General features: G+C 34.5%; 3 protein-coding genes, 1 non-coding gene and 1 pseudogene across 4 annotated transcripts in view; 3 read left to right on the top strand and 2 right to left on the bottom strand.

Annotated features, from left to right (window-relative positions):
• Positions 1-2,600: 2,600 nt before the first annotated feature.
• LOC120122407 (probable inactive receptor kinase At5g10020) lies at positions 2,601-8,072 on the bottom strand. The gene is made up of 3 exons (XM_039141525.1): positions 7,121-8,072; positions 4,500-6,167; positions 2,601-3,241 (listed from the first exon to the last, which is right to left on the bottom strand). The coding sequence occupies exons 1-3, from the start codon at positions 8,055-8,057 to the stop codon at positions 2,664-2,666; spliced, it is 3,183 nt and encodes a 1,060-aa protein (XP_038997456.1). The 5' UTR covers positions 8,058-8,072; the 3' UTR covers positions 2,601-2,663.
• A 19,823-nt stretch (positions 8,073-27,895) lies between these two features.
• LOC120122408 (protein ACTIVITY OF BC1 COMPLEX KINASE 8, chloroplastic-like) lies at positions 27,896-47,125 on the bottom strand. The gene is made up of 21 exons (XM_039141526.1): positions 46,619-47,125; positions 45,838-45,973; positions 35,879-36,045; positions 35,512-35,632; positions 34,162-34,262; positions 33,792-33,890; positions 32,578-32,688; positions 32,397-32,476; positions 32,122-32,191; positions 31,506-31,579; positions 31,323-31,392; positions 31,142-31,230; positions 30,689-30,813; positions 30,045-30,125; positions 29,901-29,961; positions 29,735-29,789; positions 29,549-29,647; positions 29,369-29,458; positions 28,680-28,739; positions 28,461-28,584; positions 27,896-28,344 (listed from the first exon to the last, which is right to left on the bottom strand). Exons 1-20 carry the CDS (start codon positions 47,123-47,125, stop codon positions 28,468-28,470), a joined length of 2,313 nt encoding a protein of 770 aa, XP_038997457.1. The 3' UTR covers positions 27,896-28,344; positions 28,461-28,467.
• Positions 47,126-55,553: 8,428 nt separating this feature from the next.
• On the top strand, positions 55,554-55,625 carry TRNAW-CCA. The gene has a single exon. It is a non-coding gene; the product is annotated as a tRNA-Trp (tRNA).
• A 9,637-nt stretch (positions 55,626-65,262) lies between these two features.
• Positions 65,263-67,489, top strand: LOC120122382 (annotated as a pseudogene).
• A 4,258-nt stretch (positions 67,490-71,747) lies between these two features.
• The window catches only part of LOC120122384, a 648-nt gene continuing 306 nt past the window's right edge, over positions 71,748-72,089 (top strand). The window contains exon 1 of the mRNA XM_039141504.1: positions 71,748-72,089. This exon is cut by the window's right edge and continues 306 nt beyond it. Coding sequence (XP_038997435.1) covers positions 71,748-72,089 — 342 coding nt within the window.

Genomic DNA, 72,089 nt, shown 5'->3' on the forward strand with positions numbered 1-72,089 from the left:
GCTGTAATAAAATAACTGTATAAGACTGTAATTTTGTCCAGATACACCCTTATCTACAGCCAGACAGCTCTCCAAATATTAAGTTATCAATTACCACAATTAAATCAACGAAATTAATGCTGTCAAATTACAATAATAAAAAAACTTTTCGTTTTAAAATTATTTTACAGTATATAAAACTCAAAGAAGAAAACTTTCACAATTTTAATAAACATAAGGGAAAATAGGAATTTTCCTTAAAAAGACAAAGCACATGCAAAAGTGTTCAAAGATACCTATAACCACAGCCACAACCAAAAATAAGTATATAGTGAACAACACACATGTGTGAGGGAATTGTCATACCACATACAACATGAAAGGAAAGGGTAACTCTTTAAATACTCTTCCAGAGATATTTTTCTTCTCAATTTGGAATGTATGCCCTTACACTCTTAAGCATTACCAACACGTTCTACGCACATGGGTGTTTCACTTTTCAGGTGAAGCTTCATTAATAATAAAAAGCTATTCCTGGGAGTATGGTCGAGAATATTTTGAGACTTTTTGTTATGAAATAATTACAATAAGTATCAGATAGCCTGATGCCAATAACATATTCTTTAGTAGCAGTTGTGAACGGGTGTTTTTGGAGCAACCTTCAGGATATATTGATCTTAATAATCCATCGTATGTTTTTTGTATTCGCAAAGCTCTGTATAGTCTTAAGAAAGCACCAAGAGCATGATATCTTGAACTTTCGAAGCATTTGTTGCAATTTAGCTTCCGAAAATCCAATTTAGATGTTTATTTATTTATGTTACTAATGGGATCTACATGTATTTCTTCGTATATGTGGGTAACATTATTCTTACAGGTAATAAAACTGAGTTTATAAATCAGTCTCTCAATTATCTGAAGTTTTCTCTAAAAGATCTAGTTCTCTTAGTCACTCTCTTAGCATTGAGATTATTTCTACTCCATCTGACTTGTTTCTATCTCATGCACACTACATCTAGGATATTTTGACTCAATCTTATATGGATGGGGCAAAACCTATCTTCACTCCTATGTCCTTTGAGAATAAGTTACTACTATCTGATCTGGCCTTTACGATTGATGCTTTTGATTATCGTCGTTTCCTTGGTCTTCTTCAATACTTGAGTCTTAATCGGCTACATGTATCGTTTGCAGTCAATGGCTTCTCTTAGTACATGCACAGTCGCTAGGCTACTAAACGTATTCATAGTATCTCAAGGGTACTCCATGTCATGGCTTAGTTCTTCGCCCTCGGTCTCAATTACATCTCACAGCCTTTATCGATGTGTATTGGGGCAGATTGAACACGGATGACTGATCCACTGCTGCATATGTACTATACCTTTGCTCTAATATCATTTCTTAGAAGTTTGCTCACCAAAAATCTATTTACCGTTCTTCCATTGAGGCAGAGTATCATGCCTTATGTCACAACTGAAATATTTTGGGTTCAGAATCTTCTTGAAGAACTTGTGTTCTCTCTTCGTCAGCCACCATCACTTTTTTGTGACAATCTTAGCTCAATATATATCTGTAAGAATTCAGTATTTCACTCTCGTATGAAGCATCTAACACTTGATTTCTTCTTTGTTCGAGACTTAGTTGCTGATGAGTCATTGTTCATCATGTTCCTTCCAAAGCTTAAGTTGGAAATGTTCTTTCAAAACCACTTGAACGAGCTCTTTTTTCTCCACTTTTGGCTTAAAATTGGCATTTCCAATATAAAAGATAAAAGTTAGAGATGAACACCTTTTTATCTTGTTGATAGACTCCTTTGTATAGTCTTCTTTGTATCCTAAAACATTCTTGTATCTTAGGACTCTTCTCTCTTAATCTCTTGATATATATCCGACTATAACATTATTGAAATAATAGGAATTTCCTGTGGATTGTCCGGGAACTTCAAAGCATTGTTGTATCTTCTAATCCTTTTGTATAGTCTTCTCTCTTAATCTCCACTTATTTGCTTATACAGCGGTCTGGAACTTCAAAGCAGACTATGCCAGTCACTCCTATACTATGCTGTTAGGAATTGCTTGTGGTTTGGCTGGGAAGTTGTGTAGATACATTGGGTGGATATGGATATTATTGGCTCTTCTACTGGGAGATTTTATGCTTTTTGCATTTTCCTTTCAAATGTCCTCACACCAGTGCTGTTCATCATTCTTAATAATTTTGAAGCCTTTTTTTTTTCCTTTGAACTTGAAACAGCTTGCTTGAGCACCAGTTTCCCTGTTTCCCTGTCCTCTTATTCACCCTGCTGAATGTACCTTTGGTGGGCAGTCTATCAGATCAGAAACGTTCAAAACCGATTCCCTTTCATTCTCTCTATTTGTTTCTTCACTGTTTGCTTTTGCAAATGTTTCAGTTTCAGTTTCTGAATGTTTTGGGTGAGGATCAAATCTAAGTATTTTGCGAATAGATCTGGAAGAGAGAGACTTGCAACCTTTTCAAGTGAGGATCAAACAGGAAACACTGTCAAATAATCAATGGATGGTTGTCACAATCACTTTACAAGTTTCAACATGAAAAACTACCCAAAATCACAAGGGAAAAAATATATAATATGAAGAAGAAGAAGAAGAAAAACAACAATGTGGTCAAGGAATGACAAAAAATGAATTCCAAGACGAATGTACAAAACTTCAAGGGGATATTGAACAGAGATCCTCGTAAACTTGTCTGATGTTAGGCCTCTCATTAACAGGAAGAATACACCTCAATGATATGGCAAGCAAATCATCCATTGCTCTTGTGTGTTCTTCTCCACTAGCTATGTCTCTGTCAATACAGTCCATTCCCCGTCCTTCTTGATCGCATAACCGAACCCAATCCGTCAGATCCACTGCTCCCGATTGACCTGATATTATGTCACCAGCACTTTTTCTTGTTAACAATTCCATCAGGATCACTCCTAATGCATATACATCAGCCTTAAATGATGGGACTGGTTTAGACATGGAAGCAAGTTCGGGAGCCCGATATCCAAGAGCTCCCAGATTCAATATCTGCTCAGCAATTCCTGTCGACTTCATTAGCCGGTGTAGACAATAATCAGTAAGGCAAGCATGGTAATCACGATCAGAAAGGAGTATGTTTGTCGGCTTCAGGTTTCCATGAGGCAGACCTCTATCGTGTAGGTATAACAGACTCTGAGCAACTTCCACGGCAACTTTAAGTCTTTGGCTGAAAGATAATGGGGAGTACCTCCGAGGAGTAGTTTCTGCATTAACATACATATATACACATGATGATTCAATGAAAACATAATGGCAGAATCTCGGTCAATTTCACTAACTCTTAAAACATTACTGATACAAATATATATGCCATTCTTCATTTACAAGAATTGGCATAGATAGGCGATATTCCAAGAATGGGTTAATGCAACCGCAAATATTCTTTTCAGCATTCAGCTCCATCTTTTGCAAGGAAGGAAAGCAGCAAAAGGTGTAGTCAAGGAGAAGGTGAAAGAAGCAAAATTTAAAATTAGTTCAGCCAGAGTACCGGAGCCTAAACTCTAAACCAAATTATATCTATGCTTATCTTCCTATTAAATCGCTGTAACCATTTCTTGTTTGGAACCATGTAGTTTCAATATTTAGTACTCAGGGTTTTTTTGTGCTGACTGATTACAGGTTCATCAGGACACATAATCAGGTTGGTAAAGTCACATCAGTAGTGAACACCGGTGATTATAAGATAAGCAAATGCACCTAACTTTTTAGGTTTAATTGACAAACCTTATAATCATAGAAAACTACTCAATTTCATTTGACACTGATCTAATAATTTTGCATCCAAGGAAGTTAAAATACAGTTAAGCATCAACGCATCACTTCTGTTACACGGAATATGTTAAAAACAATTGCAGGAGACCTCAACAGTGACCTTATATGCCTAATCAAGAATATTATCCAATTTAATTTCATAACTATTTGATGGTAATAATGCCATAGGTAGAGCAGACACTTCAATTTCTGTTTCTAGGTGCTGCTACGTGTTTAAGGAAAGGGAGATGACGAGACTCGAATTCGAAAATTTCCATAACATGCACACAAAATACACCAGACCATACTGAATATGCAAGTAAATAACACTCCTGCCAAAATTGAGGTAGGAAAGCATTCGGCAAATAAACTAAGAAGGTAAAAGCTAGAAATAGTCCAAACTAACATAAAAGGAGTTTATTACAAATATGTTAACTGCACCGATTTTAACATGAATTGACTTGCTTTTAGTTTCAACGTAACTAGTAGCAGTCGCGAAAGAAAAAAGCAGCAAGTGCTGACCAATAATATTAACATGCAAGAAACTATGAGCAAATTTAGCATGGAAATGGCAAACAAGAGCATATAAATCATAATCCATGTGATAAGATGACTTTGAAGACTTCAAGGATATAACTAGCAAACAAACATTAAGATTTAGTTAAATAATCCCAAACATAAAAGAAAAAGATAAGTACTAAGAGCTCTCACCATAGAGATGCAATGCCAAACTATCACACTGGATATAATCTGATAGGAGAAGCCTTTCTTGTTCCCTTGGACCCCAATAGTATGCTCGGACTGGAACAAAGTTAGGATGCCTCACAGACCCTATCTTTTTAACTTCCTTAGCAAATTCTTTCTTATGTTTAACCAGTCCTACACGCAACCACTTCACAGTCAACATACGTCCATTACTCAGAGTAGCTTTATACAGAGTTCCATGGCTGCCTCGTCCAAGAACTTCTGCTGCAGCTCGAGATAACTCCTCAATAGTGAATGATAATGAAGTATCAAGGAAGAACAATTCTCCAGCCAAACGATCTGGTGAGTTAACATCCAATGTCACAGACTGTTCACATGTTTCAATAAAATGTGGTGATGATGCTAATGGAGAGCCTGGGGAGGATTTCCTCCCAGATGATACCGACTCAATATCTAGAAGATTAGGTTTTACAGATGCGGAAGCCGTGGTCACTCTCTCAGCCACACCATGCTCAACAATTTCAGGAACAAATTCTTGCTGTCCAGACAGTGACCTAGAATTTGGAGTAAGCAAGTGATCATGTGAAAAACTTAATGAAGTTTGTGGCCCCTGAACATTTGAGTGGAACTTGAAACGGGAGGGTCGTGCAAGCCCACCTGACTTTGCATCAGCTCCAGTAGCTGTGTCAAAAAATCCACATCTTCCACGAAATTCTTTAATTTGTGCTCGGTAAAGTGCCAATAATATAAAAACAATCATTACAGCTGCTACGACGGAGGCAACAATAATTGCTACTGTAACATTTCCCTTTGAATTATGATGTCTCGCATAACCAAGGGTTTGATCCTGAGTTGAGTCTGTTGATGGCATGCCCTTAGGGAGCATTAGCAATGAGTTTCCTGGAGAAAATGAAGACCTAGGGAAGCCTCTCAAATTTTCTGGAATATGACCCGACAAATCATTATTGGACACATTAAATTCACTAAGGCTAGTTGAAAGGTTATCAGGGATTTTACCCTTGAAGTTGTTTCTCGATAAATCAAGGGATTCCAAATCACTAAGTTTGCTCAATTCACTAGGTAGCTGGCCTGATAATTCATTGCCTGCAAGATTCAGCATTTTGAGCCTAGCTATGTTACCAATCTCTGAAGGCAAACCACCTGTCAAGGAATTATCGGACAGATCAAGTGACTCCATCTGGGGATAAGTTGACATCACAAGTAATTCATTAACACGGGAGGCTTGAAGTGGAATTGGTCCAGTGAAATAATTTTTGGAAAGATTCAGGCTTTTCAATGTTGTAGAAGTGAAGAAACTGCCAGGAATATGCCCACTGAGTTGATTCAAACTGAGTTCAATAACAGATAATCTTGGAGATGTATCCAATAAAGCAGGCAAGGCACCAACAAGGGAATTATTCTTAAGATTAAATGTGTTCAAATCCTCAAAGAGAGACAAGTTTGACAGGCTACCTGACAAATTGTTTGAACTCAAATCAAGATCCACCAAGGAGGCTTCCCAATTCGATATAACAGATATGTCACCAGATATCATGTTGCTACTCAAATCAACCAATTCACAGCTAATTAAAGAAGAGGGCAAATCACCAGACAACTGATTAGACGAAAGATTCAGAACCTTCAACGTTGTAGAATTAATCATGCGAATGGAACCTGTACAGATTTTGATAGATGTGAAATATCATATGACAGTCAAATTCAAACGGAAGACAATATTAAGTGCAACAGGTTAATAAAATTAAAAATTAAAAAAAAAGCATAAAGGAGTCGAGGATTTCATTTTGGCATATCAAATTATTACTGTCAGTACTTTAGCCACATTTGAACAACTCATTGATGGGATTCAGTGGTGCATTTTTTGGGCATAAAAATATTCCCAGTTTAGTAATCGCTATTTTAAGTGAAAGCATGATCAGCTCAGATTTAGAGGACGGATACTTGTTAAACGGTCTAACTGCCTAGAATAGCATCCCCTTAAGCAAGCATTATATTTTGTTTGAAGCACATCTAAAGCATACCAATGATGCAGGAAGAAATGCATCACACTTTCATCACTCAAGAGTAAACAAAAAGTATAAAAACCAAAAGAAACAAACAGAACATTTTCCTTTGTTTCACACTCAAGAGCTTACAGGGACAGTAATGATGATGCCTTTACAATCGGAATTAAGGGAACTTATTTCTTGGCAAACTATTCCTCTCTTTGCAACTTATTGCCCTAAAAACATTTACAATCGGATCAAAGGATGATTTCAGCTAAAATTCAACCTAAAACCCCCAAAAAATACTTCAGATTCATAAATTTCTAGGAAATTACAATTTAGAAAACTATTATGTAAACCAAATAGACCAAAAAAATGGGGGAAAGAAAAAAAAACGTGGGTGTTGAACTAACATTGCTTTCATGTGAAAATCAGAACAAAATGAAGTTTGGCATTGGTTTCTAACATCAAAATCTAAGGATAAATAACACTATCTATTATTAGAATCCAAGAAATAGGCGCATGTTTAGCCCGAAACTAGTAGCCTATGGACTAAATATCCCAACTTCATTATCAAAACAATGAAATAAAGAGAAAAAGGAAAAGTCAACAACAAGTCAATACCCGTGAATCCATTGTGACTGAGATCCAACTCCTCCAACGGAACAAAACCCTCAAGCAACTCCACCGGCACCGGTCCGAAGAGCTGATTTTTACCCAATCGCAAAACCCGCAAACCCGGCAATGACCCGAAACTTGGCAACTCCCCTGCAATCGAATTATCACCCAAATCCAAAACCTGCAAATTCTTAAACAAACCAACTGCTTCCTCTTTCAAGAACCCACCATTCAACTGGTTATGACTCAAGTTCACATGACGAACTGTATTAGCCAAACTGGACACATTCTCAACCGACACATGCAAACCCCCGTAAAACTCGTTATAACTCAAATCAACGTGTTCAACGTTCCTTAACTCACTGAGTAGCTGGCCTATATCGCCTCGAAGCGTATTGTTGTGTAAATCTAACACTCTTAATTGCTGTAAATTTCGGAACCCGTCTGGAAACCCTCCGTCGAACTTGTTTATCGACAAATTCAAATAATTTAACCCGTAAAGGTCTGCGATCCGACCCGGGATAGGACCGATGAACTGGTTATCAGACAGATCTAAATATTGCAGCGAGGTTATCGATCCCAATGCGGGTGCAATCCGACCCGTGAAACTGTTGCCCGACAACGAAAGGTTCTGGAGGTTCCTGAGAGGAATGAGAGTGTGGAACTTGAGGTCGCCGACGAGGCAAAGATGGTCTAAGTTGATGGAAACGATGAAGCCGGAATTGGGGTCGCTGGTTACGCCGGTCCAAGAAGTAGGGTCGGGTCGGGTATACGGATCCCATACCGTAAGCACCTTATGGAGAGGATCGTGCTTGATGCCTTTCTTGAACTCAAGCAAAGATCGGAGCTCCAACGGGTCAAACCCAGATGAAGAAGCCAGCCCCAAAAACAACAGCAACAAGAGAAAATAAAAAGAGAAAGCGAAAGAAACAGAGAGATTCATCTAATTCTTTGAGTAGAAGCTCCCAAACCAAAAGAATAAGAAGAAAGAAACCCAGAAACTGAAGATTCTTCTTACAAAACAAACAAAAAAGTTTCGGTTTTTTTGGGATAGAAAACTTCTTTTTTCTTTCAGTAACTCGAGAGAATGGAAGAAAGGGGAAGTCGTTAAAAATGGCGGTAGGGGTGAAAGGTGAAGAAGATGGTTGGTAGGGAAAGAGGAAGAGTTAGCAAACGCCCTTATTGCCTTAGCTTATGAGAGCTTAAGAGAAAGAGAATCGCCTCTTATTTTGTTGCCATTTATATATTTTTCTTCGGATTTTAGTATTGCAGAGCTATAATCTTTACTGTCTCAATTTTCAGTTAATTTTGTTCTTCTGGGGGAAAAAAGCCCTGTTTTCTTCAAAGATATAATCAAAAACGAGTTCACTTACTAATGTTTGATTATATGCGAGGTGACTTTATCAATTCTTTAATATGATAATTTTGTGTTTCTCTGGATCTAATTTGATATCTGTTTCTTTAAATAATTTCGTAAATAAATTATTAAAAACATTTATATAAAGAGTTAATTAATTATTAAAGTGATACTCATTATTCTCTTATAGAATAAAGATATATTAAAATTCATAAGTACTTCAATGGTTAAAAAATGTGTTGTTTTCTCTAAATATTTTAAGTTTAAATAAATGTGTTTACGAAGATGTGTGTATACTACTTTGTAATTACCATATAATATTAAGTATGCATTTGGTAATGCTGACTAAAAGTACTTTTAAATTTATTTTGACCGTAAAATCAATGTCATACGAATAAAATTGAAAAGAAAAAAATATTGTAGAAATATTGGTTTCAAACCAACCACAAAAACTAATATTTTTAACTTTTTCATTTCCAATTTTATGCTTAGAAATAAATTTATATTTATACTTTTACTAATGCATGGGTTTCACTAATTTTTCATGTAAAAACTTTGAAATTCAATTATCTTTATTAATTATGTATTTACATTTAATACTAATAACCTTAAAAACATAATTTATTGTTTAATAATTTAGTTTTAATTACTTAAAATAAACTAAAATTTATGATTTATATATTAAAATATTAACACTTAGTTATTTTTATTGTATTTTTATATTTTTATTATAGTTTAAAATGATATATTTTATATATAATAATTTCTTTTAAATTTATTTATAATATATATCTTTTTATTTTTTATTATTCAATGGTTAAAATGATAAATATATCATTTAAATTATTTTAGTTTAAATTTTAAATAAATTATTTTAGTTAAATTAGAATAATTAAAAAATTATTTTAAAATTCAAATGTTAAAAAGTATTGATAATATATATTTTTTATAAATAAAATATTTCATGTATACAAATATTATTAATGAGTTATGTTAAAAAATTTATATTTTTATTATAATTTAAGTTGATATATTTTATATATCATTGTATTAATAAATATAAATACTTTTTAACTTACAACATAATGTCTAAAATAGACCTATTGTCTTTTTAAAATCATTCTTTAATAACAATCTTAAAAAGTTAAATTTTAAACTACATTTTAAAAAAATACTTTTAAAAGTCACTTTTAAAAAACAGTGTCAAACTGACCCTAAAAAATATTTAAATATACTATGTCAATCATGTTTGATTAAAAATATATTTTTTATTTTACAAAAAAAAAAACATAAATTCATTTTGTGTCTTTTAGATTTTATGTTTTTCTCGATTTTGCATGATTTTTTTAATTTATATTTAATATTTAATTAGTGAAGATACTAAATAATTTAAATAATTATGTTATTTGAATGAAATTCAAACTAATCCTAACCACTTTTACTTTATACTTTTCATACATTCCTCACTTCATCAAAATTCTCAATTTCTCTCATATTTTTTCTCTTATTTCTAACTCACTTTCTTTCAAAAAATTTCTTCTAAACATTTCTATTTTTGTTTATCTTTTAAAAACAAGGTAAGATCTTAACAATATATCATTTGAAGGGTTGATAATGTCTTTAGAACAAGTTTATGTCCTCCCAAATTTAGTTTCCAAAATCAATTGAATTTCCATACAATCTAAAACTCTATATTTTTGTTCTTAATTCGTTAAGTATGATTTCTAAATGACTTTAGAGTTGTATTGATGTTATTTAGTGGGATAATATCTAGAATCAATGTAAACACCCCAAACTTAACATTAGCTTTCTGTCGAATTCGTGAGTGACACATTCAATCACCGAAGTGACCCTAAATTTTACAAATTCTGATGACATGACTTACTTAAAATTTTAAAACAATTTATACAATAATAAAAAAAAATATAAAAATTATAAAATCGGAGCTTCTTTATTTAAAAAGACAAATTCGTAAATAATGCATTTACGACATGACTCAAATAAAAATATTATTTACATGTTCACTTAAGTAGTCATCATCGCGAGTCATGAAACATGTAACCTACAAATGAAAATAATCCAAAGTTTACAAAACTCTAGTGGTCCACATCTACTCTACTATATTTCATGAGTTTTATAAACATAAACATGCAAGTCTATTATGAATTAATAAGTATTATGCACTTACTCTTATAATCTTTAATTATTATTTGGGTTTAACATACTTAATTAAGGTATCGAGTGCAGCCTATTCAAATCATCCATCGTATATATAATAATAAAATATTAATATAAAATAAAACACATATATATAATAAATCATTCTTATTTCGATATACAAAATAATTATAAGACATTGACTTGATATAAATAATTCATAGAACATATGATAGCATATTCTAAAATCATATTTCATTAAAATTTATCGGTTAGATTTGAATATCGAAATTCGAGGCGTTACGATGAAATTATTAAAACATGATTTTAAAGAGTTATGATATTCCTTGATGATTTAGTTTTCGGAAACTGGATCTTGATCTTAATTGTAAAGTTACTAGGTTATTTGTGGACAAAATTAGGTTGTGGCTTGAAGTAATTAGGGATTTTAGATGTTCTTGTGGCTAATTTATATGTGATTTGAGAGTTATAAGGGGAGGGAAGATCTTGTCAATCAAGTAATTAATTTGGTCTTAGATTTTGATTTTAGAGTTGATCTTTTCATCACTGTCTTAGTTGTTGAATGAAGAGGTATTTTAGTAATTTTTTTATTAAGCTATAAGGTGATTACAAAGTAGTATATGTTCTAAGTACTTTTAATCATTTGACAATGAACGCTCAATCACCCTTGTAGTCGTTGGTGCTCGAACTCGTGACATCTAAAAACAACAACGATTCTTTTAATCACTGAGGTAAGTTAGTTCGTGCATATTTGAACAAATTTTAATTGAAATGTCGTGCATTATTATATATAATTGAAGCTATGAAATCGCTGGTGGCATCCTTTAAAAAGATCAAGGGGAAGGAGAAAGTAATTTGACCAATTGAAGTTCGACGATCTTTGTTTCAACGAGTGCTTAGTACAACTACGAGTTCACACAATCCACAGATTTATTTAGGATACTAGGAGTATGTTGAAATCATATTATAAGTTCTTTAGTGACACTAGAAGTGTATACATGAGTTGGAGTTTATATGATAATGAACATTATTCTAAATGAATTTTACAAATGTTTTGATGCATTCCAATCAGATTTTAATGTGTTTAAACATTTAATTAATTCGTTTCTAACACTTTAAATATAGTGATATGTCATATAATTGAGTATACTGTGTGTTTTATGGTGGTGCGATAATCATGCATGTTTAAAGACATAAGATAAACTCTATGAGTCATACCAAAATTCATAGTCACATTGAACTCTATCAGTCATCTCATTGGCCATTATAATTGTTTTTATATGTATTTGATTACTATACTCTATGAATTCTACTGAAGCAATATAAGGAGATATGAATATTCGTTGTTTGTTGTACGTACATTTTGATTCTCTCCATTTGCTATCCTTTCCAACCGAAATTTTCCTTCTCTCTTCTCTAATCTTTGATGAAAATCTTAAGTGTAATTCCTTCATCTTTTCTTCATGCTTGCCGAAAATTTCATAACTATCTTCCATCGATTTCAAGCTTTCTTGCTTCAAGTTTTCAAGATCTTTAATCAACCTTTGATTTCCATTTATTCAGCAAAGTAATCTCCATCTCTTTGATATTCTTGATCATTCTTTAACGATGATATTGTTATATTTTAACTCAAATGAGATTAAAGATTACTTGGTAATAAGTAAATACTTTTTTTTTGCCCTTCCAAACAAGTGTTTGTCTTAACTAATCCGGATCGGCTCGCATCGCACACTTGCCTTTGGTGGTTGAGTCTCTGAGCAAAAATCTTCTGCATATACAAGGACTTGACCTCAAGACTTATTTCCACGATATCAAACTACTTACCACTTGAACTAACCTATATTGATAGTAAATACTTATTTTAATTAAGTGGTTTAGTTGGTTAAGCCCAGTTAGCACCAATTTGTTAAGCAAGCTGGGCTAAACCATGGTCAATAAAATAGGCCAAATTGGCCCATTACGGCAACCCGCTAATTTAATTAGCCCATTAGGGCACCCAAACAATTAATTTGGGATTCACGACAATTTGAATAGTTTTCATGGAATATTATTTTTAACGGGACGTGTCAGGTGGGCCCCACACCTGGAATTAAAAAATAATTCTTTAGGGACTCGTCATGCTAATTAAAAAATAATATTTTTTGGTAAATTTTTAAAAGAAAAATAAAAAATAATATTTTATCTCAATGCCGTGTTGAGTTCCAACGAGTATAATTTTCAAATATTCTAATTTGACTTGTATATTATAGTGTAAAATGCAAAATAAGTAAAGTCCATTAACTGATTTAAGCAAAATCTAACTAAAACTAGCCCTAAATTAAACAAATAGGGTTTTAAAAAAATTACGAAAATTTATTGCATGTCTACCGGCGATATCAATTCTCATCTGAATATCTACTTTGGTTGCACCCGACAACTTCGTATAGATTATTCGGTGTCGCCATCTAAAACAATTACGTTATTTATTGTCATTTTCAAAATAATTAAATAAATATTATAAAATATGAAAATGTTGAAAACATTTTGATGTTTTGATATAACAAATTAAGTGGTTAATTAATTTTAAGATTTTATATTGAATTATATATTCGATTAAATTATTCGAATATGAAAATTATTACTCCAAGTTTTCAAAAGCCTATTTCAATCCTTACTCAAGTATAAAATTAAGTTTCAAATCTTAAAATACTTTTGAAACAATTTTTTCGAGCCATATTCGAGCCAAAAATAAAAATTATTTAGTGGTATCGATACCCCCTATTGGGTACCGATATCCCTGTGAACACTTTGGTTTCGAGAAATAACAGAATGCTCAAATGGTACCGATACCCCCATAGGTATCGATACCCCCATGCAATGGTACTGATACCCCTCAGGTGGTATCGATACCCTAAGGCATATAACGGTCAAAATATTTGAATTTTACACTGCAGGTACCGATACCCTATGAAGGGGTACTGATACCCCCCACACTCCAAGTTGTTTTATTAATTGTTTTCACACTTAAACGGCTCTATTGACTCCACTAATCATCCCCAACGTTCAAAATCAATTGAAGGAGTATTTAAGCAAGTTCTGAAGCCATTGATCGACAAGAAATCATTGAGAAACAAGAGAGAAAGCATCAAACACCAAGTTTGTGCAATTCAAGCCAATTTTCCTTTAAATATTCATTTTGCTTTCGATAACACACATGGTGTTCATTTGTATTCATCTTTGAGTGTTCTTATCTTGTTCTAGAATTGTGCAAACATCTTACATTGTGAGGTTTTCTTGTAAGTTTGCAAAATTTGTGTATTTCTCTTTGGGAGAGAGTGTGCTTAAGAATTGAGGTATAATTCTTGAGGGAGTTGTAAGGTTACCCTTTGTCCTCAAAAGAAAGAACAAATTAGTGAATTTGTTGGAAAATCCTTAGTATGGATAGCTAAGGTAGTGGACGTAGACTTTGATTGAGAAAGTCGAACCACTATAAATCGTTATGCAAATTACTTTCAATTTTCTGCAAAAGCTTCCACCTAATTTTTAATTGCCAATTCACCCCCTTCTTGGCCTATTTCATAGATCGATTAACTCAATAATTGGTATCAGAGCCTCACTCATTTGAAGGTTTAATCGTCTCTTGAGTCGATTCGGGAATAGTTACATCGATAATCAAGTTATCAATGGCCTCCACTTTAAACTTCGACTCCGGTCTCGATTCGATGCCCGTCAACAAGCCTCATTTCTTTAATGGATCTAACTATGCCTATTGGAAGAATAGGATGATGTATTTCATTCAAGCAAGTGACATGAGAGCATGGAATGTTGTAGAAGACGGATATATCAAGCCTCTCACTCATCCAAGATTGTAGAGTGAATGAGAGACAAAAATGTTCCAGCTCAACTCCAAAGCCATTCATATCATATTTTGTGCTCTTGGACCAGATGAATACGGAAGAGTTTCATCTTGTACAACCGCCAAAGAAATATGGGATAAACTACAAGTCACTCTTGAAGGCACGGACGAGGTAAAATAATCTAAAATTAGTCTTCTAACACATAGCTATGAAAATTTCAGGATGAAACCAAATGAAGATATCAAAGCTATGACGGATAGATTTTCAACGATTGTCAATGGTCTCAAATCATATGGAGAGATCATTCCAAACGAAAAGCTTGTGAGGAAGTTAGTTTACTCACTTCCAAAATCATGGTAATCAAAGAAGACGGCAATCATTGAGGCTAAGAACCTAAAGTCCTTAACTCTTGAAGAGCTAATCGATTCCCTCCTCACTCATGAAATGATGCTTGAAGATGAGGTGGACCTCGATAAGATTGACAAGACACCAAAGGAGAAAGAAAAGAAGAAAAACATTGGAGTTGCTCTCAAATCCACAAAAGATGAGAGTGATTCAGATGAAGATGACTATGACGAGGAAATGGCATTGTTTGCCAAACGGTTCAGAAAAATGATGAGGCCTAACCGAGGAAGAAAATTCAAACGAAATGAAGGCTTCAAAAATGAACCAAAAGAGAATGACATTATCATTTGCTATGAATGCAAAAAGTCAAGGCATGTCAAATATGATTGCCCACAATTGAAGAGAAAGGGTCAATCAAAGAATAAGCAAACTTGTGCTTGATGGCATTCGGGGAAGATTCTAAGATAACCTCTAACTCATTTGATTTAGATGATTTATCTTATGATGAGTTATTAGAGGAATATAATGGGTTGGCTTCGGATTATGAGAAATTGTTTTTAAAATACAAAAATGATATTTCAAAATTGAAAAATAAAAATAATCTCATATCCAAGACCAACAATGATCTTGAAAGTAAAATCAAAGATTTACAAATCAAACTAGAAGAGTTTGAAAAGAAAAATACTGATATGCAAAATTTACTTTCAAGAGTCAATGATGATCATCAAAAGGAAATTGATGATCTTAAAGTTTTTTTGATAAAGTTGAATCAAAACGTTTTGAAAATGGAGAAAATTCAAAAATCAACTTTGTTAGAAAAAGTTTTAGAAACTACAATCATAGAGGTCCCCTAAGAACCTCTAATGGAAAAATTGTTAGAAGTATATGGGTTCCTAAAGAACTCATTACTACTAAAGATGAGGATATCCTACACAAATGGATACCTAAGGGGACTAGGATTTTGGAAACTAATGAATATGGACCCAAAAGAATTTGGGTACCAAATATAAAAATTAATCTATGTTTGTAGGAAAAGGAGCATTGCTACAAGGCACGGGAAACAAACTCAAACTCATGGTACCTTGATAGCAGATGCTCAAGACACATGACCGGAGATAAAAGCCAGTTCATAGAGCTAAACGCCAAAAATGGAGGAGAGGTGACTTTTGGTGATAACTTAAAAGGTCATATTGAAGGTATAGGCACTATAGGTAATATCTCTTCCATACAAATTAAGAATGTTTTATATGTGAATGGATTAAAGCATAATCTTTTGAGTATTAGTCAATTTTTTGATAAGGGAATCAATGTCATGTTTGAAACTAAGGGTTGTAAAGTTATTGACATTGCATCTAATCGGATTATGCTTGTTGGTCATAGAATAGGAAACATTTACATGGTGCATTTAGATTCTATAGATATGACTAATTTATGCCTAGTTGCTAAAAATGAGCATGATAGTTGGATATGGTATAGAAAACTAGGACATGCTAGTATGAGTGTTTTGCAACAACTAATTCAAGGAGATTTAGTTCGAGGGTTGCCTAAGTTTAAATTTGATAATGATAAAATCTGTGATGCTTGTGTTAAAGGAAAACAAAAGCGAATTTCTTTTAAATACATTAATGATGTATCCACTAGTAGAGTATTACAATTGATCCATTTAGATCTTTTTGGGCCATCTAGAACTACTAGCTTGGGTGGAAAACAATATGCATTTGTATTGGTAGATGATTATTCTAGATATACTTGGGTTCTATTTTTAAGTACTAAAGATGAAGCATTAGAAAAATTCATCATGTTTTCAAAAGTAATCCAAAACGGAAAAAATGTTACTCTATGACTAGTGTTAGGAGTGATCATGGAACTAAATTTGAAAATCTTGGATTTACTGAATTTTGTAATTCTAATGGTATTAGCCATAATTTTTCAGCACCTAGAACCCCTCAACAAAATGGAGTTGTTGAGAGGAAAATTTGAACTTTAGAAGAAATGGTTAGAACCATGCTTTGTGAAAATAATTTGCCAAAATGTTTTTAGGCGAAAGCCACAAATACCGCTTGTTATGTTATTAATCGAGTAATGATTAGGCTTATTTTGAAGAAAACTCCATATGGACTCTTTAAAAATAAAAAGCCTAACATTAGATATTTTCATCCGTTTGGATGTAAATGTTTTATTTTAAACAACGGTAAAGACAATCTTGGCAAATTTGATAGTAAAAGTGATTAAGGAATTTTTCTGGGTTATTCCTTAAATTCTAAAGCTTATCGAGTATTTATTAAAAGAACTTTAGTTGTAGAAGAGTCTATACATGTTATTTTCAATGATAATCCCCTTCCGAGGAAGGATTCTTGTTTGAATGATGATGTAGGTATTATAAATACAAATGAAATCAGACATGACGTTGGAGAACCATCATCAAAGGAAGAAACGAAAGATGAGGAAACTCATGATCCTCTCGAGAATCCAACAATTGAAGAAATAGAAGTATCTTACCCAAGAGAATACAACTATGTCAGGGATGGTGAAATTATAGGAGATCCATCCAAAGGGGTAACAACTCGATCTTCTCTTAGAAATATTTGTAATTATGTTGTATTTATCTCATGCATAGAGCCTAAGAATATTAAAGAATCATTAAAAGATGAACATTGGACTATGGCTATGCAAGAAGAGTTAAATCAATTTGAGAGAAGTAAAGTATGGACATTAGTTGAAAGGCCTAGTAATAAATCTATTGTAGGTACTAGATGGGTATTTAGGAATAAGCTTGATGAAAGTGGTAATATAGTGAGAAACAAGGCTAGACTTGTTGCTCAAGGGTATACTCAAGAAGATGGCATAGACTATGATGAAACATACGCTCCCGTAGCTAGGATGGAAGCAATTAGAATGTTATTAGCATTTGCATGTTTCAATGAATTAAAATTATATCAAATGGATGTTAAAAGTGCATTTTTAAATGGTTTTATAAAAGAAGAAGTGTATGTGGAACAACCTCCTGGTTTTGAAGATTCAAAATTTCCATATCATGTTCTTAAATTGACAAAAGCACTTTATGGTTTAAAACAATCTCCTAGAGCTTGGTATGAAAGATTGTCAAACTTTTTAATCGAAAAAGGTTTTTCAAAAGGGAAGGTTGACACTACATTTTTTTTAAAGAATAAAGGTAAAGACTTATTAGTAGTTCAAATTTATGTTGATGATATAATATTTGGTTCTACTAATGATGTTCTTTGCCAAGAATTTTCTAAGCTAATGCAAAGTGAATTCGAGATGAGCATGATGGGGGAGCTCTCATTTTTCTTGGGACTCCAAATCAAGAAAAGAAAAGATGGCATCTTCATCAATCAAGCTAAGTACGTCAAATATATGCTCAAGAAGTTTGGACTGGAAAATGGGAAACCTCATGACACTCCAATGAGCTCATCAACAAAGCTTGATATAGATGAAGGAGGTAAATGTGTGGATGTTAAATTATATAGGTCAATGGTTGGCTCTTTGCTTTATCTAACTGCAAGTAGATCAAATATTATGTTTAGTGTTTTCTTATATGCTAGATTTTAATCATGCCCTAAGGAATCATATTTACTAGTTGTTAAGAGAATCTTTAGATACCTTTAGGACACTCCTAGTTTAGGACTTTGGTATCCTAGAGACTCTAGCTTTAGCTTGCATGCCTTCTCTGATGCAGATTATGGAGGATGCAAATTAGATAGGAAAAGCACTTCTGGTACTTGCCAATTCCTTGGAAATATGTTCATTTCTTGGTTTTCAAAGAAACAAAATTGTGTTGCATTATCTACCACTGAAGCCGAATACATTTCAGCTGGTAGTTGTTGTGCACAAGTTTTATGGATGAAACAATAACTTTTTGATTATGGAATTGAAATAGGTATCATTCCTATCAAGTGTGACAATACTAGTGTTATTTGTCTCACTAAAAATCCCATCCAATACTCTAGAACTAAGCACATTGAAATAAGACACCACTTCATTAGAGACCATGTCGCTAAGGAAGATGTAGTTCTAGAATTTGTTGATACTTTGCACCAATTAGCGGATATCTTTACAAAACCTTTAGACAAAGAAAGATTTTGGACACTTAGGAGAGAATTAGGTTTAACTGACCTTTCCTCATTTAGTGTTTAAATTAATTTTATCACTTTTAAAGAATAAATGAAAAATGCTCATAATAATAAATTTTTGATTGCATTCTTTGCTATTAGTTAGGGGGAGTTTATGTTCTTTGGTAAAAATTAATTTTATGTTCAAATGTAGTTTAAGGATTAAATTGATTGATTGAACATGATTAATTTTCAATATATGAGTTTTCAATACCACTAGAGCTAATTAATTTAGCATTTTAAGTGTTTAAAAACGGATTTTTGACATTTTTGTGCATAGAGTATCGATACCCCTAAAAATGGTATCGATACCCCCTTTGAATAGGTATCGATACCCCCTTTGAATAGGTATCGATACCCCTGCAATAGGTATCGATACCATCTTTGAATGGGTATCGATACCCCCCTGATGGTATCGATACCCTCCACGGGATCTGTTAATAAACACCCCAAAAACCTCATTCTCTCAAACCTTCTCCTCTCTAGCTTTGCCGCCGTGCTCTCACTCCATCTCCCTAAATCAATACACTGCTTCAAAACATTGATTTTTAGTTGGAATTCGGTTGCATATCAACTCCCAATCATGCTTCAATCATTAATTTGTGCAAACAACATCAAATTCCACTCAATATGAAATTTTTAAGGTATTTTTCCAAAAACCTCTATTTTATCAAATTTTGAACTTAGGACTAGTTAGATTAGTTCTAGGTTGAAATAATTATCGGGCATTGATCACATGTTATTTCTAAACTAGATTCTAAAACTAATTTCATCAAAAACACAATATTTTTCAAAAAAAAATCAAAATTTCGAAATATAAATTTTTTTATTATTTTCGAAAATCATGGGTTTAATTGATGTTTTTGGTTCAATTATGTTGTTTTCATGAAAATAATATGTATTATGATTCTCAAATATTATTTTCAAAATAGTTTTCAAAACTTTGCCCATTAGGATTGTTTTAGAGAACCTTGAAATAATGAGGACTCATTTGAGTTTTGGGATTGATATATTTTCATACATGTGTTTTCAAAATTGCAGGTTATCCATTCTATTCTGATTTCCTAAGTCATGTCTCACAAACGCCCTAGGTTATCCTCTAGTCGATCAAACCGACCTCAAAACCCTCCTCCAAATCCAAATCCTCCAATTCCTCCTCAAATTCCTGATTCCAATATGACTATAGGTAATTCTTGCTTTAATGAACCTGGTCGTAGACAAGATCTCTACTATAGGTATTCTCATTACTTTGAGTCATAAAATTCACGAAGAACGCATCTCGTCCCTTCAAGCTATGGTAGATATGAACTTTAGATATCTACTTACCCTATTAGGTTGGAAATTTGATAAACTCTATCAACTCGAACCGATTGTTTACCAACAAGTCGTTCAAATTTTATATTCCAATGTCGTTTGCATTCAAAATCGAGAACAAACCGCAACCATAGGGATCCGATCCTATCTTCTTGGTCAATTCATTCACATTGATTCTCAGTATATAGAAAATGCTTTTGGCTTAGATGATGATGGATTATACAATGAAAAATAAATCGTCGGTTCCCATTACAAGGTTAGATCGAGTGCGAGTGTCTTAGATCATCACGATCGGTTTCTTCATCTTATGATCTCTTGGTGGTTTAGACCATCCGGAGGAAAATACTCCACTCTTAGAGCCTTAGATTTGTGGTAGATACATTGTATCCAGAATAATATGAAAAATAACCTTCCTCATATCATCTTTTCAGTTCTCGTTGACACCGTGAATCTCATTCCTAATAAGAAAACTTGTCTGAGTCTAGTTTATGGTTGTCTATTGAGTAATTTGTTTAAGAAAGCCGAACTTTGGGTACAGCTTGATGTAGTCATCCCTCTCAAAAATCAAATTAATATTCTTTCCTTAACGAGATCGGGATGGACGAAGAATATGAAAATCGGTGAATGGGTTCGATCCTCTGAAGAAACTCCGAGAATTAGTTCTTCACGAGCTCCACCAGGAGAGAACGACGATCCAGAGCTTCAACAACTAATGCAAGATATTGATGAAGCCGACGACGAGCCAGAGCAGCCCGAAGAACAAGCACAACAAGCGGATCCAATGCCTCCATATTTTCAATCTTTTATGGAGACATTCGATTTCCGATACGCATCCATGGATTCACGCATAACTTCCATAGAGTCTCATTTATCCACAATGGGAGCTCAACAATTAGAAATTCTCCGGGAGATACTCACGAATAACACAACTATGAATGAACGTATTAATGCGCTCACACATGAGATGGTCGCTATACGAGCTCTTTTTCCTCCTCCCGATCCTCCAACGGATACTTGAACCTTGCTCTGCTTGTCTTGGATTGAACTTCGAACCTATTGTTTTAAACATTTTGATGCTTATGAATGTTTGACTGTGATTTTTAAATTTACTTTGAATATTTGTGATGGATAGTTTGGATGTTTGGTAATTGTTTTTATTTGAATATTGAACTTAAATGACTCTTTATTTTTGCATCATTTTAGTTATGACCAATTTCCATTGCACATTTATTTATGAATATTGAAATTTTGGAACTAATGGCTAACATTTCTCTTGATTTTGATCTTAGCAGCTTAAGCTTTATCTAATTCACATCAATTGGCAAAAACTTGTTTTATAAATCTTTTAGAGTCTTCTTTTTTATTTAACAAAAAGGGGGGAGAAGTGTTAGAGTAAGGGGGAGTAATTTTTCAAACTTGATTTCAAAAATGATTTTCAATTAGGAAATCTTAAAATTACTAAAATATTTTGTTATATCAAAAAGGGGGAGATTGTTGAAAACATTTTGATGTTTCGATATAACAAATTAAGTGGTTAATTAATTTTAAGATTTTATATTGAATTATATATTCGATTAAATTATTCAAATATGAAAATTTTTACTCCAGGTTTTCAAAAGTCTATTTCAATCCTTACTCAAGTGTAAAATTAAGTTTCAAATCTTAAAATACTTTTGAAATAATTTTTCGAGCCATATTCGAGCCAAAAATAAAAATTATTTAGTATGGTATCGATACCCCCTATAGGGTACCGATACCCCTGTGAACACTTTGGTTCCGAGAAATAACAGAATGATCGAATGGTACCAATACGCCCCATAGGTATCGATACCCCCATGCAATTATATCGATACCCCTCAGGTGGTATCGATACCCTAAGGCATATAACGGTCGAAATATTTGAATTTTACACTACAGGTACCGATACCCTATGAAGGGGTATCGATACCCCCACGCTCCAAGTTGTTTTATTAATTGTTTTCACACTTAAACGGCTCCATTGACTCCACTAATCATCCTCAACATTCATAATCAATTGAAGGAGTATTTAAGCAAGTTCTGAAGCCATTGATCAACAAGAAATCATTGAGAAACAAGAGAGAAAGCATCAAACACCAAGTTTGTGCAATTCAAGCCAATTTTCCTTTCAGTAACACACATTGTGCTCATTTGTATTCATCTTTGAGTGTTCTTATCTTGTTCTAGAATTGTGTAAACATCTTACCTTGTGAGGTTTTCTTGTAAGTTTGCAAAATTTGTGTATTTTTCTTTGGGAGAGAGTGTGCTCAAGAATTGGGGTATAATTTTTGAGGGAGTTGTAAGGTTACTCTTTATCCTCAAAAGAAAGAACAAATTAGTGAATTTGTTAGAAAATCCTTAGTGTGGATAGCTAAGGTAGTGGACGTAGACTTTGATTGAGAAAGTCTGTAACACCCCCAACACGTACCCGACCTGGATCCGAGTCTGAGGTGTCACATTGACTTTTCAAAACATTTACTTGTATAAAATAGTGAGTAATTTAAAACTTTTATACATGTATCTTATTTAAAAGATTTCCAGAACTATTCAGAGCTTAAATGTTTTTACAAAACCGATCAGAGCATACACAATTCAAAACATTAATTACGTGTAAGAACATATACACACACCTATACTCATCACTCATCATTTCCATCTTTAGCCTTATTTCATTATCAATATTATTATCATTTATATCACTTAATACATATCCTCTTATACCTAGTATTTAACCAACATTTGACTCATTTAATCATACTATCCATATATCATCATATAAATCATATAATACCATTCATAACACAAAAGCATACAAGTCACATGTAATATGTTTGTTGTTATTTCTTTATTAGCCCATATACACATGTGAGAACTATAGATATGTGAGTCTATAGAGGTTGTGTACTAATGTTATCACCACAACTCGTATAAATGCATCGAAATGCCACGTAGAATTCCACCGTAGTGTAGCGTAGAAATGCATCGCAGTGCCATATAAGATTGTCCCTAAGGGCCACGTAAAGAATTCCTTAAGAATCATATACATATGCCAATGATCAAGTATGTGTCCCAAAAGACCTCACACATGTTCCAAAGAATACATATATGTTCCGAAGGACCGCGTAGACCCTCGACTCTTGGCATGCCAATTATACCCCTAGCTCTCATGACATATAACATGGGCATTGTCATTTATGTCATTTCACATATTCATATATACACATAGTTCACTTACGCGTAGAACATTTTCATATGATTCACATTTACATGTCACATAGTTTATATACTTTCTCATGTAGTCATATAGATCCATGTCATATAACATATATCCAAAGTGCATATAATCACGTAGATCATATCATATAGCTTATATCATTTATCAGGTATTCATGTAATCATACATATCATATCTTGTTCACATATGATCATATATACTTCATATAATACATAGAAACACCTAGAACACTTTCACATAGCTTATATCAATTTTCATAGTCCTTTCATATTACTTGATAACATATATCATATATGTATATAATAACTTATATCATATCATCTACCTTATGCTCCATTTCTTTGTATTCCCTTAGATTACATAAATTATGTCGTATTTCTAAACATATATCATTTAATAGTATTTTTATTTATGTATTAATTTAATCTATTTACTTAATTCAATTTCATATATTCATTATAATCTTTTCATATAGCTCCATAGATCTTTAGCATATAAATTATCTTACATATTTGTATCATCCCTTTATATTCAAGTTTCCTAATTGATATACTATTCCCATTTCATTCTATAATTCAATCTTATTTAGTTCCCTTAACTCTCATTAAATCAAAAAGCTCTATTATACTAATTCTCATAATGGATCATACCACTATGTACTTGTCCAACTCATGTTTCCATTATGCATATACTGTTACACATGTTTACCTAGTTCCTATCACTTCTCATGAACTCACTTTCATCATATTTTCCTATTATTACATATTTTATCTCATAACCATGTATTCACATAGTCTTATATTTCATTATCATATGACTTATATTTGTTCTCCTATGACTCTTCATAAACATATATTTCCATTTCCATACATCTCTTGACTTATCTTCTATATTCCTATAATTTCATAATTTATTTTATATTATCTCATTAACACTTAATAGTGTTTTTACATAAACCACATAGCACATACAAAAACATATCAATTCATATAATCAAACATACATACATTTCATATTGTTAAAATGCTTATAATCAAGACTTAATGAGCTATTACTATAGGAAATAGACTTAACACAAGTCCAATTTCCATATAATCTTATAAAAATAAGATGCATTCACCTTGGCCTCACTAAGTTCCAATCCACTTTTATGATTCCCTCTCTTTCGATCAAATCTTAACTCGATAATCGTTCCGGAACTTGTTCATGTTCAATATCTACATAATCATACATTGATACATATCAGTATCCCATTGATGTACTCTAATCTATCATTTCTTAGACCAAAAGAAATGTCTATTTCAATTTTGCCATTGAAGTGCATCGATGCATTCTACAGTGTATCGATGCATCCCTTAATATGTGCATCGATGCACTACCCATACATCGATACACAAATCACCTTCGATGTTTTCATTTTAAGGGAGTACATCGATGCACTCCTTATGCATCGATGCACTAATTTCATTCGATGTTTCTTCTTTAAAGAGTGCATCGATACACATTGAATGTGCATCGATACACCTTGCCCAGAATTTGCATTTTAAGCCCGAAAACCATCAACTCTTCACTCAATTCTTCTATTTTAAGCCCCTATCATGTCATTAACTCAACTACCATTACTTAAGCCAACTTATATCCATATAAACCATCTTTATCTTCCATATTTCATCATGATTCTTAAAATTTAAGAATCTTACTAAACTTTCAACTTTGTTATTAATCCTTTTTAACTTCATAAATCTATTATTCTTATTGATGGCAAGTCAAATTTAACTTTCAATTCTTATTATAAATTTTATTTCAATATTTCACTCAAGAACTCCAAATCTTTAATCTTCCCTAACTCCTTTATATTTTGATTTTAAGATAACTTAAGCTTTCCTTAAGCTTAGTTATCATCTAATGATCATAACCCAACCTTAAATTTAACCAGAAATTATCTAAATAGAAGACTCACCTTTGGTTCAAGCCTTCACATATGAAGAAGGAAAAAGAGAAGAGAACTCTGGAACCTTTTCTCTCTTCCTACATGGTTTCCTTATCTTATAAGGGAAAATAAAAATCTTCTTTGTCAAATAACCATTTTACCCTTTACTTCATTTAATAATTACCATAACTTTTATGATTTATTTCCAAATAAATCATTGAACTAATCCATGGTTCTACTATAGTCATCAAATTCTGAAACTTTACAATTTGATCACTAACCCGATATTGAGGATGTTACAAAGTCGAACCACTATAAATTGCTATGCAAATTACTTTCAATTTCCTGCAAAAGCTTCCACCAAATTTTTAATTGCCAATTCACCCCCTCTTGGCCTATTCCGTAGATCGATTAACTCAACAGAAAACTTTAAATATATGAATTTACCTTGCGGCGGGAGGAAACTCCATAGGAGCGGATGTAATAGGAGTCATAAACGGGAGACGATACCACGCCCATGATTGGAGCAAAACTAAACAACCCGCTACATCCGTTTTTTCCTCCAACGATTACAGTCGCCTTACATAGTTCACGATACAAAAATTCCAAAATTGAAGAACCCCAACTATATTGGCGACATACAACAAAATCCTCCATTATCGGAAGATATCGGGTGTGCACCAAATTGCCCGATTTTTCTGATAGCAAGATCCCTCCAATCAACGTCAAAATATATACTCGAGTTGCATATATCACCTCTTGATCTGTTGATTGTTTATCTACTCTAAATTCTCTTTCCAACCAAGTCATCCGTACCCACAACCCATCAATGACATCGGTTGGAGTCTCCTTTCCCAATAAATTAGAAATAACATGATTACCTTATAAGTGTTGCAAAGCACCAATGGCATACCATTAATCGGAAAGCCAAGTTGATATGCGACGTCTTCCAAAGTTATCGTCACATCACCACAAGGTAAATGAAACGTATGCGTTTCGGGCCTCCATCGCTCAATCAACGTCGATATCAGTATCGACGTCACCTTAAATCCGTGAAGAAACATCAATCCATATAATCCGGATTGTGAAAGATATATCACCATCCGCTGATATGGCTCTTCATTCGTCATTCCTCGATGATGAATGGTTCGTTCTTCTCGCTACAATTTAAAAATTAATTATTTAATACAATTACATAAAATAATTATTATTAATATTATAATTTTGTCAAAACTAAAATAAAATAAAACAAATTAAACTTACTGTTGTCAACTTGATCGACGAAATATGAACTTCATCAAGACATAACATTTCATCTCTTGATGCCATTTCAACACAAATTCTTCAAAACAAAACTTTTTGCTCTCAGTAGAATGTTTGATTACAAGTGAAAAATCTATCAAACACAAACCTCTATTTATACTACCCTACCCAATGACTAGTTTTTTCAAACAGAAAATAGTCGTTGGAACTCGTCACACCGGCGTGACGAGTTCCATTGAAATTTAAAAAAAAATCGTCCGTCAAGCCAACGGTCAAAAATTTGAAAATTATACCTATTGGAACTCATCACGCTGGCGTGACGAGTTCCATTGAGATAAAATATTATTATTTTTTTATTTTTCTTTTAAAAATTTACCCAAAAATATTATTTTTTAATTTCGGGTGTGAGGCCCACCTGACACGGCCCATTAAAAATAATATCTCATGGAATTCGTCATGCCGGCATAAAGAGTTCCATGGGAACTGTTCAAATTGCCGTAGATCCCAAATTAATTGTTTGAGTGCCCTAATAGGCTAATTAAATTAGCGGGTTGCCCTAATGGGCCAATTTGGCCCAATAAAATATGAAGTTGGGCCTCTTCCATTGACATTGGCTTTTGTAATCCTTCTCTAAAGAAAATGAAATGGTGGCCTAAAATTGGGGAAGTTTCTTCCATTGTTGTTGCCGTTCTTCCCTTCCTCTTATAATTTCACTTTCATGTCTGAAAAGTTATGACAAACTGTAGTCTCATTTAGGGTTCAAATTCAACAGACCATATAGTCAATTTTCACAAATGGAGAAATGGAAAGCAAGTGTTAATTAATTAGGTCAAATGTGAAGAGTTAGTGGATGGCTATCTGCTTTACAATATTGGAGTTGAATGATTATAAAAGATACATTAAGTGACTGACAGCTATTGAATAGCTTTCAATTCATCTCCAATATAAACCTCTTTTTCAAACGTTGGGAGTTGTCTTTTATCATTTCATACCCTTTCAAGTAACAACCGAGTGCATGCAATTGCCAACTCAACTCATGGACCACTTCACCCATTTTGTTCTTTCGAAAAAAACAATGTAACAAATATGATTACACATTCAAAAATGAGTTGAGTTGCGTTTGTATTTACACGATTGACCAATTAAAAATAACCACATATATGCATATACCAATTGTAATCGTACACGTGGTATGTAACTTACAAATTACACAATGTTTTCACGTATGTTAAATATTATACACAGCTTATAAGTTATAGGCAAGCCCCCTGTTTAAATTATGGCAGGGAGCTGCATTATGCTATGCCTAAAAGACTTACTACTACATGAAAATCAGGCCAGCCGAAGATTACAGTAAAAAATTACAAACTCAAGAACTGGGAAACTTGACCATAACTAGGATTTTAGCTACAACATCATCAAGATTTTTGTGAGCTTTTGACTAAGGCCATCCCATAAGTTCATAGCTGTTAAATCTCTGTCTAAATTCACCACGATTGAAGGCTTTCATTTCTGTTAAACTAAAAAAGAAAGCAAAAATGTAGCATATTTTTGCCTCTCACTTTGTTTCTGTGGCCGGAATTTGATTTATCGACAAAGCTTGGTTTGAGTTTAATCTTAAAATCTGCAAAGAAAAAGTTCGAAGTTCGGATATTATTCGGTTTCCCACGATGACCATAAAAGCCAAGGAAGAGCTTAAAACAAGATGCAGAAAGTGGAAAAGAAATCAGATTTGCTCACCTGTTACTCAAGCAGTGCCAGTTATCAACTTTTCTCGCTGGTCAAGTTTTTTCACCTTAATTATACCGATTAGAACTTGAAAGCTGAAAAATGCACAAATGGTATATGCAGCAACTGCTGGCACCTAAAATGATAACCATAAGAACAAATTATTACAGAGTTAACAAGACTGAGGGTTGGATTAATATACATAGATTCATATTAAAGTAGAGAGCTTACTCTAATGGAATTGAGATACAAAATTGTTGCTAGGTTGATCAGGCTTCCAGCAGCTACTGCCTGTTTATAGGTAAAAGGAACATTGTCACCAAGGAAAATATCTAGTTCTGAAAAATATTCCGAATGTTTTCCATAATGTAGAATATATTCAAAGGTTACCAAGAATGTATATGAAAATAATGAATGGAAAAAAGAAATTCAATGAGTAATAAAAACCCTTCAATTCTAGTAATATCTGAAATACATTATATTTCCTCCATTTTAAGTTTCTTGAAGTTGGATTTTCACTGTTTCCATAAAAACCACTACAACAATTACATGAAAAGCAAGCACATCATTCAACTCATGAACATCATTGCCACAAATCCCATCACTTTCGAAGTTCTCCCAAATGCCCCATTGAAATATAATGCCAAGGGAATATAAGTACAGAAGGGGTCATGCTGGGCCTACATCCCTAGCTAACAAGTTGCCAACCTATGGAAGGATGCATATAAGAGAACTTAGCCCTAAACCCCAAAAACCAAGAAACTTTCGGCATCCACTTGGAAATGTGGGTAAGCTAATAATTCAACAGTGCAAAATGATGTTTAAAGGAATTTTAAATGGTTTCATAGTTAAGAACATATCCCACACTATGAAATTAGACAAAAAATGAACACATAATATATATATATAAATTAACTCACACTTCCTACTGTCTTCTGAACAGCAGCAACACGTTGGAAAGCCCTTTCAGCCTCCAAAGTTCGTACTCTAAGCTTCAGATCACCTTGTTCCTGTAAAATGCAGATTTTTGCAACATCAATTTAACACAGCAACTACTTTCACCTTGCAAACAAAATTATAGAAGGAATCTCGAACCCTACCAATCTTTGGATGGTTTCAGCAAGCTTCTCAACTCTATCTGCCTGTCTAAATAAGTTGTAGACCGCACGAGACTGTCTGTCCCATCTCTTTCTGAAGTCCTGAAGTATTTATATAGGACATCATGAAAATGGAACTGTAGCATGAAAAATACGACTCAAAACTAGAATCAAAGATTAGAATATTGCCTTCAAGACAACTTCAACTCCAGCTTCACGAAATCTTAACAACTCCAGTGCATAGCTAGAACCAATAAAATGCAAGACAATCAGATATACACACAAAATGAATGACTAATCCTTAAAACGGTAAGTGAAAATTATTAGGATCTTAACGAGATAAAACCACACTCACGGTTTTGCAATCTCAGTTATGTCAAACTGAGGATCAAGGCCCTTCCCAATGCCATCTAATACTGCAGATGAAATAATATATTGTGCTGAAGTTCTTGTTCAATACAGCACAAATATAAATGAAGCCACCAGGTTAATGTATTACCTGAAAATGATCTGACAACAAATGTGAATGTGGCAGGGAATCGGAAGGGTTGATCTGCTGCAATGGCTAATAAATCTTCCCCTGTTCAGGTAATGGAACATTCATGAGAAGCAGAAACCTGCTATTTTTAGAGAAAAAATGAAAGGGTAAACAGCTGAATATCAACTCAAAGGAAAAAACCATTCCAGCTTAAAAGAGGAAGGTCCTTCTAAGGTCTATCAACTGAACCTAATATAAAAGAAGACAACTCAAGTTTTCAAGAGCTTTCAGTACCAAACCACGTGTAATGTGTACAAGATGGACACGATGTTCTTGTTAAGAGGAGAAAAAAGGTCAGACCTTGCAAGTGAGGCAATCTTTATAACACCGATTTTTTTATCTAAACCGATCTGCTAATAAAGAAGCTGACATTATCTTCTTCCTCTGATTGCTTGTATATGTATTTCCATGTATTATAAAGTCAAATAACTTGCAAAACGAATTAGCTTAATGATGCCTCATAGTCTTCCCCACTGAAGTTATGAAATGTCTCATATCCTCTTTTCCGAGTTAGTGGGCTCAATATTAAATCCTTTCCGATTTCATTCAAGTGCGTAAAACCTTAGTTTACATTTAGGGGGGAAAAAGAGCACCAAATGTATTACCAATTGCAGCCAGACGTTCCTTTTTTTTCTCCATCTTTTCCTCCTTCGTCAATGGTTTCTTAAATCCAAGTTCTGTTCTAGCCATTTCTTTCTCCCTTCTTTGAGCAGCAAGACGCTCTCCAAAACTGAAATAATTGAATTTATGTACTTCACATTCAACAAAATATTAGATGAAAGAGACAACTCTAATACACATCACTTTTGCCAATCATGCCTTTTGTTTATCCAGTTAAAAAAATGGTTTACACTGACTTCTAAACTCATGTTCAACAGGCAAAGAGCATATCCAATTGCTAATTTTGCAGAGAAAATGAAGTACTTTTCTTTCCAGTTTCGGACAAGCATACAAAAGCATGTTTTAAAGTTTATGCCAAGAACCTCCTATTAGACAAAATGAACTTTAGGATGCCCTGCAAAGTTAAAATCATAGGATTTTTCTCTTCTTTAATCCACCTGTTAAGGAAGAATTGTGCCGTCCGTCTGACAGCTGTCATATCTCCAGTAGGCACAAGAACACCCATCTGAACCATTGCTTGAAGGACCTATTGAGGTTGACTCAATCAATGACAGAATATAACAATGGAAATCCACAAACTAAGGCATGATACGGCTGTTTCTTAAAGATACAATTTACCTTATCAGGATCCTTCTCATAAACTCCATAGAATGCTTCCAACAAACCTTCTCTGATGTTTGAACTGATACTGCAAGGTGCCAAAAACAGAATATTTATGCCAGGAGAAATCATCAATCATACTGAAAAGCTTTCTATCCAAAATGCTTATTGCAAATAGCCAAAACTAGCATAGGAAATTACCTTCCCATCATGCCAAAGTCATAGATGATCAACCGTCCACCGTTAACATCATCAACAGCAATATTTCCTGGATGCTACAAAAAAAAACGTAAGAAGGCTCTTGTTAGATAGACCTGAGGGCTTGTATTGCATTAAAAAATCATGGAACTAGAGGAATACAGCTTATGTATCTCTACTACAGCTATTGGTCTTGAGACCTAGAAAAGGTATTGTGAATAGGCTACGAGAAGTCTCCCAATTATTGGAATATACTAATAGGATACAACATTTTATTTTTCTTGAAAATTTCTTATATCAGTGATTCGGGTTTATAGTTGTACCATAAATCTTTTCTTACCTAGTAAAAGAAAATTTATGCACGGAGGAACTCACTAAGTTGATTTTGTAATCTGTGCAAATAATTAAATAAACAGGTAACAGACAATTGATACTGCACATTTTAGATCCAAAAAGAAATACTAGGCATACAAAACGAAAAGCAAAGCATTCCTTTGAAACAACAGCATGAAATGATATATATGCTACTATTTTAAGTGCAAACATGATAAGCAACTCATTCCCCATCATCAAACATTTCCACATAAATCAGGCGATTTGTGTAAGCCCGAAAACTTACTGGGTCAGCATGGAAAAAACCATGAGACAGAACTTGTTCCAAGTAAGATTCAACAGCATATCTGCCCAACCTGCATCACATATAAAATGTAATAATTGTCAAGAGCAAGAAGGGTAAGACAGGAACATAATAAATTGTAATCACTTGTTTATATGTAAGAGAAACAAGCAATGCATGGAATATGGTTTTCTCTAGGGAAATTTAGGGCTGAGCAACGAAGCCGAGAAAACCCATCCGAACCGAGCTATGCAGTTCAGACCGGAAATTAGCAAAACCTTTTCCTATCAACTCCCAACTGATCTAAAGCCTGAATCTTGTTTATTTTGATCCCGGGAACATATTCCATTGTCAGGACCTACAAAGATTACCAGATAAAATTAACATTTATGAGTGTAAATCCAGAAGACTTACCAACTCTTTTATATATATAAAGACATAAATTCAAAAAAGTCATACCTGCAGTGTGGTGTATTCCCAGTATATTGATGGAACTTTCACATAATCCATGTCTTTGAAATTACTGGCAAATAATTCTGCATTGGCAGCTTCCTTTGTGTAATCAATTTCCTGAAAAATTGAATACATATATATTGTAGTTAATATGAATGAAAATAGTTGCAAAATTCGCAGGAAGAAGATAGAAACTCAAACTAGGTAAGATTATGGATTTAACCTGAGGTCAAGATGATAAAATAATTAAATAGTTTGCTTATATGTTGCTTTTTAATTACAGAATTAAATGGGAATCCAAATTCCAAAATGCATTCTCAGTTCCTTGTTGATATTTTACATTTTTACATACATAGACCTTTGAAAAAAATTCTCAAAAAGTACAGATTTCAAAGGTAACCATGATCAACTAATGCTCTTCCTACTTATTATTACCATCTCTAAATTAGCATTTTCCCTAGAAATCTAAGTACTATTCATGATATCTGTTGTGTTTATCAACAATACCTTCCCTTATTGCAGGCTCAAAGACATAGCACAAATCCTTTCTCTTAGTGCCCAATATTTCAAACTTCATCCAAGACTTCTCCCTTTAAATGAAGTCTATTGCATAAGGCTAGAAGGTTTGGTGATGACACTGAACCCAGATAAACTACCAGCAATTATGCCTTCACTTGTAAAGAAATCCTGACCCTTCCCTCACCTTTGTTGCATGAGTAAGATTTCCAATCATTATTTTTCATTCTTATTCCTGACAAATCCTTTATTTATTTTATCTAAAAATAAGCACTCAATTCTTACCTTGTTGCTGATGAAGATTCATAAACAGTTTAAAATTTAATTTACACTTACTTTTTTTAGTTCAAGTAATTTTTGGATGATGAACTATTGATATTCTGGCTCTATTGATTCTTTCTGTGTTTTCATCCGCAGTCCTTCCAATTCTCCATATATTTCTTCCGTTTATGAGGTTTTCCTTCTGATTCCCCTTATCTATTTAGTTTCCCTACTTGATTCTCCTCACTTCCTTTTAGTCTCTTCCTAGTTTATTATTTTAATTTCATCCAGTCTGGTAACATTGGGATCATTATAGCATTAGTTATTAAGAAGCAATAAGGAAATTGCTTAGAACTTAAAATAAAGAACCTTCATGCATAAACTTGATGTGAAATATTAGCAATTGAAAATTGCAGGCAATCTGGCTTAGTGTAACGGACTACCTGATACAACACACTTGCACATTCATCATAAATTGCAACCCAGTCTCGCTTAGCCCCATCTGACTTTGGGTCAATCTTTTGAAGATATTCAGCTATTACCTGAGGCCCAACCAAACAAGAGTTGGAATCTTCAACTCCAAAAGTGCCTTTTAAGATTATCTTAATAGAAAAAGCAGCAGCTTCTTATTACTAAATAAAGGTGATAGCATAACTACCATAATTAATTACAAATCACGTTTGCCAAGCAAAGTGTAAAGTGGAAACATATTAGAAGTCACAAAAGCTAGGAAACCATAGGCATGATGAAATCAAGATAAGAATATAACATTGATCAGTGGTACACAGAAATTCAAAAATTAGTAAAACTAACCCTCAGGTTTTTAAGATCAACATCAAAGAGACTCTTTAGACCAGGTCTTTGTACTTTGATAACAACCTCTTGGCCCTTTAATTTTGCCCGATGGACTTGACCTGCAAAAGGTAAATCATATCTGTCAATTCGGTTTTATCAACTAACAGACTACTATGGATTTAAATTTAATACACTAATAATGTATAGATCTATACATGCCAGTGAACACGTGATGCCACCAGTTAAAAGATAAAATATTTTATTTATACAGATTACAGAGTATGATTTGGTTCACTTTATTAATGACATGTCATTATACAGTTCAATATCAGTGTATCGGCGCCCAACTTTTCTCCTGTGCAAGTTATCTTACTCCTTTATTGTTTAACCATGCTGATTACCATCTTTCTTCTCTTTTTTCTTGAGTATGCTAAATATTAGCAAACTCATTGAAATTAAGTATTTTAATTTTACAGCATAAAATGTAACAACATAATGTGATGACAATTGACATGAAAGTTGACTCTTTTTATATAGTTAAATAGAGTGGCTTGGTGAAGCCTTAACATATATAGGCACTTAATATGTTATGGATGAGTACATTATGATAAGTGGATGACCAACATAAAACAAACAAACAAACAAGTCTTTTCCAACTATGTAGGTCAGTTATACGGGCCATATTCTGTTATTGTGCATAATTTAAGACACATCCTTACGTAAGCAGTAGAAAACTTGGGTTATTTTTTATTCATTTAATTGAATTATTACTATTGAGGGAAAAAGTGAAAGTCAAACTTCTATTAGTGCTAATGGATAATACCAATCTACATTTCTCCCATCTCATTTTATGCGTTTTAATTATTATAAAGTTATTCATTCATTCATACATATAATTAAATAGGCATTAGATGCTACATGAATGTGTTAATAAAGCAATAGAATAGTAACAGTTTTTGATAATTATCATACGAAGCCAATAGTTCAACATATTTCTTTCAAGCAAGCTAGGTCTGGAATAATCTTTAGTGGATTTCTTATTTACATGTTATTTTAGTCAAACTATTAATTAGTTGGAATTTTATTTACAAGTGAATGAAAGAAAACAGAAAGAACAAATGAAGAAAACATTTTTTATGAATATATAAAATTGGCATTAAATGCAGCCAAACTTTGAAAAGACTTACTCAAAATCAGAAATGAATGCATATGAATTGGGGGCTTACATGTGAGTATATAATTTGGAAATTGGCAATGTTCGCAGTAACCACACTATAATATATCTTTTACCACTTGATCTTATGTAATGTTTATTCAGTGATGGGGAAAAACAATTCAATTAGAAGAATGTGATGTCATGAAAATTACCAAGACTAGCAGCAGCAATGGGTTCATAGTCAAACCGATCAAAGATATCACCTACAGGGGCTCCAAGCTCTTCTTCAATAATAGATACTGCAGTCTCTGATGGAAAAGGTGGAACTTGATCCTGCATGTGAATAGAATTAAATGTCACCTACAAAATTTTAAATTCAGAAATCATCTGGCTAGAAAATTCTCTCTTGCAGAATGAAGTGCGTCTTAAGTACTAGAAAACCATGATATGAGTTGGAGCACAGAATTATTACATTTTTTTCTTGATCTGTCCCTGAATAGATTCATCTACATGTAGAACTAGCATTCGCAATTAAAAATATTCAACCTAAAAGTAACTTAAAAGAAAAAGAACTTCAACCTGTAGCTCTGACAACTGATCAACATATTCTTGAGCAAGAATGTCCACTCTTGTGGAGAACTGCTGGCCAATTTTGATGAAAGTAGGACCCAGTCTCAAGATACTTTCTTTTAACCATTTTGCCAGGGCCTTCCGCCTTATCACTTTCTTTTCCCCAGTCATTCCTCCTGCATGAATGAAACCTTAAAACAAGATATATAATGCCAACAAACTTTCCATAAATTTATTCTTAAAGCGAAAATGAGTGAGAGAGGTAGAGGCGTAGAGAGAGAAATTGAAAGGTCAGTCCTTTTCCGGCAAGGTTTGGACAGCTTTCTTTGATAATCTAAGCAAGAGAGTTTCAAGACGAGCGTTAAGGGAATTGTTCCTCTTTCAGGGTCATGTAGTGAGAGTCTTCATTCCAAGCGAAATGAATAAACCAAAATACAAATCCTCCACTTTCGCTTTTGTGCAGTTTGGCAATGATGAGGAAGGTTATCGAGAATGTAAACGGATCGTGGATAGATGGGAGGAAAGTATCAGTAGGAGTCGCAAAATATCAAAAAGCTCGATCAAGGACAGAGGGGTCAAAACGAATATTGATTGATGCTTCAAGGCCAAATATAGATGACAGAACAAAGCTAAAGGAGAAAGCTGAGCTTCCGAGGAGCATAAGGGATGATAGATCCTATAAGGATGCTTTGTTGACGTACAAAAGGCAGAGGAGTGATTTGGAATACAGGGAGAATAGGAATGACAGTATAAACAGGGCAAAAGGAAAGAGGAACGTTTGGGAGATGCATATCCCTTCTGAAAGTTCAAGCTAGATGAAACGGTCATTACTGGGGAATTGTCAAACATTCTTTTGAGCTAGAGTTGGTACAGAAGGCTCTGGCTAATGAGGGTTATGAAGTTCAGATTGCTAGTTGGGATACGTTTGGAATTCCTGCATCGTCACTTTCAAATCGAACAAAGAGATGACGAGGCATGGATGAATAAGAGTGAGGAGTTATGGTTCTGGTTCGACCGGTTGGCACCTTTGCTGAATGAGGTCGGTGTTCCAATGGCTTATTGCCTGGTCGAGTTATATAGTGTCCCTCTTTTATGCTGGCAAGACTCTTTTCTAGAAAGGCTAGCTGGGAGGTGGGAGAAGGTAGAATGCATTCAAGATTCGACACAAAATAGGGAGCACCTCTAGACGGCGAGAATTCTGGTTAAGGTGGCGAGTCGTTCGTCGTCCCGAAGGTGATCAATGTAGGGTCGCACGGAAGGTCCTTCAAGGGTGAGCATTAAGTTGGGATCGGTGTCTAATATTTCGAGCATTTTTCTAAGCAAAACGCCGGAGAAAGATTCTGATGATCAAGCCATTGAGGAAGCGTCGGAGGAGGAGGAAGCTGACATTCGAAAGAGATCTGACGATGAAGGTTCTGAACAGTCAATCGAGGATGAACGACAAAAGGTGGACACGTGGATTGAACAGAGAGTTTCTTCCCGGTTGGTTGGAGTTGGTGGGGGACAACAGTCTTCAATGAGAAACATGGATGGGGAACACATTAATAACGGGGGTGTCAGATTTCCTCGTTTTTGGGAGAAACAATGTTGGGGAGTATGCGAGGATAGGAATCAGGAATATGGATTATTCAGATATTAGCACTCAGGCCCAATCAGTGGGAAACAGTGAGACCGATTCCCTTGTCTTAAAGATTATTCCTTCTGGACCAGCAATTAATTTAAATGGGTTTGGGCTTGTGGGTTAGAAAAAGAATCTGGTTTGTCTAATAATACAGGGGATCCAGCAGCGGATTTAGCAAAGGTTGGAACTGTTGAAGGTTTTACTGAGAATCGATCAAGGGGAAGATCGCCATACCTTTCAACAAGTACATTATCCATCAAGCGTGCCCCGAATGGGAGGAGGATCGGCTGTTTTAACAGTCTATAGAAGGTCTAGGGAGAGGAAAATTTGGCTTCGAAAGGATCAAGGTACAATTTCTGAAACAGAGAGGGATATAGGCGAACAGAGGGAGATGGCACTAGTTTTATGTTCGAGTCAATCAGAAGACCCGGATGCAGCTATCACTAGAGAAGGTTATGTAGACACTTATTCTCAGGGACAAATAGAGTACCGAGGACATTTCTGTTTCAATGAAGGATGTCATTCGGAAGGTTGCAGTTCTGGCTTCATTAAGGAGAAAATTAATAAGAGATTTAAAAGATCTTTGATAAGGGATGCCTTAGATCAGGTTAGCATTTCTACAATCTCTTCCTCAGCTTTCTCGATGTTGTTGGAGGAAGCTCTGGCTACTTGGGAAATAAGCAAGTTGTTGGGTGTATCCTTCAAGCAAGGGAAGAAAGTCTTTCTGGAAAAAATTATGAATTTGGAGAAAGGCATAAGATTGGCTAGGTGAGGTGGCTGCCATTTTGGGGGATAGTTAGGTTCCTAGATTATTATATTAAGATGCCAATGTTAGCTATCGTTACATGGAATGTAAGGGGTTTGAGGTCTTTAATGCAGTTTATCCTCCCTCTAATTGTTGCACTGTGATGGAAAAACCTTGTGTTCTTATCACCCTCCAATCTCCATTTCAATCTAGACTTTTGCACCCAAATTGATTCTTCCTTCTTTTGTAGCTCCAATAAATCTCTCTTTACTTCAACAATAGAATTCACTGACACCAAGGAAGACCCATGTTGCAATTTCATTTCCATATCCTGGATCGTAGACTCCAACGTTCTGATTTTACCTGGTAATTAGAGATAACCCTTACCAGACCAATTTTTTGCCACATCCTTCACCCGGTTAAGTGTTTTAGAAATGGACATCAAGTTTTCCTGTGCACTCAGTTTGAGCAGCTCTTTTGTCAACAATTCGCTAAACCCTTCTTCCTCCAACATATAATTAAACAGTCTAAACGGCTTCGGCCCCCAATTACATTCCCTATTCTCCAGCAGAATAATGTTGTGATCAGAAATAGACCGAGGCTGCAAAGTTTGGCTGATCATTGGGAATTGCGAGAAAAAACTATGATCAACTAAAAACCGATCCAATCTCTCAAAAGTGGGAACTTCCCTATTATTACATCACGTGAACTGACCTCCCACTAAAGGCAAATCAATTAAATTTGCCTTATAAACAAAATCTCGAAAAGTATTCATCGAAACCAAATTCACAGCGCCACCCATTTTCTCTTCCTAAGTCAAAAGGGCATTGAAATCTCCACCTAAGCACACTGGACAATCAACCTGTTCCAGAAATGAAGTTAATTCTCTGAAAAACGGCTCTTTATCAGCCTCCACACTTGGACCATAGACATTTATGAAACAACAAATGTTTGGTATACCATCCATCCATCCCTTTAATGCCACAAATCTAGTCTGGATGACCTTTTCCTTAACCACAAATACCTTCCGATTCCACATTGTTATTAGTCCACCAGCCGAACCTAAAGCAGGCACAACAGCCAAACCATTAAGGATTTTCCCTCCCATTTTCCTTCCTAACATAGTACTAACAGCTTCTAATTTGGATTCTTGAAGAAATAAGATAGTCGGTTTTCTCTCCTCAACAAATATCCGAATAGCTCGAGCTTTAACCTTCCTACCCAGACCCCAAACATTCCAACACATAATGGACCATTCTACCGTCAAATTCATTTTATGACATAACCCCTGAACCAACTACCGCCCCCCAATCATCTCTATCCTTCACCAAAGGAGTAACTTTGGTCACGAATTCTTTTTCTCCTCCTTTAAACTTTACCCCCAACAAATTGGATACTTTCCAACACTCCATTGCTTCTGTCCTCCCCTGTTTCTCATCTCCTGCTCCAATAACATCATCCTTACCACCACAACTTTTAACATCCCACCTCCTAACATAAACTATGTTATGAAAGCCTCTATCAACATTACTAACCGACGCACTCCTCCCAGAAGGTCGTCGCTGGGACAATGGCACAAACCCATACTGCATACCATTTTCAACCTGTGTAGTTGATATTAAAGCTTCATTCTTATTCCCATTTTTATTTACTGTTGGACTACCCTGCTCAGGCCCATATACCTCCACCCTACCCATGCTGGAAATAAGCCCATCATCTTGGGCCACTTTATCTTTCCCCGAGATGTCTCCTTCTAAGCTAGCCACCTTTTTCCTCCCATCAGAAAAAGCCTCTGACACAGTCTGCTTGCTAGGACCTTCACCTAGTACTGTCCCCTCGGTACAAAGGTTAACATTTAAACTGTTATTGGCATCAGCGTTTTTTTTCAAATTTCCCTCGTTCATTGAACCACCCCCCTGTGAAGTACCTCGAACCCACTCTTCAGCCCTGTTCCTAGAGTCTGACATCTGCAGGAAATTCAACTACCCTTGCAGACCTCCTTGATCCTCCCCTTTGCTCCCATCCGCCGAAACCTCCTCCCAAGGATCCACTGTTCCTCCTTCAGAACCATCTTCATCAACCCCATCTTCAAGCTCAGGGAAGAAATCATCGTTGCTGTCTACCTTAATCTTGATAGTAAAGGACCTTCCATAAGTGTTAATGAAGACATGTGGAGGGATGTCAAATGGGCTTTCAACCCTTAATAACATCTGAGTCACCCTGCAATCAACTCTTTGAGCTGCCTGCTCTTGAATCTTCACTAATTTGCCCCATCTCGATGCCAAACTGGTAAAAAATGAAACTGACCAACAGTTTAATGGAACGCCCATCATGGATATTGCATAATAAGGTAATGGAACACCCTTCTCTTCTATCACAGACTCTAACCATTCAAACCAAAAGGACAAAGCCTCCCATTTATCTTCCATTGCTGCTTCTTTCTCCTCCACAGACTAGAATACTATCAAACATGCATTTTTCACATATCCCCATCTAACTACCTTGACATTGATTCCCTCTCTTCTCAATGCCCTTTGCACAAATTCAACCTCAAATATCGCTTTAACGATACCTGTTAAAGACGACCTCAACCATGATCTTTCCTCCATTGGAATGAAGAAATCCAAAGGCTTCTTCTCCTCTCTCTTGTCACCAAGGTTTCTGGATTGCTGACCCTCAACTTTTTTCAAATCTACTACCGTATCCTTATATGTTCTGCCATCATAGAACTTGTTCATCATCTCCTTCTTCCCTGCCTCAACCACTTGGCTAGATGCATTTTTCCTTTTCGATATCTCTACACCTACACCTCCAGCCTCTGCGACACTATTGCGCTTCAAGTTCCTTGGAAAACTACTCCTCTGATATTTCGCATGTGACACCAATATTCTCCTCCCATCAACGAGGAAGTTGTTCATCTTCTCCTTAGCATTAATCAAATCCTCCTTGCTCGCAAAGTGCACAAAGGCAAACATCTTGTCCTTATAGTTGGGTCTTCTATTAATAAACGGAATAAAAACTTTAATCACCTTACCATAAAGGCTAAAACGATCCCATAATACACTTCTATGCACTCTTCTACTAAGATTGTCAACGAATGCTACCCACGATCCACCTCCAGACACCACTCTATCTCCATCAGAAGACACAGTGCGATTCCGCTCCTCTCAATCTCGCCATACCTTATGGTGGTTCAAAGGCACTTTCTGTTCAACCCTTTAGGTTAGGATTCTAAGATTTTCTTATGTTTGTAGTTGGAGGAAGTCAAATACTCAAATTTGTTATCTGCAGTTGAATTCAATAGCTCATTTGTTTAGGAAGATAAGGCACTATTGTTCCAGCTTAACAACTTTCCTTGAAATCAATCAATCTCTACTTCTTAAGTCAGTTTCAGATCATAATGCCATTATCCTTGAAAATGGTGGAGTAAATTGGGGTAAAAGACCTTTCAAGTTGTTCAATTATTTAATTAATGAGGATGGTTTTAAGGAGTTGTTGTTATCGTCTATTAAAGATTGCAAGAAAAACCAGAAAAGAAAAGGAATTTTGAGTATTCTAAGAAGCACGAAAGTTGCCATTAAAAACTGGTCTGGAAATAGAGATCATTTTCCAGGTGCTGCGATTTTTGACATATAAGGAAAATTTTACAATTTAGAAAAGGGTTTATAGCAGAATCAAGATTCGAATGGAAGTGCTGCAAAATTGGTTTCTTTGAGGAAAGAATTATGGAGGCTTTATAAAATCGAGGAGCAAATCTGGTTCCAAAATTCTAGAGCGAAATGGGTGAAAGATGGAGATCGTAATTCAATATTCTTCCATACATGTGCTTCCATTAGGAAGAGGTTGAATTCCTTGAATGCTCTTAACGTCAAGGGTGAGATCATCAAAGACTCGACTCTCATCAAGGCAAGTGTCTAAGACCACTTTTTCGAAGTTTATAATTACCGATCAACCTTAGAAGTGGAAGATTTAAAGCTGAATTTTGCTAGAATTTCCTTGGAGCAATGCCTTCTTTTAGAAAAGGAGTTTTTGGAGGAAGAAATTTGGGATGCTTTAAACTCGCGTGATAGCAATAAAGCTCCAGGGCCTGATGGGTTGAATATGGGGTTTTTCAAAAGGTTTTGGTCCTTCCTAAAAGAAGATATTCTGAGATTTTTTCGCAAATTTTTCATGGGGAAAGATTGGGAGCACGGAATCAATCATACTTTCATAACTCTCATCTCGAAGGGTTCCAACATTGGTGGCTTAGAAGACTATAGACCTATCAGCTCGGTAGAAGGAATGTACAAGATTCTTTCGAAGTGTCTTTCGAGGAGAATGTGAAGTTGTATCAATGATATCATCAGTTATTCGCAATTTGCTTTTATTCCTGGTCGACAAATCCTGAATTGCTCTTTTATTGCTAATGAAGGAATTGACTATTGGGGGGAAAAAGGACTGAAGGATTGTGTGTTAAAGGTGGATTTCATGAAGGCTTACGACATGGTGGATTGGTCAATTCTCTTTAAAGTGATGGAGAAGATGGGTTTCGGGACCAAATGGTGCGGTTGGATAAGGAAATGTGTTACAACCGCTTCAGTGTCAATTTTGGTAAATGGGGTGCCTTCGAATGAATTTTCAATGGCAAAGGGTCTTGTTGTTCCCTTTCCCCACTACAATTTAACTTGATTGGGGAACTTCTTAACTTATTGCTTCTTAAGGTTGTTTCTTCGGGTTTGTTCTGTGGTTTGGTTATCGGTAAGAATGAAGATTCATTTAAGTTATCGCATTTGCAATTTGCAGATGATCTAATCATTTTCTATAATGCCTCAAAGATGCATATATCAAATGTAAAGAGATTATTACAAGTCTTTGAAGTCATGTCTGGTCTTCAACTGAACCTCAACAAAAGTAGATTATTTAGCATAAATACAAGTGAAGAGGAGGTAAAGGAGTGGGTGAGTGCTATTGGTTGCTCAGTTGGAAGATTCCCTTCAGATTACCTTGGGCTGCCACTTGGTGCAAACAGAAATTCAACATCCCTATGGGATCCGGTTGTCCAGAAATTTTACAAGAAGCTTGTCGGTTGGAAGGCAACAACCCTTTCTTTGGTAGGGAGATTGGTCTTGTTAAAGGCGGTATTGTGCTCGCTTCCTACTTATTATTTATCCTTATTAAAGATTCCTTCTTCTGTGAATAAAAAACTCAATTCCATTATGGTAAAGTTCTTATGGGGAGCAGGAATAGAGAAGAATAAGATTCTTTGGGTAAATTGGTCGACAGTGTGTAAAGCCAAAAATAATGGTGGTTTTGGGTGTTTTGGACCTCAATTTTATGAATAGAACTCTTATAGGAAAGTGGTCTTGGAGGTTCGCTAATGATAAAGAGTCCATATGGAGGAAGATGATTTGCAGCAAGTAAAATATTGACAAGAATTATTATTGTTCAATAGTAAGATTCCGGCTCAAGCTTCTTGATTGTGGAAATCGGTGGAGAATAATAATTTCAAAGAAGATTATTTTGGTTCCAAGTTTCGCAGCTTGTTTAAAGTACAAGTGGGCAATGGTGAGAACATTTGGTTTTGACATGACATTTCGGCATTAGATTCTCCTTTCAAAGTTGTTTTTCCTAGACTGTTTGTCCTATCTACAAATTAGAATGGTAAGTTAATAGAGTTTGGTGAGTATCAAACATCAGGTTGGTTTTTGCATGTAGAGATGAGGAGAAACTTGAGCGATTGGAAACTGGAATAGTAGTCTGATTTGTTGACTATCATCAATAAAATTCGTCTTTCGGAAGATTTGACGGATGATTTGATTTGGAAAGGAAATGGGGAGGTGCTTACTCTGTCACCTCTTGTGTGAAGTCGTGCTCATCTGGTTTGGATGTTGATCCTTTTTGGAAGAACAACCTATGGAGGGGGTTGGTGCCTCCAAGGGTGGAGTCTTTTATGTGGTAGGTTGTTCATCAGAAATTGGCAGTAAAGAATTACTAAAGAGAGGGGTTCTGGGGATTGTGGACGTTTTATGCCCATTTTGTAAGATGGAGAAGGAATCATCCTCACATTTATTCTTCACTTGCTCAGTTGCGCGGATTCTGTGGAATAGATTCCTGAAGTTTTGGAGAATCACTTCAGTTTTTCATGAAAATGCACAAAGTTTTCTTTTAGCTTGGGAAGATTTGGAGTCTCATTCAACTATTTGGTCCTTTATTCCGGGCATCGTTCTTTGGACAATTTGGAAATATAGAAATTCCATTGTGTTTGAAGGGGGAATATTAGATCAGGTTGAATTATTTTTCACGGTAAGATTTAGGCTTGCTTCTTGGTTCTTAGCTAAGTTCAATGATGTTTCCATTTCTAAAGACTCTCTCATTAGTGATCCCTCTCTTGGGGATTTCTGTTCGACTTCCAGAACTCTAATAGTTAATAAGTTGCCTTGGTCTCCTCCTCCCAAGGGCTTTCTAAAGTTGAATGTGGATGCAACATTCAATGGTGATTGGAAGAAAAGTGGAATAGCGGGATCTTAAGAGATGAAGATGGTTCGATGCAAGATTCTTTCCAAGAAGCTGCTGGCCCGGGTCCTCCTTCCTTTATGGAGCTCAAGGCAATTAAGAAAGGTTTAATTTTCTTCGAGGGCATTTAAGAAACGTTTGATTATCGAAAGTGATAGTAAGTTGTCAGTGGAGTGGGTAAAGAATATGGATAGATGTCCAAATGTGTATGTTACAATTGTTAAGGACATTGTTGATTGGTTAAGAGTTTTGGAGGGTTTAATTCATTGGGTAGCTAGGATAGCAAATATTGAGGCTGATGGTTTAGCAAAGTTTGGTATTGGCTAGTTTGGGTGTTTCTGTTTTGGTAATTTATCTATTTGGTTTTCGGGTTGTTCGTTGTAGGGGGGATGATTTTGGTTGTATTCAAAAATTATGTATTAAATCTTTTATTAATGAATTTTGAGGCACTCTTTTCCTCTTTCCGCTGATTAAGGACTACCTCTTGGTGCACCATTAATCATGAAGGGGGATTTTTAACGAGGTATCCTCTTCTTATAAAAAAAAGAGATATATAATGCCAACAACTAGGATATACAACAATATACTATATAAGACCACGGGATTTATTCAAGGACATTGCTCAAACCTTTACCACCCCTTACACTTCTATATTCAGCATTTGGAACTAGTTCAGAAATGAAAGAGGATGATGCTACACCCACTGTCTATGAAGACATTCAAGACAATATACAGAATAAAAAGGATCTCAGAAAATCTACTATCATTATAACATTGCTGGATCATATCAGTCATTTGAAACCAATTATTTTTGCAAACCAGCAATCTTCTTTTTATATGCAACTCGGGAATGATAATTATATTCAATAGCATCCCTTTATCTAATCAAACTTAAATTAGGGTTGCTAAAATGTAAAATAGTGAACTTATATCACATGTGATTCATTCTTTCCAAAATACCATTTCTGAAAATCACCCTTTTCATCAGATGTCATGGGCTCATGGCTCAAATTTGGGCTGTTCCAATTTTTGTAATCTATTTTCGTCCAAGTAAAACGATGAGAAAATTTTATTTTTACAGCAAAAGAAAGGGGGACAAATGTCACTGACCTCGATAGGAGAATTTCTGATTGTTCAACCATGCCTTAAATACAAAAGTTATAACAAATCCCCATATCTCCAAGGTCCTCTGTATTGTCGAGTAGGTTTTGAATCTACTCCAACGCCCCCCAGGAGCAACAGAAACCTGATAGATTTATTGCCGCAAGATTATTGTTAATACAAACTTGAAGGGACACACATACAGAAAGAAACATCCAGAAATACTTAGCTAGAAAAGAAACCAAAAAAGAGAGATGATTGTGACACTGAAAACAAATCAATGCAGTCGACTCAACATATACTACAGAAGTTACATAAATATCAAATGAACATCACAGAAATGAGTGAGAATGTACATCAAGGGAAAGGCACCCTGACACTATCTTCAACCTAGATTTTGTTTACTAATAGCTGTATATAGTCCTCTCCAACAATGAAATAAGATAATACATCAATCAAGGAGATCTACAACCAAAGTTTTAAAGCAGTCTTACAAACTCTGAACTAGTAGTACATTGGCTTACAAGCAAGCTAAAATTTCACCTCAAAGTTCAAATTCTATAAGCGCTGTATCTTGTTAAATAATACTACAAGCAACATTTATTTCCAAAAATTATTGGTTGTTAATTTTGTTAGTTCTTTTTTGCTCCTAAAATCAAAAGGCAAAGTGGTATTCCAATACAATTTTCATCAACTCAAAATAAGAATTGGAAATGTCGCATTTTGTAAAGAAAAAATTCATAATTTACTTCTATAAAACTACAATTTTCTAGAAATCAATCCCAAGTACCTCAACCTGGTCTTTAGTGCTCCGCTTGAACCAAGCGTCCTCTTTCCCAATCTCTTCTACTCTCTTTTTCCTCGCCTCCTCAGAAGCTGCATTTCCTCCTCCTCCTTCCACCTCCACCACTTTCACTTCAGCTGCGGCACCATTCCCGTTCCCATTCACATACTTGACCAAACTCCCATTGCTCTCAGTCTCCACCACTCCAAATCCACCGTTGATATATCCGTCAACCGATTCATTCTTATACTCGTACTTCGTAGCACTTCCATTGCCATTCAATTCAAACCTACCGTTGACTTCCTTGATAAATTCTTGCTCCCGATCCTCATAGGAAACTCCTTCCTCTTTAAGTGCTCGAATTCGAGAACGCAAAACGACACCGTTACTCAAATGGCTATTCAAAGAAACTCTGGATAGAGAAGAACGTGTAGAGAGATAAAACCGGTGCTTCGAAGTTGTTGACGTTGAGGAGAGAAAGTGAAGCTCTTGTAATGGTAGATATGATGCCATTAATGCAACCTAATTATCCTTTTTTCCCTGCGATAGAAAAACTTGAATCAAACCCTAACAAAACCCCCTAATTTTTCATCATTGTATCTTCTTCTTCCTAGGACGGTGAAGGTTTTTGTAGTGGGAGAGTGAAGGAGTGTAGAGAGAAAACAGACGGAAGAAGATGAAGTGAGGAGACGGAAAGACAATTTAAGGGAGAAAAGTGGTTGGAGGTTTGGAGGACACGTGGCAAGAGGAGGATATAGAATTTGGGGATTTCGAGAGTTGTGATTGGTGGAGAAGACAAAGCCTGGATTTAGATGCTGACGTGTTAATTATCATTTGTTTTTTTAATAGGTTAAAAACTCTGTACGAAAAAAATGGCGATTTGAACATTATTTAACTAAATATTTATATTTTTAGCACCGGTTGATATATATTTTTCGAAGTGACACTCTTTCGATTGAGCTGACGAAAGGCGCGTCCTCGGGGACGTGCTTTACCCGTATTTTCGCTGAGTTGGATGCCACGTGTGGAAGGCGTATCCCCGGGGACGAACCTTCACTGCCACGCTGGTATTTTGTTAATAATAAATATTTTATTTTTATTATTATTATAAATTAGTAATATATTATGTAAAGTGTTTCGATTATAATATAAGAATTATCAAATGTATTTTGTTAATGTGTGTTAAAGGTCGAGTGAATTATCTACATTAATATGATAGAACAATATATGAAAACCAGTTTTGATTTTATTGTAGTTATAGGAAAAATGTATGAAATTATAATATTACACATATGGTTATATTATTATTTTTGATTTTGATTATCGATCTATTAATTTTATCAGTTAATTATTTAAATGTTATCAATCTAGTCATCTCTTATCAATATTTAACGAAAATATTGATGCATAAATTAATAAATTAGTATAATTACATATTTAATCTTCAAGACTTACATATTTTATGAAATTAGTCTTATTGAAAATTTAATTTAATAAATTTAATCCTCCAATCAGAACATGAAATGTGTCATCGTATACATAAATTTTTTAATTTAATATTTTTCTCTACTTAGAAGGTGGAATTATTATTATATTTTAAAAAAATTTATAACTAATAATATTAATTATTATATTAAATAAATATATTGAAAATATTTATGTATTTAAAAGTTAAAAAAAATTATTTAGGTATACATACATTGACAAATTATATAAATGCAATAACATTAAATTATTAGAAACAAAAACATTCATTTAAATACAATATTAATTATATATGAGTTAAAGGTTATATGATGATAACAGAGCTGGATATTTTTTTCTATTGTACCCGATGTTTCTACAATGCCCACATCGTTTTTGTTCTGTTGACTTCTCCCGAATATCCATATCACAATGTATTCTAGTAGATTTTGGACGACTTGAGTCCCTCAATAGCAATGGATCTGGTACAATTGTAAGCCAAGTTTGAATCTCATTTGGGTCTCTTTCGTTTCCTATGGGCGGAAACTCAAATTCATATACCTTGAATACTTGTGAAAGTTGGTATACGGGATCAACATAATTTTTGTAGTCCAAATACAAATGTGAGCAAGCTGCAATGACATGAGAGCATGGATATTGAGACAGTTGACGTCTTTCTCGGCGCCTAGGAATGTTAACCCCTCGTGCTTCCGCCGAAAGTAGAAACGGCTTCCCACTTTCATTAAACCAGTCCATATAGTTATCCGTAACCATATGACCAGTTCCAGCGTAATATTGTCGAGGGGCCAACAGTGTATATCGGTTCTCTCAAAGCGCAATCCAATCTCTGTGTCTCACCACCCAGTCAACATCTTTCTTTCCTCGTTTATCTATGTTATGCACGTCGTCTAAATTCCTAGGTGCTCTAGGAATATATTGCATACAACCATACTGACGGAGCACGCAATCAACTGGATGCCACTCAATAATAGCATAACATATAAGAGGTATAATCGATATCCATACCTCTAATGACCCACTAAGGTGGGGTGGGATACAAGCCTTCACTTCATCGCTCGCATAACGTATCCACTGAAACTGAAATATAAATATACAATTCAAATAAATAAAATATTCTAATTATATCTAGCATTTTAAATTAAAATATTAATAATTAAACAAATTTAAAAAATACCTCAGACCCAGCTTTCGTATCAATAAGTAAACGAATTTCCTCTAACCCAGTAGGTATACTTTTATGGTTCTTTCTTTTCATCGACCACCTATGAAATATAATATAAACTAAATATCACCCTATTTAATTGAAAATATTTAAATCAAAATTTAGTTCGAAAATTACCTCAACAATAAGGGGAATACATATGGTTCATTCACGATCGGGCATAAGAAAGGCATGCGGAACCACGCCCATGATTGTAGAAGCAGGAGACATCCACCGATAGCAGTTTTCTTATAATTCGTCGCTCGACACATTTCTCTAAAGAGAAATGCCAAAACTGCAGCGCCCCAACTATATCTTCCAGCTTCATCAAAATCAATCAGATGCCGCAACCACATACAATGCACCTGGTTGCGAGATTTGTCGGGCATCAATATTCCTCCAATTATTCGTAGAATATATGCCCGAGCACATGCCTTTGCTTGATCCTCTGAAGCATTTTCATTTAAAACCTCAAAATTAGCTTTCAACCAAGATAAAACTATTCTACCTCCATTAAACTCTGGCGGAGCAGCTCCAAGATAATTAATGCACATTGACTGCTAATCACCATCCGACATACCACACATCATATTTCCGTCGACGGGAAGCCCCAGATGCATAGAAACATCCTCTAATGTAATTGTGGCCTTTCCACATGGAAGGTGAAAAGTGTGTGTCTCGGGCCTCCACCTCTCAATCAGTGCAGAAATTAGGACAGATTCGAGTTTACAACCGCCAATAATTGTTGCAATATACCCGAACCCGGCAGAAGCCAAATATGGCAAAATACGTTCCGGTGTCGGTATACGTGGATTTTTAATAAAAGTCTCTAAAATACGATCAGTATCCTAAATAATATACATTATAAAAATTTTAAATTAATATAAATTCATAATAACTTAAAAATAAAAATAAATTTAAATATTAACATTAATTATAAAAAATATTACCATATCGCTAAAATGTCTGGAGATATGATCAATATCTAATCGCAACAACATTTCGTTTTCCATTATAACTGTAGACAAAACAATATAATTAGCACAAAAAAATTAATAATTCTAAATAAATAATAATTATATAAATATTATTTTAATAAAAAAATAATATTTACATAAATATATTAATATAAAATATAATAACTATTTAAAAAAATACTAACATAAAAATAAATTTCTTACCACTAATAACAAATTTAAAACTCAAATAGTTGGAGAATTTGAGTTATATAAGAGAGGAGAATATGATTTTGGTGTGAAGAATGAGGGAGGGTTGAGGGGGTTTATATAGGGGAGGAGGAGGGGTAGTTAGGGAAAACGGATTGGAGCATTTATTGCATTTAATAGAAGGCGCGTGGACGCACCTTCCACACGTGGCAGTCGAGTCATCAGAATCCCGTGAAGGCGCGTCCCCGGGGATGCGCATTCTACACGTGGCATCCAACTCAGATAAAACACGGGTAAAACGCGTCCCCGGGGATACCCCTTTCGCCAGCTCAACCTAAAGGGTGTCACTTCGAGAAATATATATCAAACGGTGCTAAAAAGGTAAATATTCGATAAATATATGAGTTTGGTCAAATCGCCCAAAAAAAAATCCTAGCCACGTATGTATGCCGTGGTCGGCTAGCCTTGGATCCGTCCTTTACAAACATGTCGTACGTATAACATATGTTTTTTTTAAATTTCACTAATCTCAATGATAATAGAATTGATAATATTTTCTAATTCTTAAGTTTGAATGTTATGAATGTCAGATATAAGAACGTTTAATGTAAAATAATTAAGAATTATATCTTATATATTAATAAAAAAAAGTAAATTATACAATTCTTCATTAAACTATACATTCTCTCTTATTTTATTCACTCTATTATCAATTTTTTTAATTTACTCATTAAACTTTTGAATTACTCATGTTTTGATCACTCTGAATTATTTTATTATTATTTCTATATGGCATGGTATTTTTTTTATTATTATTATTTAATTTAAAATAGTTGAAAATATAAAATAAAAATAGAAAATGGTTGGACGCCACCGTCGACCACTATACCATCAACCGCCGACCATCATATAAAAATAATAATAAAATAATTCAGAGTGATCAAAATATAAATAATTCAAAAGTTCAGTGAATAAATTAAAAAATTAAAAGTAAAATAAATAAAATAAGAAAGAGAATGTAGTCCAGTGAAGAATATTTTAGCAAAATAAAAAATAATGACTTTCTCAATGAAAAGACTTTGAAGAGAAGAGAGAGTGGTAACTCAAAGAAGCAAACAGATAAAAAAAAAAAAAAAGGCTACACAGCAGAAGAATGATTGACCTTGTTTTGTGGGTTGATTTAGCCCATTAGGGTAAATTAAAATTTATTTAGTTAAAATTTATTTTGGGATCTATGATATTTTTTTCAGTGTTATTAGAATTCATCACGTTGAGATAATGAGTTCTAATAAAAAATATTTTTTATTCGAACTTATTACGCCGGGATGACAAGTTCGAATAAAATATAAATTTTAAGGTGTAGTTGCTGGTGTAAGCCATTTATGGTGAAATGAATGCCACAGTTGGACTGAATGCATTTAAGAATTTGTGAAATTGAGATTCATGTTTAAACCTTTGGCACGAGGAGAATAATACTGCAAAATCTGATTGTTTTTGTTGCATTCTCCTTGTACTAAAAAAATTAAATTAATAACAAGGCATTAAGAAAGTTAAATGATCGAAATTTTTAAAGATTTTAAGCTCAAATTTATATAACATGTAGATATGTATTCATATTTTTTTTAAATATCATTGGTGTTTTTTTTTCCAGAAAAGCATTTTATTTTTAAGATTTTATGTGATTGACTTTGTATCTAACCTGATAAGTGTTTGATTTGCAGATTTGATATGTAAATAGAAACAGCATTTTTATGGACATTGCTACTTGAGGACATACAGTTTAGTTCATTAACATTGGATATAATCTTTCTGAGAATGCTTCATATGCACTGGCTATCAAAGATTTCAAAAGATAAAAAAAACTTGGGCAGATTTATCCATTATTTGAGCTTCGAAAGTGGGCGTATATGTGTGTTGAAGCTTCTAAAGAGGGGGGACACAAAAAACTATCTAAACCCACAGCGTAGGCATTAGAGACAGCGATGCATGAGCCATGAAAACAATTCATTCAAAGTTTGTCTTTTTAATAATAAAAATGACTTGAAAGTTGGAAGACGAACATAATACTAAAATCTAACGCAAATGAGAACTTCAAGTTTTTTTTTGTAATTAGACAGACAGACAGACATAAGAGTTCATGTCAAGAGTGCAGACTTAAGAAGTTTTGTTAAAAATTTTAGGGAGTGTGAAGTTATAAAATTTAAAAGGGCGTAAAATTAGTAATTGATAGAAAATACAAAGAAAAAACATAAAATATAAGAGAATTCAATTTTTTAAAGAGTGCGACAACAACCCTTAATGCATCCTACCGCTATTCTGGTTGTGGATTGTTGAAGTTTGAGTTAGTGTCATGGGGCTTCTCTTCATTTTCTAACTTTAGATTTTTCTTTTCTTTTGGTTGCTGTTGGTAGAAGTTATTTTTAGTGCCATAGTCAGGCTTTTCTTCCTTTTCTAACTGTAGTCGGTTAACTGGTTTCATACCATAATCATAAGCACCGTAGTCAATGGCAGAAGCAATGACAATTGACAAGCAATGGAAATAAAAGCGATGAGTCCTCCAAAAAAGTACACGCATTACGTATAAAAAATACATATTAACACGAACACATATACGAGTGTGGATTATGTATACGACGACACACGTATTTAAATATTATCTTAGTATAAATTTAAAAAGTTATATTTAAATACTTCAAAAGATTAATATCTAGTTAATGTGATATTTGCATTTTTTTTTCTTTTTTCATTACTCAAATTCTCTTACTAATGCAAAGAAGTAGAATTTTTTTTTATTAAAAGGACAAGAAAAGAACAATAATAAAGTTAGTTGCTCAAATACCAATATTTATTAGATTTGAGCCAATGTGTAATGAAATGAGTGATTTTTCCCTTGACAAGTAAACGAATATTGAACTTGTTATGTAATGATGATTGGAAAATTCATTTTCTGTAAGTTATTTTGATATTCTTTTATGAGATTTTGTTTAAATTCATTTTGTAGTATGGATCAAAGAATAGTTGATTGTGGGTAAAAGTTTAAGGATTAAAATGTGATAAATGAAGAATTTGATAACTTTAAAAAAGGGAAAATTTAAGTGCTCAAATGAAAATAATGGACAATATTAATGGCTAAGGTTGACATCGTCTTCTTCCTCTATTCACCATCTCCAAATCTTAAAATTTTCTTAATATTATTTTTTGTCTCTAGGAATTAAAGCTCTTCCTCTCACCCATATTAAAAATTAAATACATATTTAGAATCCTTATAACATAAGCATTCTATTGATAATCTCAATTTCAAGTTTTGGGTAAGTTAAATTGAAGCCCTAAATTAAATATAAATTAAGTTTTATGGTAAAATCGAGAGTTATGTTAAAATTGATTTCAAATTACAAAATTTTTTATTTATGGTGTATACTTCTTCTCTCCCATAAAAAGGGGAAGATAAAGGTTCATGGTAGTACTTAATTTGAGTCAAAATAGAACAATTTTGGTTAAGATAAGTGTCGTCACATGTGTTATATTTGTTGCGTTCATAATTGATTATCATGTAAGACTCTATATACATTATTATTGAAAGTATTAACAAATTTTATAATTTATTGAGTACGATGTTATGTGTTGTGATCATTTATATATCTATTGATGTCCAGGATGTAATCCAGGTAAAACTGAGCGTATGTGGCTATATCAAGATCTTAAAGCCATAAGCTCAAACATGTTTATTGGTAAGTACTATTATTGTGACTATTGTTGTGCATGCTTATCATGTCAAGTTCAAGATACAATTAATATGTCATAGAGTCTACAACGTATGTACGAGTATTGTAAGACTTTAGCCTTGTTAGCTACGAATGGATGATGCAGGAACAAAGCTAAGATTAAATATTGGTTGGACTGAAATATTGGACATTTTAAGAAAAAAATATATAATGGCTTATAAGGTATTTAAACTCAAAATTCAGAATACAATGCCTAATTTGTCTAATATTTAAACTTACAATGATATAAATTGTTATCAAACCCAAAAAAAATGAGAATATGAGATTATCTTTATTTAGTTCATCCCTTAATTAAATATTTAATAAATTATTGTATTTTTTTTTAATTTGAATACTTATTTTTACATGAATCAAAACATTATTATTAGACTAAAATTTATCAAATATATAATTTTTTTTTACAGGAATCGGAGCTCCTTTAGGCCTCAATAGAGCTCTGTTCGTGGGATGATGATTGGTCAAATTTATGTTCAGGCAGTGGCGCATGGATTAACCACTATTGTTATGCTTTTATACTATTGATAGTAACATAGAATATGTGTGTACCTATTCTTCGAAAGAGTTCCATCGAACTAATATTTAACATTATATATATATATCATGAACTTACTATTGTTATTGTTGTTCGTAGTTGAGTTCGAGATTGTATTTAACGGTTGCAAGTCATCATTGACTTTATCAGTATAAAGATTATTTTTGCTAAAAAAACTCCTAGAATAGGGGCTGTGTAAACTTATGAGTAATTTTTGTTAAATGTGTTTGTTATGTTACTTTCTAAATATGATATTGAATGATATGATACAAATGATGCATATGGTAGCATGACTTAGAGTATTAGTATGTTCATAAGCTTAAGTAAATGGTATGCAATAATGGTAAGACACATAAGTTTTAAATATGAAAGATGAATACGTATGTGATTGAAATCTTGATGAAATTGGTGATATTTTACATTATTGAATTTGATATATGTTGTATATAGTATAAATTAAAGTTGAATGATTTATAATATTGTTTGTGGTAAGAATTTAATCATATGATGCGTATGATATTGATTCCAAAATATAGAATTCACAATTTCAAAAAATAATAATAATTTTTTAACCTTTTAGTTCATATAAAATGAATTATATAAATACAAACATTTTGTAAAAAGCTATCAACAACTTTTTTTCTCGGTAAAAACAAAAGATCATCAATAATCAATTAATAATACGCCAAAAACACAAAATAGTTGTACTACATGCTGGACATTAAGGTGATTGTTTAGGTAGAACAAAATATTTACACTGCATTGAATCGCAAGCGGATCCGTGGCGCAATGGTAGCGCGTCCGACTCCAGATCAGAAGGTTGCGTGTTCGATTCACGTCGGCTTCATCTGTTTTATTGTCAGTTTTCTCTCTTTCTCTTTCGTTCATTTTAAGGTTTTGCAAATTTGTAGGTCTCTCTCTCTTTCGCTTTTCTTTATTTTAAGGCTTTGGGTATTACGAGATGTGGTTTGAAAAAATAAAATAAAATCTGCATGTACTTGTTCCGGATAAAAAGAAGGATATATACAATTTTTTTTTTAGATTTGTAGAGAAGAAATATGTTAGAAACTAGGGTGATGTTTTAATCAATGTTGTTTATTCTCCTTAATGAAGGATTTCACTAATATCTGCTACTATTTACTTCTGGTTGAAATGCATAACTTGTTGTAAACTAGGGCTGTAAATGAGATGAGACAGATCGCGAGCTATTCGAGATTGACTCGATCAAAGCTCGATAAATACTCGGATCGAATAGACTCGAATCGAGCTCGAGCTCGACTCGAGTTCTTAACGAGCCGAAACGAGCTACTCGATATTCGACTCGAAAAACTCGTGAGCAGCTCGAAAATATAATATATTAAGATTTTATTTTTTTAGAAATAAATTATTAATAATATTAAAATTTATGTATTGATTTTTTTATAAAAAAATACAGTAAGATTTCTTGTATTTAAGGTTCATGTTCGAGTTTGAGTTTGAGGCTTCAATCGAGTTAAGTTTAATAATTTTTTTTCATTTCGAGCCTTTTCGAGCTGCTCACGAGCTTCTGACTATCGCAATACTGAATTTCAAATTTGCAACTCGATTTCTGAATTCGCAACAGGTTTTAATTTCGCAACACAAATGTTTTGGGTATATAACTACGCAGCAGCAGCAACTCATAACCTAAATCCCTAAATCACAACTCATTCCATCTCTATCTATCACTCTCTCCGGCGACATCCGTTCCTATATCCAACGACATCCTTCCCCATCCGGCAACATGTTTTAGTTTCGCAGCTCGTTTGTTTAGTAAATTAATTTACAATAATGAAATCATCTAATGTTGATCATGTTTGGATAGATTTGTGTTTTGGAGGGTCATGGGAGAATGTTCATGGTGTTTTACAATATATGCCTTTACCCATGAATCTTCAACTAAAACTGTCATTAAAAAAGTTAACTTATGAAACTCTAATGTTACGTGTTGCAAATAAATTGAATTTAGAGCCCCTAAGTGGATTTAGGCTATCTTATCAGAGAAATGAGTTTATTTGTTAACCAACAATGAAGATGTTGAACGATTCATTGCTTACATTAGTGTTTCAAGTGATGATGTTACATTGTATGTTGTTAAACCTAGAAGTAGTGACGTTGGGTCAGTAGCGGGTACTAATCAACTAAGTTTTTCAACCCCAGTTTATGGTGCTCAAAATTTAATGGTTCCACCACAATTTCATCACCAAGCAAATATTGTTTCACCACATTTCTAATACCAAACACAATCTCAAAACCCACAACCTTTCCCTAATCCAAATCCCAATCAACTTTCAGCACCAAATTCCGGTTTTCGTATTGACCAGTTAGACGATGATGAGCCAACAGAAAAAATTGTGAGTACTAGTCAGTATTCGAAATTTGATCTTGGTCAATACCCGGACTTTGATCTTGGTCAATACTCGGATTTTGATGATTTTTCAGAAGAAGAAACAGACCCTGCATGTAATGATTTTGATATTGGTCAATACCCGAATTTTGATGATGAAACAGCCGTTGCCGAGGAAGATGTTGTTGATGATAATGAGGAGGAAGTTACGACTGTAAATGAACATATTGAACATCCATTCTGTAATTCATATAACACTGAAGAAGAAAAAGAAGAAGAAGAAATCCCCAAAGAAAAGTCCCCGAAGAAAATGCCACGGGGGTATAACTGGAATATGCCAGAATTACTTCAGATACCAGAAGAAGAGTTGATAAAGATAGCAGTTGATTGTTATACAAAAATTATTCGTATCAAGAAAGATGATTGTTTTGATACAAAGGAAGACTTGAAGATAGCTTTGTATACGAAATGTGTGGAAGATGGCTATCAACTAAAAGTTAACAAATCAAGCAAAGATCGTTTCGAAACAAGGTGTATGATTGACAAAAACTGTATGTGGCGTATGATTGCAAAGAGGATAAAAGATTGCGAAATGTTTCAAGTTAGGACTTTTATTGATAAACATACATGTTCAAGAACCCAAGTTTTTCCTCACCATAGACAGGCAAACAAAAAGGTGTTGCGTGGTTTTCTGGCTAAGTTAATGTTTTTGAATGGTAGGGTATATCGGGGACATGAAATTATGACTGACATGAATGCTCGGTTCAAGATTAGTATCTCATATTCTCAAGCTTGGAGAGCCAAATGTTATGCCTTGGAATTGTTGAGGGGGTCGCCAGAAGCATCGTTTGCCCAACTGCCGGCTTATTGTCACAATTTAAAGCTGAAAAATCCTGGGTCGGTAACTCATATCAAAACAGATAGAGATGGACGCTTTGAGTCGTTGTTTATCGCCATTGGTGCTGCGGTTAGTAAATCAATATAATTTTGTTGACTCATTTTTGTTAGTTACATGCATTTCACATTTAAATGATTATATTTCTTGTGTATATGATTTTGTAGATTCGTTCGTTTATTAATTGCATGCGCTCAGTTATTATAGTTGACAGAGCACATTTAAAAGGTCGATACCTTGGAGTAAACTTATTAGCAGTAGCCATGGATGCTAACAATGGGATACTGTCAATAGCTTACGGGGTTGGCAAATTTGAAACCTCTGATTCATGTACATGGCTTATGGGGCATCTTAGGGATTGCATAGGTCCTATTAGCAATCTGACAATCATATCCGATAGGACAAACTTAATTGACAACGCTGTTAGAAGGTGTTTCCCAGATGCTTTTCATGGACTTTGTGGTGTTCATTTGTATAGAAATCTAAAATCAAGGCATGCTGGTATAAAAAATCACAAATGGACATACTGGAAGGCTGTAAAAGCTTATCGGGAAGTGGATTTTAATAAGCATATAAACTGTTTAAAACGTGTTTTGCCTCAGTGTGCTCAAATACTAGAAGATGTCAGGTTTGAAAGATGGTCAAGAGTACATCAACTTGGAGCAAGATATGGTTTCATGACGTCTAATAGTGCAGAATCAATCAACGCTCTAAGTCGTCATTCCCGGAAATTACCCATTACTATGTTAATGGAGTTTTTTCGAGCCTCTATTCAACAGTGGTACTACAAGAAAAGAAACAATGCATGTATTATTTCTTTAAATTCGTAACTTATCATATATTTTACTAAGTATTATTTATTTAAATTTACAGGAACATTGGAACATCGTGTTACACCATGGACAGAAAAAAGATAACGAAACGTGTTGTGAAGTCAACGTCATGGAGAGTTGAACCATGTTCAAACACTTTGTTTGAAGTACTGGATAATAACTTAAATGGGCTTGTCGATCTAAATGCAAAGACGTGTAGTTGTATGAAATGGCAAACATCTGGTTATCCGTGTGGCCATGTTATAAAAGTTTCTCTTCATCTAAACCAAGATGATTCAAGCGCATACGCTATGGATTGCTACACTACATAAGTATATCGACATACTTATGGCGAGATTGTCTACCCTATTCCACATCATTCTGAGTGGGACATACCAGATGACTTACAAACAGTTTTGCCACCAGCCATGGACAGAAGGCTACCTGACCGACCAAAAAGTCACGATCGTATACCGTCTAAGGGTGAAGAGAAGAAGAGATCGACATGTAGTCGGTGCAAGGAAAGTGGTCATACAAGGTTGACATGTGGATCACCAGTGCCATCACAATCATCTTTTCCTCTACCAAAATATGGATCCTCATCAAAATCCAAAGCTCATATGGTGTCAAGCAAAAGGCAATAAAAATCGCAATCATCTTTAAAATCCTAATCACAACCGGTTTCACCTTTTGGGACTGTTAACTTAGGTGATTTTTAAATGCAAACGTTGTATTATGTGGATTTTATATGTGAACTTTTAACATTTTCAGTTAGGCATGTATTAGTAACTTGAGTTTGAAAATTGCTATGATATGTTCAGTTGCTATCACTTATTAGGCATTCATTTGACTATCGCAACACGGAAATGACGTTCGCAATCATCTTAATGTCTATCGCAACGCGGAAATTACTATCGCAACGAGAGAATCGCAATGCGAAATGAAAATCGCAACGTGAAAATCGCAACGCGAATATGAATATCGCAACGCGAAAATGACTATCGCAATGCAAAATAAAAATCGCAACGAGAGAATCGCAATGCGAAATGAAAATCGCAACGAGGGAATCGCAAAGAGAAATGAAAATCGCAACGCGAATTTAGTTTCGCGTTGCGATTTTAGTTTCGCGTTGCGATTTTGTCGTTGCGATTTTCATTTCGCATTGCGATTCTCTCGTTGCGATTTTCATTTCGCATTGTGATAGTCATTTTTGCCTTCAACATAATGCAGATTAAAATCAACAAAATCAACCATTACATTTCAATCAATTAAACAAGCACAAATAAGAATTATGTTCACATCAATTAAACAAATCAACTTTTACAAATCATCTTTTACAAATCAATTAACAATCAAAAAATAAGAAATAATTCTTATTTCCTCATCTACTATTGAATCAACTTTTGCAGCCATATATCATTTTCACACAGCTCACTTCTAAGATTAACCTGCAGAAACCAAACATTTGCTCAAACAACACTTTCTACACATCTAAAACCTACAAACAGCAAATTATTGAATTCTAGGTACTTAACCAAACATTTTCAAACCAAAAGCCTATAAACTTACCAATTGTTTATGGACATTTTTATAACGCGGATGCAGGTAGGCAGCGTCTCGTATATATCGATCTAGCCATATAATACCGAAACCACAAGCCTATTGCAGCTCTATCTCTATCGGTGGGAGGTAGATACTTTATACTTCCTGTGATCAAACGCTCCAACGCCAAGCATACGAGAGGGCCACAATCCCCTCTGGCTCCTTCCGTTTGTTGTGGTGCGGTCTCGTCTCTGCTAACTGTAATATTGAGCTTCTTTGGCTTCTTGTTTCCAGAACGAGTCCAATAATTTATCGCATCCAAGAATTTAGCCAAATGAGAGCTCCATCCCTTAATAATATCTCTTAAATCAGCCAATGATATGTAATTTATCATGCTGTCATATACTATTGCCTTAAGGGATGGGAGCTGAAGCTCGACGAGAAGCCAATGTTTAGCTTGTCCATTGCCCAACGCAAATGATTCATCTCGTTGATTCTTCAAGTGAACGGCGTTAAAAGACGTCGGCATAATTATATATCGTGTATTTCTTTTATTTTTCTTAAGTTTCCTAATTATTAGAAGACGTGACACCCACGCATCGATATGCTGTTTTACAAAAAAAGACATATATTAGTGACTTACATAAATTTAAAAAAAAATAATCAAATTGAAATATAAGAAAAATATAAGACTTACCTCTCCATCGAAATATCCATTGTCTTCGACCCCTAATAATACGCCCCACCAAGACCGATCAAGCAACAAATAGATATCATCATTGAGCTTGCATATGTCAGTGAAACACCCCTGGCTCCGCTCATGTAGATAAAAATCAACTGCGGTCTTAGCACAAAGGGTGTTATCCAGAATTGTGTTCGGTAGTTTTATCCTCTCCACTTCAGATACCGGAATGGTACTGGCCGGTAACTCATACGAGAGCCAACTCTCATCCATCATGTCCGGCACGTCAGAGGGTTTCTCAAGAATCTTACATATGACGCCATGTGAATCGGGCTCTTGAATGGTGGGAGGGACCTCTTCAACGATGACAGTGGCCTCTTGAACGGTGGGAGGGGACTCTCGAGGAATGATAGGGGCCTCTTCAACGATAGGAGTGGACTCTTGAGGGATGACAGGCGAGTCGGGCTTCTTCTTGCGGTGTCTTCACACTATTGGGGTGTACGGAGACTTAATAGCACGTGCACGCCGTCTGATGCGTGAACTCCGTCGTGCAAGAAAAACCCGACGTAAAGCATCCACCTTATCGGGCCGCTAAATAATTAAATACAAAAATCAGTAAATAAACATACATGATATTTAAACAGTGAAAACAAAGACAAATATGTTTCAAACTTGTATTGTATTCACCCAAGTCATTATTCTATCATAGTTCACAAAATGCATCAGATAACAAAGACAAATATGTTTCAAACTTGCAACACTGTCAAGTTAGTATTTGTCTTTGTCTATTGGTTGAAGTAATGCAAATACTAACTTCACAGTGTTAAAGAATACACAGTTTAGCAGAATTGGCAGTAACCGAACAAATTTACTTTCAACCAAAAGACAAAACAAAGACAAATACTAACTTCACAGTGTTAAAGAATACACAGTTTAGCAGAATTGGCAGCAACCGAATAAATTTACTTCAACCAAAAGACAAAAAAAAGACAAATACTAACTTCACAGTGTTAAAGAATAAACAGTTTAGCAGTATTGGCAGCAACCGAATAAATTTACTAAGCAATCTAAGTGAAATGGTTAATCTAAGTGAAATTACGAGTAAATTTATCATCAAGTTAAATATGGAAAATCTTAAACTTACCTCGTTGCGTAGAGTATGAACCTCATTCTGTAACGATACTACCATCTCACGTAGAGCGGCAACCTCACCACGTAAAGTAGACACCTCCACACGCCATGCACCATCGTTATCGCGTAGAGTACCGATCTCCTCACGCAAGGCATTGACCTCATCACGTAACTCCCTTGACTCATCCTGTGGAGGTGGAGGTGGGGAACAGGGAGATAGAAGTCGTGGCATCTTTGCCGGTCGCCTATCATGAGGTGATGGTGGAGAAGAGGCTCGATGATGTGACGGGATAGGTGATGGCTCTCGTTGTAGAGGTGTATAGTCGGGTCGATCAAGTGATGGCTCTGGGTGAGGTGATGGCTCTCGAAGTGGAGGCTGCTCATCATTCGTGCCATCAAAAAAACGATGACTAGCTTGCCACTAATCAGTGACAAGCTCAGCCTCCTTGGGTGTCAGTCTCTGTAATGGAGTGTTGGCCTCCTAAAATATAAAAACTCAAACAAAGTTAAACGTCTACTATTAATAACTTGTTTATATATGATAGTATTTGTGTTAACTTACATTATTTATTGTCGCATATGGTATTAAGTCTTCCCAATCCAACAGACGTTTCCTCTTCCAGGAAATAGCCCTAGGAATATCATTTAAAGTTTTTAAGGCATATGTCTGCATGCTGGGGAAAGCCTCGAATATCCAAATCTACAAACAATATAATAACAAACATTAGTAATTGTTAAATAATTAATTATAATTTTGAAAACATTATACAGAAATTCTTACCTTAAAGGCCCAAACAAAGCCTGACAAAGTGTATTTCGACCCATCGCCACGCAAACTTTTGCAGTCATCAAAGGCAGACGACAACTTAGTCCAGGTAGCTTTCCATATATACGAACCTCACGGAATCAGATTCTATGCATTTAGGTCCTCTACCAATAATATTAGCTCCTGAGGAATAGGTTGTCTGGCCTCTCTGCCTAAAAAGATGGCATACAAAAGTACTAGAAGGCATACTCGGACAACATCGACGTCATTCATCCGAGTAAAACCATCTTTCTTATTAAACAATTTCTTCAGGTCGTCGACGTGTAAGTTCGGCTTCTCTATTGACTCATCAGGAAAAACCCGGGATAACCATGATGGGCGGGTGATATGACGAGTGTACCGGCCTACATCATCGTGTCCGAATCGTAGACCAGTGATTAAGCAGAACTCCTTCCGCCCAAAACAAGTATACGCCAGTGGAAAATGAAACCATATCTCTTCCTCACCATGTTGTATACTGTCGGGTAGATCGCTAGTCATGGTCTGAAGCCACAAATGGGTCAAATTAGCATCTCTACCCGGATGTTGTACTCTCAGTCATGGCCCGAAACAGGTTTCCTCAAACAATTTTCTTTGTGCAGGTGAAAGCTTTGAAGCAATTGTAGTGGCTAGGCTAACTTTTTTCCTTAATGTCAATGAAGCCGAAAAAATTTTCTACAAAAACAATAAACATACCAAGTTAGATATATCAAAAACTACACTGTGAAGATATACCAAAAACAATAAACATAAAGAGTAGTAGTTTATTCTTGAAACTAAAATTTGCAACACTGTTTTGTCTTTTGGTTGAAATGAAAATCGCAACGAGAGAATGACTATCGCAACGCAAAATGAAAATCGCAACGAGAGAATCGCAACGCGAAATGAAAATCGCAATGCGATTTTGGTTTCGTGTTGCGATTATCTCGTTGCGATTTTCATTTCGTGTTGCGATTTTCATTTCTCTCGTTGCGATAGTCATTTTCGTGTTGCGATTTTCATTTTCATGTTGCGATTTTAAGTTTAGAAACTATTATTCTTCTGCAAATTGAAACTTTAATGGATTGCATTACTTCAACCAAAAGACAAAACAAAGACAAATACTAACTTCACAGGGTTAAAGACTAAATAGTTTAGCAGTATTGGCAACAATCGAATGAATTTAATAAGAAATCTAAGTGAAATGGTTAATCTATTATTGAAATTACCAGTAAACTTATCATCAATTTCAATATGAAAACCCTAAAATAATGCAAAATTTTCAAAATAAAAATAATTAAAAAAACTAACCCTCGGAGGTTGATTTTCCATTTCTGAATGGTTGTGAGGGATTTCTGACCGTGAATGGTTGTGAGGGATTTCGCCAAAGATGGGGACGGAAATCTTCGGAGATGGGGACGGATTTCGCCGTAGAGAGTGAGAGATGGAGATGGGACTGAGTTGTGATTTTAGGTTTTAGGTTATGAGTTGCGATTACGGGATATACTGTAGACGGTTTAGTGTTCCGATAATTAATATTCGTGTTTGGAATTTGAAAATAAAATACGCGTAGCGATTCTAATGGCGCTTTAAAAATCGCATTGCGATTTTACGTATTGTCGTTGCGATTTACGGATACGCATTGCGATTTACGTATTCTCGTTGCGATTTATAGATACGCGTTGCGATTTACATATTCTCGTTACGATTTACGGATACGCGTTGCGATAGTCAGAATCGCATTGCGATTTATATGTTCGCGTTGCGATTTTCATATTCGCGTTGCGATTCTGGAAAATCGCAATGCGAATTTGTACTATCGCATTGCGATTATTCATAATCGCGTTGCGATTCTGGGAACTGATTTACAATTCTGGAGATCGCGTTGCGATTTTTATTTCGCATTGCGATTTTGTTGGTCATTTTGGCAAATCCAAAAAAAGTTGGTTAAAATCGTATATTATAAGGTATTTTTTGTCACTGAGGCGATTTTCTCTAATAATATAATAGAAATGAAGATGTCCAGGACCGAAACCATATAGGTAGCTCCACAAAGATGAAAACAGAAGTGAACATGAGTTAAAAGGAATTGTAAAATCCAACATGCAGATTTAACAAAAGGACATCATACATGTCAATCTGAACTGCAAAATGAAATATATATTATTCCATGCATTAGATTGGAAAATGAAATATATTTTAATGCACAACACATTCATAGATGAATCAGAAACCCAAGCTTTGTGGTCATAAAAATCAAAGGAGGAGAAGAGATGACCAAGACTAGTACTGCTACTGCCACTGCTACTTATTCTACTCCATGTAAGAAATATCCTTCCATGGTTTTATTTGTCTGGTTGGGGAGAGGGGAAAGGGAAGAGAACTTGTTTTTTCATCCTATAAGGTATTCTTAATGTTGGATAAGGATTAATCTCTGTGATTGGATTTTATATTTCAGTTGTGCCACTAATGTTGTGGATCACCATCACATTTCTCTTCTTTCTGGTCCACTATGCCACTAAAACTGAGGATGGTTGTTTAAGTGACTCCACAAAACAGAGACGCGAGCAAATCGTTGCATATCGCAGGCCGATGTTCAACGATTGGGGCAAATGTTCTCCGGATCGGAGGCCATGCTGTCGACTTGGCCGTGGCCATTTCCCTTTGTTTAGGCGTTGTTAGTCCAGGATCAAGTGGTATAGGAGGAGGATCCTTCATGCTAGAAGCTAATGGGAAAACACAAGTATTCGACATGAGGGAAACAGCTCCAATGAAAGCCTCCGAAGTTAACATTAAATTGACTGACAGAATTTAGTGCTAGTTTCTTCGTTAATCACTCCATTTTTCTCCCTATTCAGAACATGTACGCAGGCAATGCTAGTCTGAAAGTCAGGGGAGGACTCTCTATAGCAGTGCCAGGACCAGGACAGCTTGCAGGCCTCCAAAAAGCTTGGAAACATCATGGAAGGCTTCCATGGGAAAGGCCGGTGAAACTGGCTGGGACTCTTGCTCGAAAAGGGTTCGAAATTTCCCGTATCTCCGAATGCAAATGGAAAGTTCGAAATTATCGATCTTGGCAGATAAGGGGCTTCGTGCCGTTTTCGCACCAAATGGGGAGCTTTTGGAAGTTGGTGACATGTTATAATAAGAAGCTAGTGGAAACTCTTCGAAAGATTTCAGTATATGGGGCACAGATTTTCTATAATGGATCCATTGGATTTAATTTGGCAAGAGATGTTCAAAAAGGTGGCGGGATACTTACATTAACTGACCTGAACAAGTACGAAGTTAAAATAAGGGAACCCGTCTCAACATTCTAGGCCTTGAAATTCTTACCATGTCGCCGCCTTCCTCCGGTGGAGCTTCAATGGCGCTATATCTTGTACATGCTTTGTACATAGGGATTCATGGTTACTTTATCATAGTTTCTTGTGTCGTCTTGTAACAGATATTGAACATTCTTGCACAATATGCAATCCCAACCGGGCTTTCAGCATCACTGGGAACCCACAGACTAATTGAAGCCTTGAAACATGCCTTCGCGGTGAGGATGAACTTAGGTGATCCTGAATTTGTTGATGTTACCGAAGTTGTTGCCGATATGCTTTCTCCCGAGTTTGCGAAAGAGTTGAAGGAAACCATTTGCGATGGCCCCAATCACTATGGTGGAAGGTGGAACCAGATCAGTGATCATGGCACCATCCATGTATCCATAGTGGATACAAACCATAACGCTGTATCGATTACTAATACAGTGAATGGATTCTTTGGTCAAAAAATACTGTCACCAAGCACCGGTATGGTCCTCAATAATGAAATGGATGACTTCTCCATGCCAAGTAATGATACCTCTGAAAATACCCCACCGCCGGCACCGTCCAACTTCATCCGGCCCGGCAAAAGGCTCTTATCGACTATGACACCGACTATCATTTTGAAGGTTTGATTTGCTTGTTCAAAACATCATCTAACATCTATAAAAAAAACGATTGTTTTCTATCTGTTTCGGGGAACATTGAGTTTCATTCATGCAATTCTACAGGATGGGAAGCCGAAAGCGGTGGTGGGTGCAAGTGGAGGAGCTAATATCATTGCTGGGACTACACAAGTTTTGTTGAATCATTTTGCTCTTGGGATGGATCCACTCTCGTCTGTTATGGCACCAAGGGTCTACCACCAGGTTCTTTTATGCTGAAAACTCTCGCCATCGACAATCTGAGATTACTTTTCTTCATTATCTGATATGGTTTTCACTACGTGTTGATGATGCCATTGGTACCCAACGTTGTGACGTATGAGAACTGGACAACCGTGATTGAAGACCATTTTGAAGTTCCTGCGACAATGACGAGTGACCATTTTGAAGGCCATGTCCTACAAGTCTCAGTCGGATCAACGGTTATTCACTTTATAGTTCAAAATTTAGATGGTTTGAAGGGACATGGAGAACTTGTGGCAGTTAGTGACCCTAGAAAAGGAGGGTTGCCGGCCGGTTTTTGATACACCGTGGGAGATGCCTTTCAGGTTGCAAGTGTGAGATTATCATAAAAATTGAGAATAAATCAGCGTGATATTCCCATTATTTAATTAAATTTTTTAATGTTCATTTTGATATATACCTTAATTAATTTTAAAATATATTATTTTAGAATTCATAATAGCATAAACAAGTTTTCTATAATAACGAGTGAGAAGAATAACTCATATGTCTATGTTATTTTTGCAGTTATAGCCTAGAATATGATTCATAGCGGTTGTGAAGCATTTTTTGTATGTGTTGTGGATTCAAGGGTTTTGAGTCTGGTATTAGAGGATCTTCATAGGATTAGTGAGTTTTTAAGACAAGTTTCTTGAAGATTTGTCAGGTAGAGGTAATGATAGGTACAGTTCCAATGTTTATTACTCCTTATTGTATGGCATCGAAAGAATTAAATAAATTGAATGCACAATTACAAGAGTCCTTTTAACATATCGTCATCATTCTTTCTTAAAAAGAAGAATGGGTCAATAAGATTATGTTTTATCGACAACTTAACAAGGTAATTATGAAGAACAAAATATTCACTATTTAGGATCGACGATTTGTTTGATCACTTAAAAATATTTGAGTTTTTCAAAGATTAATTTAAAGTCGACATACTATTATTCGAAGTAAAAGAATCCAACATTTCGAAAACAATATTTAGAACAAGATATGATCATTATGAGTTAATAGCAAGTTAATAAGATAATCAAAATAGAATTGTATTGATGATTTAAGGATTGATATAAAATATTTTAAAATTAATTTAATATGAAAACCATAATTTAAATATTAATATAAAATATTTTAAAACTTAAGAATCAATTTTTAAATAAGAGACATGATTTGAGGATATCTTATGTAATTATCTCAAGATTTAATTGTTAAAAAGAATTGCAGATGAAATCTTAACATAGATGAACTGTGACCACCAACCCACAAATTGAGAGACAAGTGTCCTCCAATCACCGAAATCAGGCATCACGGGGCCATGGTGAAAAAACACATTGACTAGTTTACTCTAGGAACTATTTGGGCAGTAGCCGACTAAAATGTTTTGTATTTTGCTCCTCTGTTTTTCTATTCTGTGGGTACCCCAAAGGAAAACAACTGGTTTATTAGCACAACGGCTCATTATTTTTGGAGTATATTGCACTATTCCTGTCTAAATTATACTCTCCTCCTATTTTATTAATTGTACTTTTAATTTTTTAATATACTCACTGAATATTCGAATTACTCATGTTTCAGTTACTCTGAGTTGTTTTATTATTATCTCTGTATGATATAGAATTTTTTATTATTTAATATAAAATAATTGAAAATATAAAATAAAAATAGAAGGTGCCTTTATGCCACTGTTGACCGCAATACATGGTGTTCGTTCGGTCCTAAATTTCATGGGTAGCTCTGTCTCGACACCCCGAGTTCGAATCCACACTTCATTTATTTGAAACTTGCTTTGAAGTTCGCAAATTGAAAATCAAAAGTGAGAAAGTCGAAATGTTTCAGTCGAGATTCATGGGTTTTGAGACAATTTATGGTGAAGCAACCATCATATTCGAACTCAGTACGTTAAGATAAATTTGGGACATGAAATTTGGCGGTGGCATCTAATTGCTTTATGTTTTTATTTTACATTAAATAAAAATAAATGTCATGTTATATAAAAATAATAATAAAATAATTTAAAGTGATCAAAACATGAACAATTTAAAAATATAGTGAGTAAATTAGAAATATTAAAAATAAGATACGTAAAATAGGAGATAGATTATAATGTAATGAGGAACGGTGTATTTTACTCTCTCTTTTTTTTTGCCTTAAAAGCACATATAATGTACGGAACACACGTGTCAGTTGCTACGTAGTTAATCCATAGGATTTCGAAAGCTTCTTTATTAACAAAGACCCATGTCCCAAAACCACCAAACCAAGCAGATCCCACCTTCTAATTTTTAAAACTATTTCCCACTAAACCCACTACCTGTGCTTCTCATCCTTATCCATTCCGATTAACTCCCCAGTCCCCGCTTCCATTCCAGCACCTTTTCTCTTGTATAAGTACTTCCCTCTTCTTCCCCCCGCTTACATTATCCATTCAAAGTTGTCACACCGTTTCCTTTTTCCGGGGTTTTAATCTGATCACAGAGTTCAGAGATGGCAGATATTGCTATGCTTGTTGCCGAGGATTACGAAAGGAGGTTAAGGGTTTCCAGAAACAAAATTGGGTCCGACACTGAAAAGCAAATCGAGATCGACTTGGTGTCTTGGGTGGCAAACTTGGGTCAGAAGGTGAAGGCCGATCTTGGGCAGCAAAGAATTGAGGTACTCAAGTTGGCTTTAGAACCCAAAAGCCAGATTGGAGCTGAAGCTTTCAATGGAGCCTTCTCCGCTTAGATATCTTTATAAAACCACTGCTGCAAAGGAGTTGTACATTAAAAACCCATTTCGTTTTGTCTCTGATTTGTAAAATCCGAGCTTTCTTCTTTTTCTGGTTAAGAATTGCAAAATTTGTGTTGATGGTGATATGATCCTGAGCTTTCCCAGTATTGCTGGCTGTTGTTTTAATTATATGTAATGAAGTCGGCTAATCAAAGTTTCATCTTCAAATTAGATTTAAAATGATTTCTGAAAGTAATAGCATCTGCGATTCAAACTATACTTTCTTGGGCGTTGTTATGGGATGACACTAATTTCTAAACTATTTAAGAAAATGACATTCATCTCTGTTATTTGAATAAACTAATACTTTTATTGATTAGTACTTTACATGAAGTAAAGCCGTACTCTATCATTAATTTTTGAAAAATGACTCGATATAAAAGAATTATATTATAATCTATCAATATGGGGGTCTAATATTATCAATATTATTATTTTAAGTACATAGTTCATCACAATCATTAAAATATTTATTATTTATCATGCGTTGTGTTTATAAAATTTTGAAATTTATATTTAAAATAAAAATAAAACTATTATTATAAAAACTCTATAATTTTAAATTAATTTTTTTTTTAAAATTTTGAAAACTCTAATTTTAAACTCTTATTTACATCGATCATCGTCTTTTACCGTTGTTACTATCGGCAAACAATCGCTCGATCTAACCTCCTACGTCATTGTTGCTACTGACGGTTGAATCTCTATTCATGATAAGTAAAAAATTAAATTTTAAATTTCTAATTGTTAATTTTAATTCTCCTAAAATCTCTAAATCCTAAATATTTAAATCCATTGTCACTATAGTAGTCAACAAGAATAACGAGAAGAAAATAACAAAGACAACAGGGTAGAGATGATAAAGACGACGACAACAACAAAATAGAGATGACAGCTATAACAAAGATGACAGATAAGAAAGATAATAAGAGGAACAACAAAATAGAGATGACAGCTATAACAAAGATGACAGATAAGAAAGATAATAAGAGGAATAAAATTAGAGTTACATATTTGAGGGTTTTTTTTTTATAATTTTAGAGAAAATAAGGTTTTTTAAATATAATAATATTTTAAAGTTTTTTTAAATAAAATTTTCAAAGTTTCATAAACATGATATGCGCCAGATAATAGATATTTTAACATCTATGGTCGAAATATTTAAAACGATAAGCATTAGATACTTATATTGATCGAAAAAAATTTAGATACCTATATGAGAAAAAACGTATAGTTTGAGAATTTTTTTAGTAAACTTATTTTTTATAAAAAAAATCTTTTAATAACAATAATTTTTAGAAAATTGCTTTGTACTGAAGTGTTTTATAAATACATGACAACTCTTATGTCATGAATTTCTATAAAAAAAAAAGCTTTCATACTTGAAAACTATCTCTAATCTTTTCCCATTTTTGTTTTTTTTCCTTTTGTTTTTGTGATTTAGGATAAAAAGTCATATGAATGGAAGGATTTAGAGTTATGATTATGATAAATTTAGGATTTGTGATTGTGTAATGTTAAAGGGAAAAATACTCTAAAATATATAAAATTTACAATAAATTCAAATATAATATAGAAATTCATCAAGTAGTCTAAGAGGTTAAAGGGAGTATTATTTTCTTTAGAGGTCATGAGTTCAAGTTGTTGCTTCGGCGGGTGTGTGCACGTTGTCAATGACTAAGGACGATTATGAACAAATATTACATTGTATTCACCCTAAACTATTCAAAAAATTGATCCCTTTGGGTGGCTTGGCTGAACTGTTATGTTTTCAAAAATAATTTATGTGACATGGACGCAAGTAATGCTCACAGCTGGAATATTAAAAAGCTGCTGAAACTGAGACATATTGCTCTTCCCATCCTGAATGCTGGTATGATTTACACTAGAGATATTTGGGAAGCCGTGAGAGATAGTAGAAGTAAGGTGTCATGGCATAAAATCATTTGGTTTCCTATGCATATTCCTAAGTTTAGTATGATCTCTTGGATGGCCATCCTTGACAGACTTCCAACTAGGGATAGACTGTCAAGGATGGGTATTGTCATTGATACCCAATGTGTTCTTTGCAATGTTGCTATTGAATCCAGGAATCATCTCTTTGTTGATTGTAACTTTGCCAAATTACTGTGG

The sequence above is a fragment of the Hibiscus syriacus genome, unplaced genomic scaffold, assembly GCF_006381635.1.
Source record: "Hibiscus syriacus cultivar Baekdansim isolate YM2019G1 unplaced genomic scaffold, ASM638163v2 tig00110387_pilon, whole genome shotgun sequence".
NCBI classification, from domain to species: domain Eukaryota; kingdom Viridiplantae; phylum Streptophyta; class Magnoliopsida; order Malvales; family Malvaceae; genus Hibiscus; species Hibiscus syriacus.

What these genes read in the sequence shown, in the direction of transcription:
- LOC120122407 (XM_039141525.1), bottom strand. Translation starts at nt 8,057, where the DNA reads ATGAATCTCTCTGTTTCTTTCGCTTTCTCTTTTTATTTTCTCTTGTTG. An exon ending in CAGTCACAATGGATTCACGG is followed by an intron (nt 6,168 to 7,120) that starts GTATTGACTTGT and finishes AAATCTGTACAG; the next exon opens with GTTCCATTCGCATGATTAAT. An exon ending in TTTGGCATTGCATCTCTATG is followed by an intron (nt 3,242 to 4,499) that starts GTGAGAGCTCTT and finishes ATGTTAATGCAG; the next exon opens with AAACTACTCCTCGGAGGTAC.
- LOC120122408 (XM_039141526.1), bottom strand. Translation starts at nt 47,125, where the DNA reads ATGGCATCATATCTACCATTACAAGAGCTTCACTTTCTCTCCTCAACG. An exon ending in ATCAGTTGTCAGAGCTACAG is followed by an intron (nt 35,633 to 35,878) that starts GTTGAAGTTCTT and finishes ATTCACATGCAG; the next exon opens with GATCAAGTTCCACCTTTTCC. An exon ending in GTGCAAGTGTGTTGTATCAG is followed by an intron (nt 32,689 to 33,791) that starts GTAGTCCGTTAC and finishes TCAATTTTTCAG; the next exon opens with GAAATTGATTACACAAAGGA.